The 62,834-nt window shown below is 47.4% G+C and overlaps 1 protein-coding gene across 1 annotated transcript; it reads left to right on the forward strand.

The window, feature by feature from the left end:
- The first annotated feature begins 34,500 nt into the window (after positions 1-34,500).
- Positions 34,501-60,526, forward strand: NEMP2 (nuclear envelope integral membrane protein 2). Its single transcript, XM_048483468.1, has 9 exons — positions 34,501-34,699; positions 37,667-37,782; positions 44,263-44,491; positions 44,585-44,657; positions 47,079-47,172; positions 50,627-50,741; positions 53,411-53,636; positions 54,676-54,852; positions 59,296-60,526. The coding sequence occupies exons 1-9, from the start codon at positions 34,591-34,593 to the stop codon at positions 59,516-59,518; spliced, it is 1,362 nt and encodes a 453-aa protein (XP_048339425.1). The 5' UTR covers positions 34,501-34,590; the 3' UTR covers positions 59,519-60,526.
- Positions 60,527-62,834: the final 2,308 nt, after the last annotated feature.

Consider the following 62,834-nt stretch of genomic DNA (forward strand, 5'->3'; position numbering starts at 1 on the left):
CAAGATAACTGTTCTTATAAAGTGGTGCACAAAGGTACATTCTGCTTGTTACTCTGCAGACAGGATTATATAGAAATATACTTGTTAACCTTCATTTATTTCTTTATTTAAAATGCTGATATGTCACCCTCCCCACCAGCCAAATAAGGTGACCAATTCAGGGAACATCTAAGCCACAGGTGTCAAACTCGCGGCCCTCCAGGTATTATGGACTACAGTTCCCATCATCCCCTGCCAGCATCATGATGACAGAGGATGATGGGAACTGTAGTCCATAACATCTGGAGGGCCGTGAGTTTGACACCTATGATCTAAGCCAGGGGTAGGGAACCTGCGGCTCTCCAGATGTTCAGGAACTACAATTCCCATCAGCCTCTGTCAGCATGGCCAATTGGCCATGCTGGTAGGGGCTGATGGGAATTGTAGTTCCTGAACTTCTGGAGAGCCGCAGGTTCCCTGCCCCTGATCTAAGCATTAGAGCAGCATTTAAAATCTGTGGGTGGGTATACACAAAATTTATTTATAAATTCTCTCCCCCCTGGGTCCTTTCCTGATGAGTTTGGTTTAGGGTGACTTAACAACAAGTTTGGTTCAGGGGATCCAAAGTTATGAATCCCCCAAGGGGGTGCCCCATCCCCCATTGTTTCCAATGGGAGCTAATAGTAGATGGGGCTACCTTTTGAGTGTCCATAACTTTGGACCCCCTGAACCAAACCTGAGTGGTCTCAGAAGGAGAGTCTCCTGAAGATCATCTGAAATTTTGGTGCTGCTAACTTAAACCTTGCTCCCCTAACAGGCACCCTCAAAATTTCCCCAGATTCTCCCTTTAAATCCACCCCTTTCAGAGTGGATTTAAAGGGAGAATCTGGGCTCCCTAGATTAAAAAAAAAACAATTGAAAGTATTGTTGAAGACTTTCACGGCCAGATTCAACTGATTGTTGTGGGTTTTCCGGGCTGTGTGGCCGTGGTCTGGTAGATATTGTTCCTAACATTTCGCCTGCATCTGTGGCTGGCATCTTCAGAAGTGTATCACAGAAAGAAGTCTGTTATAAGAGAAGTCAAGACACAGTGTATAACAGACTTCTCTCTGTGATACACTTCTGAAGATGTCAGCCACAGATGCAGGTGAAACGTTAGGAACAAGATCTACCAGACCACGGCCATGCACCATGCAGCCCGGAAAACTCACAACATCCAACATTGTTGTTATGCTGTTTTTTTTGGGGGGGGGGAATCTACCCTGAAACAGCATCATTTTCAATGTTGTTTAAACTTGGGAGCCCAGATTCACCCTTTAAGGTGGATTTAAAAGGAGAATCTGGGTTCTCTAGGAAAATCTGGGCTAAACAATGCCTAAACAAGATTGAAAGTGATGCTGTTTCGGGGTGGATTTTCCCTTTAAGGGGGATTTGAAAGGAGAATCTGGGCTCTGTAGTTTAAACAACATTGAAAATGATGCTGTTTTGGGGTGGATTCCCCCCCCCCAACAGCATCACTTTCAATGTTGTTTAAACTAGGGAGCCCAGAATCTCCCTTTAAGGTGGATTTAAAAGGAGAATCTGGGTTTTCTAGTTTAAACAACATTAAAAGTGATGCTGTTTCAAGGTGGATTCCTCACCCCCAACAGCATCACTTTTCAATTTGTTTAAACTAGGGAGTCCTGGGTGTGTTCAGATTTGTGAGTTGGGGCATGTTCTATAATGTGATGGTGACTTTGAGATGGCTCGGTGCAAAAAATCATTCTTTTGTTGTGGGCGAGGCGGCCGCCCATACCGGGGGGGGGGCAGGAAACTCAGATTTTGCCCCAGGCTCCATTTCCCCTAGATACGCCTTTGGTGGGAGAAGGTGGGGAGGAGGTAGACAACTCAATGAAAGCTTAATGTACAGCGATCTCCTTCACTTTCCCTGAGAAGGGAAGAAGAAAAGTTGGATTTATATCCCCCCTTTCTCTCCTATAAGGAGACTCAAAGGGGCTTGCAAACTCCTTTCCCTTCCCCCCCTCACAACAAACACCCTGTGAGGTAGGGGCTGAGAGGGCTCCAAAGAACTGTGACTACAAGATCACCCAGTCGGCATGTGTTGAAGTGCACAAGCTAATCTAGGTCACCAGATAAGCCTCCACCGTTCAAGTGGCAGAGCGAGAAATCAAACCCAGCTCTCCAGATTAGAGTGCACTTGCTCTTCACCACTACACCACGCTGGTTTCAGCTCTCACGCTGGGAGAGAAAAAAGCAGCACTTCAACATATTTTGGAAACAGTGGGGATTCTCTGGTCTGAGCTGTGGTGAGTTCCAAATGGGGGAAAATGTGTGTGTAACTGAGAATCAAACCCAAAGAGAACGCACGCTTACAGTGAAAGAGGCCACAAGTGCACAAATGGTTGCGATCAGGATCAGCCCATTTCTGGTTTGATCCTCCCATGCCTTCTGGCTAGGATGTGGCCTCTTTCCTCTCTCCTCTTCCACCCGCCCCTTAATTACTGTGGTTGTACTTTCTTGCTCTTTGTACTCTTTGTACTTTCGCTTCCCGAGCAAGGCCTTATCCGCTTATCAGACACCTGCTGCTGTAGTTCTTTTGGTATTGTGGAATGTAGGTTCTTTTGACCCTGGGAGAGGCCGCGTTGTCTCAGGACCGTGTGATTGGAGGAGGAGGAGGAGGAGGAGGAGGAGGAGGAGGAGGAGGAGGAGGAGGAGAAGGAGAAGAAGAAGAAGAAGAAGAAGAAGAAGAGGAGGAGGAGGAGGAGGAGGAGGGGGAGGAGGAGTTTGGATTTCTATCCCCCCTTTCTCTCCTGCAGGAGACTCAAAGGGGCTTACAATCTCCTTGCCCTTCCCCCCTCACAACAAACACCCTGTGAGGTGGATGGGGCTGAGAGAGCTCAGAGAGTCACGTAGAGCTGTGACTAGCCCAAGGTCACCCAGCTGGCATGTGTGGGAGTGTACAGGCTAATCTGAATTCCCCAGATAAGCCTCCACAACTCAACCGGCAGAGCGGGGAATCAAACCCGGTTCTTCCAGATCAGAATGCACCTGCTCTTAGCCACTGCTCTTAGCCACTACGCCACTGCCGCTCCTTTAGTTCTGGCAATAAAAGTCTAAATGCTTACGCCTGATGCTATTGAAAGGTACGCATGTGTGAATGTGAAAGAAAAGAAAACAGGTTCTTTTATAGCGACTGCAACCTGTTAAACATATGCTGTGCGGAATCCATCATAGAAATATAAAGTATATTAATATTAGAAGAAGAGGAGGAGGAGAAGGAGGAGGAGGAGGAGGAGGAGTAATTTGGATTTATATCCCCCCTTTCTCTCCTGTAGGAGACTCAAAGGGGCTTACAATCTCTTTGCCCTTCCCCCCTCACAACAAACACCCTGTGCGGTGGGTGGGGCTGAGAGAGCTCCGAGAAGCTGTGACTAGCCCCAGGTCACCCAGCTGGCGTGTGTGGGAGTGCACAGGCTAATCTGAATTCCCCAGATAAACTTCCACAGCTCAAGTGGCAGAGCGAGGAATCAAACCCGGTTCCTCCAGATTAGAATGCACCTGCTCTTAAAAAGTACGCCACTGCTGCTCCTAGAGCATTATTAATTAATTAGAGCATCTGTTCAGATTTCATTTAGATTTCAAGATGCGGTTTGCGTCAAGGACAAGATTGTCTTGTTTAAGAAGACTAGCGTGTACCTTGTCCGGATTAAAATTGAGACTGTGAAGCACTGCTTGTGTCTAGAATAAGTTTTATTGATTTAGTTCGGAAATTATTCAGCGCTTTTGTACTGCTAGCCGTAGGGTGCAAAGTGGGTGGTTTCCAGATTTCTTCTTGCATGTTCCCATTGTTTGTTTGTACATTGTTATCCCACCTGGTTGTTATCCCAATGGTTGTTCATATTTGGCCATGGGGGAAATGGTCCTTTGCTCTCAGTTGTAGTGATAGATATTTCCTTATTGTCAGTGGTTGTTCATCCTTCCTGCCACGGTTCCCTCTGTTTTGTGATGCCGTTACCATAGTTTCCTCATGGTGTTCCCCACTAAAATGCATCTTGATGAAGCAACATCCCTAGCAATAATTACAAAGTGTTATTTCCAAATAATGGAAAGTCATTATCGCAGCTTGAGCACGAAACAGCACCTTTTCATTCAAGGACCCTTGACAATTGCCTTCGATCACGCAAGGCTTAATCGTTACGGGACCTGAACACTTCGGGGCTAAAGTATAATTCTAAAAAAAAGAGGACATTTTGTAATGCGATTATTTCCCCGTTTTTAACAATTTCCTCCCCCCAAAAAAAAAATTATCCACAGATGCTGCAGATGTGACAACTATGGACATCTAGTATTGAGACAAGTGCGAGCCAGAGAGAAAGAAAAGAGAAATCTGGCTCAGGGACTCAGGTAAATTCCACCCTGCGGGCAATCTAGATTTGGATTTGCTGATCAGAGAGAGCCTTTAAAAACAGTGAAAAGGGCTATGCTGATGATAAAAAGCAAGTATGAAATCATAGATCCCCTGAAGCCAAAGAAAGATGTTGCCGCCGATTATTTCGAAGGATTCTAGGTTTTGCTTCATCAGAGTTCTTCTGAAGGTATTTTTGGCAATTAAAGGTACCTGGCTTCCACTATTATCTAATAGCCTTCTTCCCTAGGCCCTAGTGTTCAATCAGCAGAGCTGTTTGATGTCAGTGAATATTCATTCAAGCAATTCTCAGGGCCAGAGTGAGGGGGAACTGCATCTGGGGCACGTGCGTGCCCTGCGCCTCAGTCTGCCCCCACCATGCCCCCGCACTGGCATATGCCCGGTGCGTCACACACCCCTTGGCGCTATGCTCCTGGCAATTGCTTATCCCAGATGCTGTCAACCTGCTCCCGGGAATTCACCTCCTCTATCTGTCTGGAGGCAAGCCACTTTATGTGAAAACTGTCTTTCCACCATTTCCACCCACTCTTTGAACCTTGGGTAAGCCTCAGCTTTGGATTTCAGGAAAAGACTATAGGTGAACCTGCTATAATCATCCACCCAAACCATGTGGTACTTTGCATGCCCCTGGCTGGGTCGAAATGGTCCAGTAAAGTCTGCATGAATTAAAGCAAATGGCCTATCTGACTGTCTGGTGCTTTTCCTTGTAGAAGGAAATGCCTTTACTTAGGCCTTACTGCACACAGTACAATCAAGATAATTAGGACAGGACTTGGCTTTCAAACCACACAACCTGGTACCACTTCTGCCCACTTTTATTTTCCTGTCTGCTAGACCTGGAAGCAGAAAGTGTTAGATTCCTCCCAGGATTTCCAGGCACCCCCTGGCAACTAGAAGGGAGTTAGGGAGTGGAGGAGGGGACTGGCCAGCAGCAAAATTGAGGCCTAGACCTTTGTGGTTGACAACATGGTGCACACTGAAAGAGATTTAATTGTGTTGCTGGCACCATGGGGAAGCTCAGGTATTTGGGTGAAAACTCTATGGTAGAAGCTATGTTTAGTATAGAGTTTTGCCCAAACACCAGAGCATCACTGCGGTGCCAGTGATGTGACGATGCAACTTCTGGTGCATGCTGGAAGTGATGTCATTGCATCCCTGGTGAGAGAGGCCTAGGCTTCAGTTTGCTGTTGGTGTGCCCCAACCTCTGCTGGCTGAATGGCACCAGGGAGCAAAAATTTGGGAACCCTTATCACCTCCTATGGCAATGGCGTAGGAGGTTAAGAGCTCGTGTATCTAATCTGGAGGAACCGGGTTTGATTCCCCGCTCTGCCACCTGAGCTGTGGGGGCTTATCTGGGAAATTCAGATTAGTCTGTACACTCCCACACACGCCAGCTGGGTGACCTTGGGCTAGTCACAGCTTCTCGGAGCTCTCTCAGTCCCGCTTACCTCACAGGGTGTTTGTTGTGAGGGGGGAAGGGCAAGGAGATTGTAAGCCCCTTTGAGTCTCCTACAGGAGAGAAAGGGGGGATATAAATCCAAACTACTCCTCCTCCTCCTCCTCCTCCTCCTCCTCTTCTTCTTCTTCTTCTTCTTCTTTCTTCTTCTTCTTCTTCTTCTTCTTCTTCATTGTACACATGTGACCATCCTGAAACAATTTTCACATTGGTTGGCCTTTGTTGGCAACATAGAAGCAGCATTGCCAAACACCACTTCTGGGCAGCTACCTGATAGTGACACCACGCAACATTCTAGGAATGTTCCTGATTTCTATGGTTTGTACACGCGGCTGGCCTCCACTCGGGCCAGGGCCTTTACGGCTCTGGCACCGGCTCGGTGGAACACTCTACCACCAGCAGTCCGGGCCCTGCGGGATCTTGGAGAATTCTGCAGGGCCTGTAAGACCGAGTTGTTCCACCGGGCCTTTGGAGAGACCAGCCGCTGAGGGTGCCCTAGCCCCCTCCCCCCTTTGCTCCATATGGGTCCCTAATACCATCAGGACCTATTATTCCTTTTTTGGGAGGGTTATGTAAGGGTTTCGTGGGACGCTGTTTTAGGATCTAATTGCTGTTTTAAATTGTATGTATCCCCTTCGGGGATAGGGCGGTATATTAAATTTTTTTTAAAGTGTGTAACCAGAAGGGATATCAATGTGTTGCAAAACACGGTAAGAATTTCTACATTTCACCACAGAGAAAACGAACATTCCTAGAGCGTCACCTGACATTATGAATTCACTTCCTGGTACTTGCCCAGAAATGACATCATAGAATTTTGCAACATCACGCCCCCCTCCCTTTTGGCTCTCAATTCTCATTTGAACAACGGCAGGTGCCAGAGTTCAGGGATGGAAGGTTGACCACCAAACCAGGCAACCTGGCACCCCTAACCAAAACTCTGCCTACAGTTCAGAAAGATCTAATGAACCAGAAGACTCATTCAATGCTCTTCTGTGACCACTGAAAGCAACACAAAGACATGTCAAAACACTTCTTGAAAAAGGCAGCTGAGGATTAATAATACTGAGAAGAGAAGAGAGTTTGGATTTATATCCCCCCTTTCTCTCCTGCAGGAGACTCAAAGGGGCTTACAATCTCCTTGCCCTTCCCCCCTCACAACAAACACCCTGTGAGGGCTGGGGCTGAGAGAGCTGAGGGGTGGGGCTGAGAGAGCTCTGAAAAGCTGTGACTAGCCCAAGGTCACCCAGCTGGCATGTGTGGGAGTGCACAGGCTAATCTGAATTCCCCAGATAAGCCTCCACAGCTCAGGCGGCAGAGCTGGGAATCAAACCCGGTTCCTCCAGATTAGAGCAGCGAATGTTTGCAGATAAGTTCTGGCCTGGATAGTCTAGGCTAGCCAGTCTCATGAGATGCTCTTCTGTGACCACTGAAAGCAACACAAAGACATGTCGAAACACTTCTTGAAAAAGGCAGCTGAGGGTTAATAATACTGAGAAGAGAAGAGAGTTTGGATTTATATCCCCCCTATCTCTCCTGCAGGAGACTCAAAAGGGCTTACAATCTTCTTGCCCTTCCCCCCTCACAACAAACACCCTGTGAGGTGGGTGGGGCTGAGAGAGCTCTGAAAAGCTGTGACTAGCCCAAGGTCACCCAGCTGGTGTGTGTGGGAGTGCACAGGCTAATCTGAATTCCCCAGATTAGCCTCCACAGCTCAACCGGCAGAGCTGGGAATCAAACCTGGTTCCTCCAGATTAGAGCAGCGAATGTTTGCAGATAAGTTCTGGCAGGGGCGTAACGAGGCAGCCCTGGGCAAACTGTAGCCCTGGGCAAAACCTGAGTTGGATGCCCCCCCCCCCCACAATGGGCGGCCACTCCACCACGACCTATTTTTTTGGTGCCAGAACATTGGTGCCTGCAGGGGGTGGATTTTTAGACATATCAGCACCAAAATTTCAGCATATCATCAGGTGACTGTCCTTATGCTACTCCCCAAGTTTGGTGTGGTTTGGTTCAAAGAGTCCAAAGTTATGGACTCCCAAAGGGGGTGCCTCATCCCCCATTGTTTCCAATGGGAGCTAATAGGAGATGGGGGCTACAGTTTTGAGGGTCCATAACTTTGGCCCCCCTGAACCAAACTGCACCAAACCTGGGAGGTATCATTAGGGCAGTCTCCTTATGAGACCCTGAAAGTTATGAGACTGTGCCTTTAGAAATGTGCCCCCCCCCCAGCCAGCAATGCAGAAAACACAATGCAGAACAAAGATTCTTGGGCAAATTTCAGGATGTTCTTGCAGGAAGGGCATTCTTGGACGTATCAGCACCAACATTTCAGGGTATCATCTGGAGACTGTCATGATGGCACCCCCAAGGTTTGGTACAGTTTGGTTCAGGGGGTCCAAAGTTATGGACCCTCAAAAGGGTAGCCCCCATGTCCTTAGCAAAGAATGGGGGATGGGGCACCCCCTTTGAGGGTCCATAACTTTGGACCCCGGCTAAACTCATGCACTAGCACTTTTGAGGGGCACCATAAGGACAGTGATTCCAGATGACTTACTCCTGAAAGTTTGGTGCAACGATACATCAAAAATATGCGCCCCTTCAAGAGAGAAACCCCCCAGAAATTTACCCAAGAATCTTTGTTCTGCATTGAGTTTTCTGCATTGCTGCCAATGGGGGTTGCAGGCTGGGGGGGGGGCACATTTTTGAAGGCACAGTCTCAAATCTTTCAGGGTCTCATCAGGAGACTGCCCTAATGATTCCCCCCATGTTTGGTGCAGTTTGGTTCAGGGGGGCCAAAGTTATGGACCCTCAAAACTGTAACCCCCATCTCCTATTAGCTCCCATTGGAAACAATGGGGGATTGGGGCACCCCCTTTGGGAGTCCATAACTTTGGACTCCCTGAACCAAACTGCACCAAACTTGGGGGGTGGCATAAGGACAGTCACTTGATGATACGCCACTAGCCTAAAAACTGCGCCCCCTGCAGGCCAAAAATGGAAAACCACTAAAATACCCAAAAACGAACCCAGCATTTTGATGCCCCCCACAAGGTGATGCCCTGGGCAGCTGCCCACCTTGCCCAATGGGCATTACGCCAGTGAGTTCTGGCCTGGATAGTCTAGGCTAGCCAGTCTCATGAGATGCTCTTCTGTGACCACTGAAAGCAACACAAAGACATGTCGAAACACTTCTTGAAAAAGGCAGCTGAGGGTTAATAATACTGAGAAGAGAAGAGAGTTTGGATTTATATCCCCCCTATCTCTCCTGTAGGAGTCTCAAAGGGGATTACAGGAGGGGCTGAGAGAGCTCAGAAAAACTGTGACTAGCCCAAGGTCACCCAGCTGGCGTGTGTGGGAGTGCACGGGCTAATCTGAATTCCCCAGATAAGCCTCCACAGCTCAGGCAGCAGAGCGGGGAATCAAACCCGGTTCCTCCAGATTAGAATGCACCTGCTCTTAACCACTACGCCACTGCTGCTCTATGGGCCGAGATCTATGAGAAATGTCTAAAATGAACCTCTACCTGCAGCAGGAATCGGCTGCATAAATTAAGGTCCGTGACAGGATTCGTTCCAATCCTGTGTAAAGTTAATTAAATATCCATCGTTGTCGCTAATGTAGTCCAAGCCGCTCATTAACAGACCTTTTCCCTTTTCGCTCCTTTCTCGCGCACGAATAGTAGCTGTGAAACTGCTCAGCATCCCCATTATTTTTGAGATTCAATGAAACACATTTGCTAGGAATTCTTTCTGGCAGATTGTGAGCTGCTTTCGCATAAGAGCGTTGGCAGTCCGCCAGAACGCCTGGCATCCGAAGGCTGTGATTTCTCAGCTGAGTTGAGGACCTCATATGTCTATATCTGATGAGATCCAACTCCACATTTTCTAATTGGCGAATGCTGCCTTTTAAGTCTCATATGTACCAAAAGCGGGGTAATATTGTGGGGTTCCAGGAATCTTGAACCAAAGTCTTTGGCAGGAGGATACGGATGATTTGTTGGCGCCCCCGTGGGAAATGGCCAGGTGAAGGTATTGCAGTTACCAGTTCAAGAGAGATTAGGGGACAGTAGAATTCGACCTGGCTGTTGGCTTAGTTTTATTTAGTGAGCTAGTTACTGAATTTGGGATGCAGAATGGTAGAGTATTGAATTTATATACTTTTTTCCACAATGACCATATATATGCATGCACTACTTACTCAGTGGCTTTTGGCTTTGCAGTGGAGTTTTCTTGCCATTTTTTGTTTGTACAGGGATTCTCCTCCTGCGAAGCATCCCGTGCCGACCCGCCATCCTAAATCCCTTATATTTGTCCCGTGTGGAATCCATTTATGTCAGCTTCTTGTCAATTTCACTTGGTCTATCACTCTGAGAGCTTCAGTAGGAAAATGTTTTAAAAAGAAAGCTTTTCTGATCCTTCTGAAATAGTGGTTCAGAGGTTGATTCTGCACTTGCGTTATCGACCTAAGTTCAAGCTGCGTTCGACCTAAGTGCTCCGCACAACCACTGGGATCGACGTGGTTTTATACCAGTTTCACCCCGTGTAATGGCCAAATTTCCGACTCCAGTTGGGAACGACTAATTTTTCAGGGAACCACGCTCGAACTCAGCTCGATTCCAGCAAAGTGCGGAATCTCTGGGGCCAGGAGTCCCCCATTCAGCCAATCACAGCTGAGTGTTTCGGGCATGCGTACAGCTGGCCAATCAAAAAACGCCACCTTCGTCCCTCCATTCCTGTGGCAGTCTTTTTTATAACATGTGTGGGGATAGACGGAACATGGCCTTGGAACAGTAGCCAATCGGAACGGAGCGGCAAAGAGGCACAGGATGATTCCGCCCTCCGAGCTGGGATCAAGCTGGTTGCAGTGGGGAACAACAATGGCTTCGACCTAGGTCAGTGCCCTTCTCAGGGAACTGGGTCGAACCTATTTTGCTCGTGTGCAGAATCGCCCAAAGAGTGGGCTGGGGTGGGCTGGGAAAGGCAGAAAGAGCACAAATACCCAAAGAAAGCTAAACACATGTTAATTTCCTGCACTTCCCTGCAAAGGGAGAAGAAAAGTCACACTTCCGGAGCTTTTGGAAGCCCCGGGGATTCTCTGATCTGAAGGTGGGGTGACTACCAAAAAGGGGCAAACATGCTAAACCAAGAATCCAACTCAAAGGGAATGTATGCTCCATGCGAAGGAGACCACAAGCGTGTAAAAGGCCAATGTTATTTCTAAAATCAATTGTTCAGGCATGGACTGAGATGCTGAGAAAAACTGCACCAGTTTTTCCTGGCTCTAGAAAGCCTTCTAGCCCACACAGACATAGTGAAAAATTCAGATCTTACGTTGTGGCATTGACAGTCCCATAACTGAGTGGATGGGAGGGGGAATATGCATTAAACAGCACCTGTATCATATTTGTAGGTTGTCACATTGTTTATTTAGAAAAGGAGCTTCTGTTAAACAATACAGATGTCATGTTCTTGGAGAAAGTAGCAAAATTTCTTTTGCAGGTGACAGAACTTTTTACGGCTCTGGCCCCAGCCTGGTGGAATGCTCTACCTCCAACCGTCCGGGCCCTGCGGGACCTTGGTGAGTTCCGCAGGGCTTGCAAGACAGAGCTATTCCACCGGGCTTTCGGAGGGGCTGGCCACGGCTCTACTGCCCCCCACTGAAACTGAAACTGAAATCGAGGCTGCCTGTTTCCATCTTTCTCCATCTTGGTTGGGCCTGTTGTTGATTCCATCATGGGCCCTGCCTATTCCCTCACTTTCTTTTTGGCCTTTAGATCGGGCGCCTGTTTTAACCAACTTTTGTCAAACAACTTTGTTGTTCAATTCGTATTTGTTGTGAGCAGCTGCTGCTTAAGTTTTTAAAGGGTTTAGTAGGTTTAAGTTTTATGTTGTTTTGATTTGCTGTCTTGGAGAACAGCCATTTTGTGAGCCGCCTCGAGCCCTTCGGGGAAGAGGCGGCCCATAAGTTTAATAAATAAAATAAATAAGTAAGTAATGTATACTGCTATATTCAGTCTTTCTATCTGTGTTTTGAATGTATTCTTGATTTGTACTTCATAAATGTCTGGTAACGCTCTAGAGCAGTGGTAGCGAACCTTTGGCACTCCAGATGTTATGGACTACAGTTCCCATCAGCCCCTGCCAGCATGGCCAATTGACCACGCTGGCAGAGGCTGATGGGAAATGTAGTCCAGAACATCTGGAGTGCCAAAGGTTTGCCACCATGGCTCTAGAGCCTATTTTAAACGCCTAATAAAGGTGGTGGTGGTTGTTATTTAGAATAGTTGTAGGGTGCCAGATTTCCAGAGTCTTGCTCAAGGCAGGTCACAAAAGTAAAAACAACAATTTAAAATAATAAAAAATATATAAATAAAAATGAGGAACCACATTTAGAAGCCAGGACAAAAATGTAAAAATAAAAAGCCTGGCCTGGCAACTAAAGAACAGTGCCAGAGTCCTGTCGGTGGCAGTGGGGATTCACTGTTCCCCACCCATATCACCTCTGCAGGTCAAGGCACAAAATATAGGGCTCAGGGAAAGGGTTTTAACTGTCAGTCTGGACCAGGGGTCTGCAACCTGCGGCTCTCCAGATGTTCATGCAACCTGCGGCTCTCCAGATGTTCATGGACTACAAATCCCATCAGCCCCATGCAGACCCCTGTTTCCCCCAATTGATATCCATAAAGGAAGTATGTGGAAGTCAGAACTAGATCCTGAAATAATTAACACGTTTGGCCTTCATGGACAAATGTATGTATCCTAATAATTAACACACATAAACCCAAGAGCCTTAACTAGTTCTTTGGCATTTTTTTAAAAAAAATTGGAAGTGTTATTTGAGTCAGAAGTTCTTTCACAGCCCTGGCACCCTATATTTAAATGTGGATGGCATTTTGCTGGAGATGTCTCAGGTTTAGAAATGCCTGCTGTTTCAGGAAAGAAGATATGGAGGGCTGATTTATATAACTAATCGACTGAAAGCACAGTTGCCATACAGCTTTCAGAAGAGGGACACGAAAGCCACCAATACATGGAAAATGGCCTTTGACTCATTTACCTCCAGCAGAATCTGCCATTTGTTCATGCGGTCAGGGATCATGAATTTTTAGCCAGTGAGTGACATGAGCCAACTCCAATGAGCAGGGAACTCTCAGGGGCCCAAGGAGTTCTAGAATTTGTGGGAACTACCATAAACCACACATAGGAGCTTTCCCCACTACAGAAGGGAGCTAAGGTTGACTCGGTTCCTTTCAGTGGAGGGCGATTCCAGGCTGTCCCCACAGCAACTGAGTTGGTTCCCTGGAATCGAGCGAAGTGGGCGGGATCATCTTGGTGCCTGTTTCGCTCCTCGATCGTGATTGGCGCTTGTGTTACGGTGGCAAACAGGAGCGTTCTTTTTTTTTTTTACAGTTTACAGTTACATGCGATTTCCGCCCGCCTCAACTATCCCGTTCTGCGCATGCCACAAAAGCGGCTCGTGATTGGTTGAACAGATGAGGTGTCGTTTCGATGCTTCCCCACTTCGAAGCGTCGAAGTGGTATTGACCTTGTTCCGACAGAAAAGTGTAGTTCATAACTGCGACAAGGATGTTGCAGTTCTGGGGGGGGGGGGGAAACTGAGACAAAACAATGTTGAGCTCGGTGGCAGTGGGGATTCACTGAGGCAAACCTAGGTAGAAACCAGTTCAACGCTGTCAGTGGGGCAAGCCCCATAGATTTCTCAGATCCCATCCCCCAGCAACCAGAGGGGGAGACTTACCACTGGTCGGGGGTGAGGGCAAGCTAGTGAAATTATTTCCAACATGCGCCAGGAATGAAATCACTGCACCTCTTGCAAGGCTGGGGGATGCTCTGGTATTGGAGCAAAACTCTATGGCTTCAACACAGAGTTTTGCTCAGATAGCAGAGCATCCCCAACCTTGCTTCCAATGTGCTCTGAGCACACAGGGAGTGACGTCAACATGTCTGGATGCTGCTAGCATCCCCCCCCCCCCCGGTTTGCTGCAATGGTGACAGGGGTGTGGCAGCCGGTAGCTCTAATTCATACAGCCCGCAGATAACAATGTTCTACGTGTAAGGCTGGCAAAAATCTCAGATGGTTAGGGCTCGACTGGCCTTTAAACTTGCAAGGGAAAATCCCAATGGGTCAGTACTCCAGACAGCCACAGAAGCAAGCTGAGACAGGCAATCCCTGTAGTGGTGCTGGGCACATCTGGACTACAAGGGTCAACTTGCCCCGGGCCTCTATAAACATCTCCAGACAGCAGGTAGGTAAAAGGGAAAGGTAGTCCTCTGGGCAAGCGACAGGTCATTACTGACCCATGGGTGACGTTGCATCGTTCACAACATTGAGTAGGCAAACAACATTTACAGGGTGGTTTGCCATTGCCTTCCCCAGTTGTCTACTCTTAACCCTCAGCAAGCTGAATACTCATTGTACCAACCTTGGAAGGATGGGAGGCTGAATCCACCTGGAGCTGGCTACCTGAAACCAACTTCCGTCAGGCTCGAACTCAGCTCACGAGCAGAGCTTGGGCACCCTACCACTCTGTGCTCCAGGGCTCCTCATAACATAAGTGGGTCCTGCATAGTTCCTTCTATTGGCAGAGTTTAAAGCGGAGCTATTCTGGTAAGATGAGAAGGTCTATAGTCTTCTTGCGCTCACTGCAGCCTCCTACCACTCTTGGAAAATACGTATTTACAGTACTAACTATGCACTTAAGACGACATCTTGCTCTTTCTTCCTGCTTCTCTCTGACCGTGTGGCCTTCTCCGCTGAAACAAAGAAAACAAGTTAACTTCATACCTTCTGATCAGAGGTGGGATCCAGCAGGTTCTCACCAGTTCTCGAGAGTGGGTGACTAATTATTTGTGTGTGCCGAGAGGGGGTTACTAATTGGGTCCGCTTTTCCATCTCCACGCCCTCGCCTCCCTGAGAGGCATCCTGCCCTTGAACGTGAAGGTTCCATATAGCAATTGCGACTAATAATGTAACTCCCCGAACTGGGTTAATCCCTTTCAGGTACTGCAATTCATGGATTCTCAGCCTTTCGTACCTTTTATCTCACCAGTCTCTATCAAAGAACCTGTGTGTTTCACCATTGCTGTGTTCAGATTTGTGAGTTGGGGCATTTTCTATAATGTGATGATGATTTAGAAATGACCTGGTGCAAAAAAAATTGGGGGGGGGGGTCGTGGTGGGGTGGCTGCTCATGGGGGGGGCATCCAACTCAGGTTTTGCCCAGGGCTCAGGTTTGCCTAGGTATGCCTCTGCCCCCTTTGCTGAGGGGGGGCTGGCGAGGGAACCTGTTACTAAAATTTTTGGATCCCACCGCTGCTTCTGTTGTACCTGCTCACTAACATGTAAGCGAGGGCTTTCTGACTGGCCAATAGGTAATCAATGGGTCAGCTCATCGCAACATCACCGCGATATCACCTGTTTACATGCAAACAGTTAACCTTTTTATGACCGAGCGTGCCAGACACTTGCAAATACCAAGAGCTACGCATTTAAACATTTTGTCTCGTAGCTTTCCAATTTCAGTTTTCACAAAGAAAGTGCATTGGAACCGTCTCTTAGCTATTACAGTATTTTAGAGTAAGGGTTCTTAAGACGACACTCCGCTATCTATTTCATGTCAAGCAAAGCGCAACGTTTAGAATTAAAGTACGATTACAATAAGCGCCGCCGCCTATTTCCTTGCAAACCACGCTTTTTTCCCAGAAAAAAAACAAAACCTCCCCAGTCCTTTTGTCAGCAAAACAGTCCCCACTAATGTATTTCTAAGCAAGAGATGAACAGAGTATCCTGAAACAAGCTAACTCTCTTTAACCTGCAGGGTCCTTCCTATTATACGGCATAACAAGAATAGCAAACTACAGCACGATCTAGTGGTTTACAGCAGTGGACGCTAATCTGGAGAACCGGGTTTTATTCCCCACTCCTCCACATGAGCAGCAGACTCTTATCCAGTTCACCGGATGCTCCAAACCCATGCCCCACAACCTTGAAAGTTCATAAAAGGGATATACCTAGACAGCAAATGGGGTGTAATGGTTAGGATCGATAGACTCTAGCTCTAGGAGCACCTGCCTTATGAGGAGAGGCTGCAGCGTTTGGGACTCTTTAGTTTGGAGAGGAGACGTCTGAGTGGGGATATGATTGAAGTCTATAACATTATGCATGGGGTAGAACATGTGGACAGAGAGACATTTTTCTCTCTTTCTCACAATACTAGAACCAGGGGGCATCCATTGAAAATGCTGGGGGGAAGAATTAGGACTAAGAAAAGGAAACACTTCTTCATGCAACGTGTGATTGATGTTTGGAATATGCTGCCACAGGAGGTGGTGATGGCCACTAACCTGGATAGCTTTAAAAAGGGCTTGGACAGATTTATGGAGGAGAAGTTGATCTATGGCTACCAATCTTGATCCTCCTTGATCTCAGATTGCAAATGCCTTAGCAGACCAGGTGCTCAGGAGCAGCAGCAGCAGAAGGCCATTGCTTTCACATCCTGCATGTAAGCTCCCAAAGGCACCTGGTGGGCCACTGCGAGTAGCAGAATGCTGGACTAGATGGACTCTGGTCTGATCCAGCAGGCTAGTTCTTATGTTCTTATGTCTGGAGAATCAGGTTTGATTCCTCACTCCTCCACATAAGTGGCATCAAGTGAACTGGATTTGTTTTCATGTTCCTACTCATGAAGCCTGCTGGGTGATCTTGGACTAGTCACAGTTCTTTCAGACCACTCTCAGCCCCACCTACCTCACAAGGTGCCTGTTGAGGGGAAAGGAAAGGAAGCAGCTTGTAAGCTGCTTTGAGACTCCTTACAGGAGAGAAATGCGGGGTATAAATTCAAACTCTTCTCTCTCTCTCTCTCTCTCTCTCTCTCTCTCTCTCTCAATAAATCAACAGGAGCAGCAGTGGCGTAGTGGTTAAGAGCAGGTGTATTCTAATCTGGAGGACCAGGTTTGATTCCCTGCTCTGCCGCTTTAGCTGTGGAGGCTTATGTGGAGAATTCAGACTAGCCTGTGCACTCCCACACACGCCAGGTGGGTGATCTTGGGCTAGTCACAGTTCTTCGGAGCTCTCTCAGCCCCACCTACCTCACAGGGTGTTTGTTGTGAGGGGGGAAGGAAAAGGGGAAAAGTGGTTAAGAGCAGGTGTACTCTAATCTGCAGGAACTGGGTTTGATTCCCCGCTCTGCCGCCTGAGCTGTGGAGGCTTATCTGGGGAATTCAGATTAATTAACCCAGGAAATTGCGCAGCACGCCGACTGGCTGGTAGTGAAAACATAAACAATTATGGTCAAATAAATAATCTACTATCGTTTCAAAAACTCAAATGTATCTTATTGACATAAGTTCTTAAACTATTGGTACAATTGCATCACAATTCTTAAATATAAAGAGGTATAGTTCATAAGAAGCTAGATTCCTTATTCAGTGCTATGTATCAAAAACAGCAGAATGCAAACCACAAAAGTCCATAACAAAATGTGGTTTCACGCGGCACACCTGTTTGTGTTCATTTTGTAGAGAATTCAGATTAGCCTGTGCACTCAACGCTCGCCAGCTGGGTGACCTTGGGCTAGTCACAGTTCTTCTGAGCTCTCTCAGTCCCACCTACCTCACAGGGTGTTTGTTGTGGGGGGGGGGAAGGAGTTTATAAGCCCCTCCGAGTCTCCTTACAGGAGAGAAAGGGGGGATATAAATCCAACTCTTCTTCTTCTATCTGTCTGTTTATTCACGCACCCATATCGGCAGAGTTCATATCTGCAGGCGAAAGACAGCAGAAGAGCTAGCCGGAAGAGCCATAAATGCTTGACTTTTTGTGCGCAGGTGTGGTGCCATTTTCAAGGCACGGGGGCCGGCTAAAAACAGAACAGCCACCTGCGCCGGTCTTTCCCTTTCAAGAAACCAAACATTAAGTACCTGGATGACAAAAGAAAAACCCCAACAACAACCCGCCTCTCCCAGTCAAACCCCCTTCCTTTTTGACATTTGGCCTCCCACGAATGACACACAGTCCGACGCCCACCTGGCAACCCTCGGAGACCGGCTTGCGATCGCTCCAACCGGCATCCACTTTAACTCCAGCCAAAGATAAAACAGCCTCTTGCTCACCAAACAAATAGAATGAGTGCTGACGTAAAAAGGAAAGGGAAAAACCAGGGGGGAGGTCTTTAGTCATCGGTAGGCTACGCAGCCAGCAAAACGGCTTTATTATCTTTTATTGCCAGCTTTCAACAAATGAACAATGGGCGATATGGGGGGAAATGAGAAGAGGTTAATTTGAATGGGGGGGGGGGGAGAGAGAGAATTAAAACTTTTATGGAATTCATCCTGTACAGGGCAGCTAGCCTCCGATTAGGGCCTGGAATTATGACGGATCTTCAGACATCTTGGAGTTAGGATGGATCTTCGGAAGTCAAAAATAGTTCCCTTAGAGAAAATGGCTACTTTGGAAGATGAGGTCCATGGCTTTATACTCTGCCAAGTTCCCTCCCTAGCTGCCACCCCCAAATCTCCAGGTTTGGGAGCAGCAGTGGCGTAGTGGTTAAGAGGAGGAGGAGAAGGAAGAAGAAGAAGAAGAAGAAGAAGAAGGAGGAGGAGGAGGAGGTGGTCTTATCTGGGAATTCAGATTAGCCTGTGCACTCCCACACACGCCAGCTGGGTGACCTTGGGCTAGTCACAGCTTCTCAGAGCTCTCTCAGCCCCACCTACCTCACAGGGTGTTTGTTGTGAAGGGGGAAGGGCAAGGAGATTGTCAGCCCCTTTGAGTCTCCTGCAGGAGAGAAAGGGGGGATATAAATCCAAACTCCTCCTCCTCCTCCTCCTCCTCCTCCTCCTCCTCCTCCTCTTCTTCTTCTTCTTCTTCTTCTTCTTCTTCTTCTTCTTCTTCTTCTTCTTCAGCGACTAGTCCACGGGCATGCAGCCCAGCCAATCCCTGGTCGGTTTACACTACACCAGCTTTTGTTCTGTTTTTCATGTTTTACATTTACAGACGGGTAGCCAGAGGTGGGATGCAGCCTACTCGCACCTATTCGGTAGAACCGGTTATTAAAATTTTCTCAGTTCGGCGAACCGGTTGTTAATGATTAACTCCACTAGGAACAAGGGGGTAATCTCTGTCCCTGGGTACAACAAATCTCGTCCAGGTGAATGCAGTGCCTGTGGCCCTCCCTTCCCCCCATGGCACCCACCCCTCTACCCCTCACCCCAAAGCCCACCCCACACATACCTTCATTTCCAGGCGAGAGATGGGGTGGCAGACAATCCCTTGTCTCTTTTCTGCAACCAATAACTTGCCCTTAACAAAAAATGGCGTGGCTAGCCAAGTAAAGGGAACAACCCGTCCAGGAATACCCCTCCCCAGAATGCCCACAGCAGCCCGTCATGCCCCACGCAGCCCCATTGGTGCTAAACCACTGTTTGAATCCCACCACCATCAGAACCTGTTATTACATTTTTTGGATCCCCACCACTGGGATGCAGCCTACTACGCGCCTATTCCGGTGCAGGAACCGGTTGTCTACCAGTTATTTGAGCGGGTTGTTAATGATTAACTCCACTAGGAACAAGGGGGTAATCTCTGTCCCTGGGTACAACAAATCTCGTCAAGTGGGAAATGCAAAATTGCCCCCTGTGGCCCTCCCTTCCCCCATGGCACCCCACCCCACTCCTACCCCTCACTGGCCCACCTTACCTTCATTTCCAGAGCGAGATGGGAATTGGCAGACAATCCCTAACTTGTCTGCACTGCAACCAGCCCGGCATAACAAAAATGGCTACCGTAATAGCCAAGTAAAAGGGAACAGCCCCGTCCAGGAATGCCCCTCCCCCAGAATGCCTGGCAACGCCCCCGTCATGCCCCACGCAGCCCCATTGGTGCTAAACCACTGTTTGAATCCCACCACCATCAGAACCTGTTATTACATTTTTTGGATCCCACCACTGTGCAACTCACTATACCCCGTAGCCATTTGAACCATTGTGCAGGAACAAACCTAGATAAAACAGTAAGCCCGTTTGTTCTGATTGCTCCCTGCCTCGACCCTCCCTGCCTGCAAGAGAATCGCGACCCATTCTTGGGTCTTGCGCCCCCTGCTGCAAGGGCTGCAGCGTGGCGAATGCATTGCAGACAAGGACTTCACTTTGCAAGGTACGTTTGTGCTTTTTTCTTTTCTTTCTTTTGTAGCTTACCACCAACCCTGGTGATTACCATTCTGAGGGAAATTTGGGGGGGGAGGGGGGTGGCCACAGGGATGCCAGCTTCCAGGTGGGGCCTGGGAATCTCTAAAAATGACAGCTCACCTCCAAGACTGCAGAGATCCGTTCCCCTGGAGAAAATAGATTGTCTGGGCAATGGATTCCACTGAGTTCCCTGACCTCCCCAAGTTCCACTCTAAATCTCCAAGAGTTTTCCAAACTGGATTTGCAACCCTCCCCCCTGTCCAGTGGTGGAATCCAAAATTTTTAGTAACAGGTTCCCATGGTGGTGGGATTCAAACAGTGGCGTAGCGCCAATGGGGCTGGGCGGGGCACGACGGGGGCGTGGCTGGGCGTTCCGGGGGCGGGGCATTGATAATTTCTCTGTTACTGTAAAAAACTCTCACTGTGAAAAAAAAAAGTTCCTAATTTCCAGCTGGTATCTTTCCGTCCATAATTTAAGAAACTCGGTACCAGCAAGTCCTATGCGGTCTACTGCAGTGATGAGCAGAACCTTTTTTGAGACTGAGGTACCCAAATTGCAACCCAAACCCCACTTATTTATCGCAAAGTGCCAACCTGGCAATTTAACCTGAATGCTGAGGGTTTAGTTTAGAAAAACAAGCGGTTGGCTCCCTCTTCCTCCACACCCCACTTACTCCGAGGCAGGGCCCAACCTGCTCCTAGCCTCCCATCAAGAGATCCTGCATGCACCACTCTGCTGTGCCTCTCCTAGCATCCTCTGCCTCTTCTGCCGCCCCCCCCCGTCCCCGGACGGCAGCCACCAGGGAGCACAGGCACCAGGCCCACCAGCCGAGTCCTCCCTGCTCACCGCAGTGTGCGCATGTTGTGCTCAGTGGCCCAGGCCAGCCTAGATGTGTGTGTGGGGGGGCCCCCACATGATGAACTCTGCCCCCCACATGACGAACTCTGTGTGTGCGTGCCCACAGAGAGAGGGCTCCGAGTGCCACCTCTGGCACCCGTGCCATAGGTTCGCCATCACTGGTCTACTGCCAACAGAAACAACTACTTCTCCTCTAATTGACTGCCTGTCAATTACTTTCAAATACTTAATTTTGTTTCTAGAAATCCAAAGAAGGATCCTTTCCTTAAACAAGGAACTTGACCATATTTCTAAGACATGTTTTTAAAACAGCCCAACAGGGAGAATTTTCCCATTTTCTACCTTCGCTCACCAGCCACATAGGAAACAACAGGACTTGATGATTTTGGGACCTAATGGAATTTCTAACGGAAAAGCAGACCCAATTAGTAACCCCTTCTCGGCACCCACAAATAATTAGTAACCCACTCTCGGGAACTGGTGAGAACCTGCTGGATCCCACCTCTGCCCCTGTCCCCTGCTGGAGTCTGGGGGTGGGGGTGGGGGGAGAGACCTGTAGACCCTATTTTGCCATGATGTTGCAGTTGACCTATGGAGACCTTGGGCTTTTCTGCAGTCTCATTTTCTCCTTCCTAAATTCTTCCTTCTTTGTGGCAGCCGTCAGTTCAGCATGTGTTTTGCTCCCCCTAGTGGTTGATTTGGTATGACACATGTTTTAATCCTGGGTCTCTCCCTGCCGATTTAAACTGCAGGTTTTTATGCTGGGCATAAACTTGGGCAACATCCAATCGACGACTAGAGGGAACAAAATGCATGTGGAACTGAAGCCCCTCCCCCCCAAAAGGAACAGGAATTTATAAGCAAGGAAAATGAAAGGGAGGAAAGTCCCCCCCCCCCCCCAGGCAAGAGGCAATCAGATGAAGTTTGCCATTGCATGTTTCTGGGTTCAGTCCTGAACTTCCTTGGTGGTTCCACATCCACATACTAAACCAGGTCCAGTCCTGCTTAGCTTCTAAGATCTCATGAGACTGGCCTAGCCTAGACTATCCAGGCCAGAACTTATCTGCAAACATTCGCTGCTCTGATCTGGAGGAACCGGGTTTGATTCCCCGCTCTGCCGCTTGAGCTGTGGGGGCTTATCTGGGGAATTCAGATTAGCCTGTGCGCTCCCACACACGCCAGCTGGGTGACCTTGGGCTAGACACAGCTTCTTCAGAGCTCTCTCAGCCCCACCCACCTCACAGGGTGTTTGTTGTGAGGGGGGAAGGAAAAGGAGTTTGTAAGCCCCTTAGAGTCTCCTTACAGGAGAGAAAGGGGGGATATAAATCCAACTCTTCTTCTTTTAAGTTTTGTTTTGCTTTTATGTAGGTGGGCATATATAAGCAATCTCTGCAGGTGAAATTTAGAACATACAGGCTGCTGCAGTTCACAGTTGAGAGGGTGTGGTGTAGAAGAAGAAGAAGAAGAAGAAGAAGAAGAAGAAGAAGAAGAAGAAGAAGAAGAAGAAGAAGAAGAAGAAGAAGAAGAAGAAGAAGAAGAAGAAGAAGAAGAAGAAGAAGAAGAAGAAGAGAAGAAGAGAAGGAAGAAGAAGAGAGAAGAAGAAGAAGAAGAAGAAGAAGAAGAAGAAGAAGAAGAGAAGAAGAAGAAGAAGAAGAAGAAGAAGAGGGAGGGAGGGAGGGAGGGAGGGAGGGAGGAGGGAAGGAGGAGGAGTTTGGAGTTTATATCCCCCTTTCTCTCCTGTGGGAGACTCAAAAGAGACTGATGACAATCTCCAACTTGCCCTTCCCCTCACAACAAACACACCCTGGCAAGGAGGTAGGTGGGAGGGCTGAGAGAGCTCCGAGAAGCACAAACTAGCCCAAGGTCACCCAGCTGGCGTGTGTGGGAGTGCACAGGCTAATCTGAATTCCCCAGATAATTCCTCCACAGCTCAGGCGTCAGAGCGGAGAATCAAACCCGGTTTCTCCAGATTAGATACATGAACTCTTAACCTCCTATGCCACTGCTTTAAGAGACTGGTATTTAAGGATACGTATGGGGTGGGAGTGCATGCAGCTGTTAGAATATGTTTTACATTTTTGGCTGAACTTGAATAAAGAAGTTGGACATAAGAGTTGGAGAGCTTATTACTAAGACATAACACAGGGTACCAGTATATTCATCACTGGTACTGTATGCTGATACATTAGGATTTCATACCTTTTTTCTTTTCTTTTTTTGCAAATAATGCAACACAGCTCTCTCCTAGTGTGGACTACAATTCCCTACAGCTCTCTCCTAGTGTGGACTACAATGGGGTCCTTTTAAATATGAGAAGTCTTACAATCTGACAGTGCTAAAACAGTACCTCATAGATCAGTGATGGCGAACCTTTTTGAGACCAAGTGCCCAAATTGCAACCCAAACCCCAGTTATTTGTCACAAAGTGCCAACCCGGCAATTTAACCTGAATGCTGAGGTTTCAGTTTAGAAAAAACCGGTTGGCTCCCTCTTCCTCCGCCCCACCCGCTCGAGCAGGGGCCAGCCTGCTCTAGCCTCCAGCAAGCCCTGCGCGCATCGCTCTGTGCCTCTCTAGCATCTCTGCCTCCTCTGCACCCCCCCCCCCCAGCAGAAGCCACCCGGAGCACAGGCACCAGGCCCGCCAGCTGAGTCTTCCTTGCTCACCACGGTGCGCACATGTCGTGCTCAGTGGCCCAGGCCAGCCTAGATGTGGGGGGGGAGTGATTTTCCACCCCCCCCATGAAGAATTCTGTGTGTGCGTGCCCACAGAGAAGGCTCCAAGTGCCACCTCTGGCACCCGTGCCATAGGTTCGCCGTCGCTGTCACAGACATTCCATAGTGAAGGAGTATGCTTTCCCTGCCAATGGAGCCAAAGTTTGCCATTCATTCTTGGCACGCTGCCTTCCTTCCTTTTAGCGACAGTTTTCCTTGCAATGCAGAGAATCCACTTCGACCCTCTGACAGATTGCAGGTTAATTGGTAGGGAAATGCACACATTTCGGGAAACAGGAGGCTCCGCTCTTCCCAAAAGAACTGCGTCATTGCTGCAAACGAACTACAAAGAATCCCATGTTCAAACATTAATCCTTGTCCCTTTCTGTAAAGGCAGCCACCTTTAAACAAGCCTCTTATGATAATGTTGTGAATTAGCCCATCTTTTGAACCCCTGCCCCCCCTCATCTCTCTCCCTTGTCTGAAGCTTGAAATATAAAAACTTCTTGCCTACCGGATTAATCATCTACGCATCAAAGAGAATTCAGACTCACAGCTGCTGGAATAAATTTCATTAGTCACTGAAGCACCACCGAAGATGGTTAATTTTAATAAATTTGGGATATTTTGTAGATTTAAAAACGAATGGCTGAACTTTCCCGCCCAAGCAAATATGCACTGTGGTTGTAGTCAACATATTTGGCTGTTATTCATTCATTTATTTTATGTTTGGATTTAAATCTCGCCCAATCCCCAAAGGGCTCAATTAGTAGAGCAGTGGTAATTAAGTAGGGAAAATTAACTAATGTTTTAACTACAGCATTTTATATTTATTGTGTAATTGTACTTGTTTTGGAACGTTTGTTCCTGTTTTCAGCATCTTTATCTTTTCTGGGGTTTTTTTGTATTCTTGATATTTTATATAAATGAAAAAATAATGAAACATAACTTTTAAGTAGGGGAAATTAAAAAGGTTTTAACTACAGCATTTTATATTTATTGTGTAATTGTACTTGTTTTGGAACGTTTGTTCCTGTTTTCAGTATCTTTATCTTTTCTGGGTTTTTTATGTATTTTTGATATTTCATATAAATGAAAAAATAATGAAACATAACTTTTAATTAGGGGAAATTAAAAATGTTTTAACTACAGCATTTTATATTTATTGTGTAATTGTACTTGTTTTGGAACGTTTGTTCCTGTTTTCAGTATCTTTATCTTTTCCGGGGTTTTTTGTATTCTTGATAGTTTATATGAATGAAAAAATAATGAAACATAACTTTTTAAAAAAGTGCTACCTAAGGCTGCCAACTCCAGATGGGATATTCCTGGGGATTTGGGGTGTGGCACCTGGGAAGGATAGATTGGGGGAAGGGAGGGATCTCAGCAAGGTACCAGCCCCTAGAACAGGCCCTAGAACAGTGATGGCGAACCTTTTCGAGACCGAGTGCCCAAACTGCAGCCCAAAACCCACTTATCTATCGCAAAGTGCCAACACGGCAATTTAACCTGAATACTGAGGTTTTAGTATAGAAAAAACGGTTGGCTCCAAGGCGCACATTACTCAGGAGTAAGCTTGGTGGTAGTTGATGGCTTTGCTTTGAAGCAACTGATACAGCGCTTGACGGGTGAATCAAGGACTTCTGAGTTCGCGAAAAGCAGCCTTTGCAGCAACTGGGCATACAGGTAAAGGATTTGTAGCTCAAGTTCTTCCCATGAAAATCAGTAGGGTTTAACCTGGCAGCTTAACAGGTTTACCTACATATTTCCCCAAAGACTGGAGTCTTAGGTTTAATGCTAATAATCTCCCTGAAATAATTGCACTATTATCGCATGATGAACTCTGTGCATGAGTGCCCACAGAGAGGGCTCTGAGTGCCACCTCTGGCACCCGTGCCATAGGTTCGCCACCACTGCCCTAGAACAATTGGCCATGCTGGCAGGGCTGATGGGAATTGTAGTCCATGAACATCTGGAGAGCCACAGGTTGCAGACACCTGCCCTAGAATCTACCCTCTAAAGCACAGGTGTCAAACTCACGGCCCTCCAGATGTTATGGACTACTGTTCCCATCACCCCCTGCCAGCATGATGCTGGCAGGGGATGATGGGAACTGTAGTCCATAACATCTGGAGGGCCACGAGTTTGACACCTGTCCTCTAAAGCATCCATTTTCTCCAGGTGAACGGATCTCTGTTCTCTGGAGATCTGTTGTAATAGCCAGGTCCCACCCTGGAAGTTGGCAACCATAAACTTGGCTCCTCTTTAAAACACTGTTAGACTCGGTCTCACAAAAAGATGTTAGTAGACTGTATATTCCTTCGCCCCAGAACTCAGCATGCCAGAACTTCTTTGTTGAACAATGGGTCCCGGGTCCTACCGCCTACCAAGACCTGCTCCCCCATCATCTGATTGTGGCCTACCCAACCTAGGTTGGAGAGTTGGGGGGGGGAGCTAGGGAGAGGGGAAGTGGGCCCATTATCTGGTTGTGGCCCACCCACCCTGGGGGGAAGGGGAGGGATGCTGCTGATAGCGGAGTCAGAAGTAATTTATTCCATTTCTGATCTTGCTTTTAAATAAAGATGGAACTATGCTTTATTTCTGTGTAAGTTAGGTAGGAACACACTGTATTAGGTAGAAAGTAGGAATTATAGTTATCTTTTGTATTGGCGTCTGCATGGAACCTCCTTGGCTCAAGGCAGGAGTCCACCCCTGCTCCACCTGGGCATGTCCCTTTCATTTGTAAAAACCCTGAATGGACGGTGACAAAGGGGACCCCGGAAGAAGCGCCTCCATCTGCCTAATCCCATCGACAGGCAGATAAGGGGTTATATCATCGTCATTAGGTTTACGTTTCCCTGACCCTAAGCACCCAAAAGGGACTCTTTTGTGCTCTTCCCGCCAGATGCCCTACGTCATGCACCTCGCATACCACCTTCCAATAGCCTTGAGAAATTCAGAGAAGGGACTGCCCAATGGACTCCTAATTGGTTCCCCGGTACTTGTAGGTGTATGATTGGTTGTCCATGTATTCTGTGAATGAATGGTTTGTAGGCATCCCTGTATTCCCCGGACTCCCGGTGAGGAGAAGGGTATTTAAGATGTTGTAAAAGCTGCTGAAGCAGCTGCTACGGACACCACCCGATGGTGTGGAAGTGCCAACCGCAGTAGGTCAGCATCTCAATAAACTCATCTTTATTTCTTAATATTCTCTCTGTGTCGGGTCCTGTTTCTGTTCCTCTGCGCTGCCGAGAGCTGGCAGTTCTGGGGAAATAAAGTTACCCAGGCAGTGCGGTAACACTGCCATCTGGTCGTGGCCCGCCCACCCTGGGAGGGGGGGGGAGGCAGAGCCTAGGGAAGGGCCAGGTTTGGGGAACCAACCAGAGCTCAGAAAGGTTCAACGCCATAAAGTTTGTCCTAAAAAAGCGGCCATTTGCTCCTCAGCAATTGATCACTGTTGTCGTTTGGAGATGAATTGTAATAGTGGGAGATCTCCGGGCCCCACCTAGAGACTGACAACCCTGCTGTCCCGCACCAAACATGCCTGCACCTTTCTATGAATGAAAAGCCACGGGCAAAGAAGCGGCCGAGGTGCTGAAGCCGAGCCTTGTTCTCACCTGCTATTTTTCCTGCTCTAAACTTCTCCCCCATGTTCCAGATGCTCATGCTGCCAGTGGCGTAGCTGCCACGGGACGGGTGGGTGCTGCGCCCCGGGCGCACGCCATTGGGGTCACATGGGGGGGTGGAAAATCGCCCCCACACCCCTCCCCCTCCCCAACCCCAGCAGGCATGGCAGAAGCCCACAGAAGCCTGAACTAAGGTAAGGGGGGCCACACAGGAGGCAGCCCAGAGCAGTCTGGAGTTCAGTTGGCTGCAAAGAGCAGCCAGCTAAACTAAAGTAAGTGGGGTGGGGGCGCGGGGTTGGGCATCTCAAGTGGCGATGCCCGGGCGCCATTTTGCCCCTGGCATCACTTTCCCCCCTACACCACTTCATGCTGCAGAAGCACATGTCTGGAATTGAACAGGGATCGATCAATGAACCGGGATAGCCTCATCCCGAACAAGAAACTTGCCGTAACTCAAGGAAGCGTAATCAATGATGACACTATATTAACTATAACAATTATATTAGTCAATTCAATAGACATAAATCAGTGCAATGATAACAGAAAAAGGTATAGTATAAAGTTCATTCATATTCATTTAAAGTTCATTGAGTGAAAAAAACTGCGGTGTGATCTTGGTCCACACAATAGTGATTGTCTATATTATCAATTAGGATATTGTATTATATCCATAGATATTTCAGTTATGGTACACTATTTTTGCCTCACGGCTTAAAAACCATAATGAAATTGCTTATTTTACACAATATTTATAGTGAAATGTATTTATTATTATTAAAACGTATCCATTGTTACTGTGGTTGATTGTTGTAATACTGAAATATTTATGGTTATAATACAATACTCTAATTGATAATATAGACAATCGCTATTCAGGAAATATGTATTTGTATTGTAGATGACTAGCATGAATTACATATAACTGCTTGGAAAGCATAAGACATCATGCTATTATGTTGCGCTGATGAAGATCCATGAAAACGCGCTTTAGCGCTTGGCATTCCGCTGTTGCCGATTGCTGCTTGCGGGGCTGTACTTGAAGATCTCCCGTGATTAGATGCGTGGATTAGATCACCCTACCACTTTGCTGATAAGTATCAGCTTTATTGACTTTCCATATTGGTTTTGCGGTGTGTGGACCGAGATCACACCGCAGTTTTTGTCACTCAATGAACTTTAGATGACTATGAATGAACTTTATACTATACCTTTTTTCTGTTATTATTGCACTGATTTATGTCTGTTTAATTAATATAATTGTTATAGTTAATATGGTGTCATCATTGATTACGCTTCCTTGAGTTACGGCAAGTTTCTTGTTCGGGATGAGGCTATCCCGGTTCATTGATCGTGTCCTCTGGTTCACTGGCCGCGTTTTTTTACATTGAACAGGGAGCACCACAAATATTTAGGCTGTGGAGCACCCCTTTGCTCTCATTGCGTCTCAAAATTAGCATTTGAAAGCTGGTTTTTAAAACCAAAGCAAACCAAAGGTTGCGGGAACGAGCTGGACTATGTCATTTGTTCTCTAAAGGGCTATTTCCTATCCCAAATATGCTTGTTCTTGTTGGGGTTTGCAAGTGTCTGTCACAACCAATCATGAAAGTGTTAACTATCTATTGTCGAAGGCTTTCATGGACGGAATCACTGGGGTGCTGTGTGGTTTCCGGGCTGTATGGCCGTGTTCCAGTAGCATTTTCTCCTGACGTTTCGCCTGCATCCAGCTCGGAAACCCCACAACACCCCACTGTTAACTATCTGTTTGTATGTAAACAAGATGTTGAGGTCACATTCTGTTGACTTCACCTTTTGATTAAGCGCTGGCCAGAGTAGTAGCCATTTTTTACCTGTCTATGAGCACATATCCCTGAAAAGTTAACCTGCTTTCTTTCTTCTGTGCCCAGTTGGACCAAAAGCCAGCGCCATGCAATATGTAACAATAAAGTCAGGGGTCTTCAAACTATGGCCCTCCAGATGTTCATGGACTACAATTCCCATCAGCCCCTACCAGCATGGCCAAGTGGTAGGGCTCATGGGAATTGTAGTCTATGAACATCTGGAGGGCCATAGTTTGAAGATCCCTGGTCTATTGGCTGCTTCTGCAAAGGCAATACAAACGGTGTAAATGAACCCGTGTTGTTTGTGTCGCCATTAGCACGGCGGGTGCAGGGGCCATCCGGGATCGCTGGGATCCCCGTGTCAGGATGCCGCATGGTTTGCACAGGAAATGCTGTGTTTCCCTGCGAATCACGCATCCGAGAATCCCCCCACCAAAGAATACCACCCACCCAAGAACCCCCCCCCCACACACACACACACTTACCAACAGAAAATGGCGGCCACCGAGAGAATCCATTCTAGTGGCGGCCACCTGCAGAATCCACCGTAATGGTAAATGGAACGGAGGGGGGGGGGGGATAGAACGCTTCCTGATAGTCGTCGTTTGCTCAGGCAAGCAGGAAGTATCTGAAACCCCGGTTGAAGGGGAAAGTGACTTTCATTTTAGTGACTTTCATTTAAGCCGGGTTCAGCCAAATATAACAGGTTAGAAGCATTGGCGGGGGGTGGGGGGGTGGGGGGGTTGGTTCCTGTGGGAAATTCTCCCCCATACTGCTTTTTTCACACCCCTGAACCTGTTATATCTGGTCTGGGTGGAATCACCCATAGTTTTTCTCCAGGTTGCCCTTTCCCAGTGATAATGAACCTTTTCGAAACCGAGTGCCCAAATTGCAACCCCAAACCCACTTATTTATTGCCAAGTGCCAACCCGGCAATTTAACCTGAATACTGAGGTTTTAGTTTAGAAAAACCGGTTGGCTCCGAGGCGTGCGTTACTCAGGAGTAAGCTTGGTGGTAGTCGGTGGCTTTGCTTTGAAGCAACCGTGCAACTCTTCCAACGGGTGAATCACGACCCTAGGAGGGTTTACTCAGAAGCAAGCCCCATTGCCAGCAACCGAGCATACTCCCAGCTAAGGGATTGCGCTTTAGTTCTTCGCATGAAAATCAGTGGGGTTTAACAGCACTTAACAGGGTTACCTACACTGCTTCCCCAAAACTAGGTCTTAGGTTTAATGCTAATGATCGAGCCCAGGCCAGCCTAGATGTGTGGGGGAGGGGAGGGCGACTTTGTTTGCTCGTGCCCACAGAGAGGGCTCTGAGTGCCACCTCTGGCACCCGTGCCACAGGTTCGCCACCACTGCCCTATCCTTTAAGCTAGTAAAATTTTACACTGAGCTATTCACTAGTAGGGGGGCCTTTATTGATATCTGCTAAACTCTGCTACTAACACAAATCAACCCACACAAAGCATCTCTTTGTTCACTGTATCTTCAAATAAACGCAGGGATTTTTGTTTTTTCTCTGCAGGCTGCTGGGAAGCCGAATTTCCCCGTTGCCGCTGGTTCGGAAGCTTTTTCCATGGAGAACCCCTGTGAAGACTAAGCGTCAACTCACCCAAGAAATGAACCTCACCGAAGAAAGCTCTTTATCGCCCCCAGGTGTTTGTTAACAGTACAAGAGGCTAGAGCTCCCATTTTTGCATATTAACAAGAAAGGTCAAATGCATTGGTGGGATTCTAAAATTCCAACCACCGGTTGGCCCCCCTGCCTCCCACTCGCACCTCTGCCCGTACGCCACCCACTTACCTGAGTGCTGTGCTGTGTCAGGAGCCCCCCTTTCCAATGTTGGGTGGGGAGGGAGGCAAGGAAAGGGAAAGGCCGAGGAATATGGGGGTAGCTCCAGCAGCGGCTGAAGGCAGCTGGCTGCCATCAAGACCCACATATGCCGCAATGGGCCGACAGCCTTGATGCCTTCACTTTGGGGGAGGCCTCAGTGGTGGAATCCAAAAATTTTAGTAACAGGTTCCCATGGTGGTGGGATTCAAATTGTGGCGTAGCGCCAATGGGGCTGGGCGGGGACGCCCGCGGTGATGGGGGGGCGTGGCCGAGACATTCCCTGGGCAGGGGACTGTGGCAAAGGTCGCAGCGCTCGCGGAGGTCTCCTTAGCGGGAAAGGAATGCACGCAGGTGCAGGCTGCCACGCACGCCGGTGCACCTCCTGCTAGACTGCTTCAAGTTCTGCGCGCTACTGCTGAGAGGAGGGGTGCAACTAAGGCCAAAATCACGTGGCAAAATCACCAATTAGTAACCCCCTCTTGCCACACACAAATAATTAGTAACCGACTCTCGGGAACCTGTGAGAACCTGCTGGGACCCACCTCTGGGAGGCCTCCTCCACCTGCCTCCCCTAAAGTGAAGGCCGTGCCGGGGACCAGCTGACCACCAATCGGGCCATGCCTGTGACTCAGCCTTTGCTTTGGGGAAGGCCTGCTGGAGCAGGCCTCCCCCAAAGCAAAGGCCGCGCCATGCGCACAGCCCAATTGGTGGCTGGCCAGTCCCTGGCGCAGCTGCCCTAATGGGACTCCAGCCGGTTAGGTACCGATTTGGGAGAACCGGCGCGAACCGACTGAATCCCATCACTGGTAAAATGTAAACATGGATGATAGATTCTCTGCTGACCAGCCCCCATAATAATAATCAAGGCAGGTGTACAACAGTTACTGTCACAAATCTTACACCCATGCGTACTCCAACTCACTAGGTGAGTATCATTTTAACCTTATCTTACTCTCACAAATATACAAAAAATGTTTAGTAAGTACACCGTCAGGTATGGCTATAAAACCTCTAGATTAGGTTTTTATTTCGGCAGTCCTTTGTCAAGCCAATCGGAAATGTACAAATACAAATGTCAATTAATCCTTTCATTTTCATATAAACAAAAACCCAAAGAACCCTCCCAATGCACTTACAATTGTTGTACAAAGTATTCTTTTTCTTACTCCTCTAGGAGCACAACTGCTTTTTCTTACACTATATAAAAAATAAAACATTCATATTATTCAACATTAAACCTAAATTTTCATATAAATAATAATACAACATTTTTCATTGTAAAAATTCACCTAGATAGTTACCAAACTGAATTGCAAGTTTCATTGGAATGGCTCTTCTTCTATAAGAGCAAAGTTTTTGTTTATATGAAAATGAAAGGATTAATTGACATTTGTATTTGTACATTTCCGATTGGCTTGACAAAGGACTGCCGAAATAAAAACCTAATCTAGAGGTTTTATAGCCATACCTGACGGTGTACTTACTAAACATTTTTTGTATATTTGTGAGAGTAAGATAATGTTAAAATGATACTGACCTAGTGAGTTGGAGTACGCATGGGTGTAAGATTTGTGACAGGGCCAGCCCCCATAGCCCAAAGCTTTATGGTGAGGGAGAATTGACATTGACTTCAAGTCATCGTTTCTACTGTTGCCGACTTTGGATCTGGACATTCCTGAAGAACTCACCAAGCCTGATCTTGTCAGATCTCAGAAGCTCAGCAGAGGTTGATCTTGGTCAGTACTTGGATGGGAGACCATGACGGAATACCTGTACCCTTTTGCAGAGGAAGGCAATGGCAAACCTGCCTACCTGAAGGAGTGTCTGCACCTGTTTGACCCTGCTTGGGCACTGAAGTCACAGGGAGAGGCAGGGTGGTGCATTGGTTGAGAACGGTGGACTCTAACCTGGAGAACCAGGTTGGAGTCCCCAGTCCTCCACATGAGCAGTAGGCTCTTATCTGGTGAACTGGATTTGTTTCCCTGTTCCTCCACATGAAGCCTGCTGGGTGACCTTGGGCTAGTCACGGTTTTCTCCGAACTCACAGGGTGTTGGTTGTGTGGAGAGGAAAGGGAAAGGAGTTTGCAAGCCATTCTGACTTCTTTGAGGCTTTGCCCTCAAATGTTAAGGCATTCTCCATCCAGGGAGGTAGCACCTATCATATTCCCTCGGCCTCAGCCCTGTGGCCTTTTGCAGTGAAATTGTACTTTCTGGGTAGTGAGAGGGTCCAACATTTAAACTGAGCTGAGCATTACACCTTCTTTACCTCCCATCCTCGTAAAATCTCCCCAGCGGATTGATAAAACCTGGTCAAATCTCTATCACAATGGTAAACTCTGGTGAAATCTCCACATTATCTGGTAAAACCTGGTACAATCTCCACAGAATACTGGTAAAACGTCCATAAAATCTGGTAAAATCTCCATATTGTACTGGTAAAACCTGGTAAAATCTCTATTTCATATTGGTTAGACCTGGTAAAATCTCCATAGCCTACTGGTAACATTTTAAGAACATCTGGTAAAATCTCCATAACATATTGGTAAAACCTGGCAAACTCTCCATAACATCTGGTAACATGTCCATGAACCTGTTCTGCAAGTCAGATGTTCCGCAACATCTGGTAACCTGTGTCCATGAACCTTCCACAAGTCTTCATCCAGTAATTCCGCTCTCCGCGGTGACTCACACTCCAGATGTCATGGACTACAATTCCCATCAGCCCCTGCCAGCATGGCATGCTGGCAGGGGCTGATGGGAATTGTAGTCCATAACATCTGGAGTGCCAAAGGCTTGCCACCACGGCACTCTAAACTATAGATGTCAAACTTGCGGCTCTCCAGATGTTATGGACTACAGTTCCCATCATCCCCTGCCAGCACCATGCTGGCAGAGGATGATGGGTACTGTAGTCCATAACATCTGGAGGGCCGCGAGTTTAACACCTATGTACCAGACCAGTGGTGGCGAACCTATGGCACGGGTGCCAGAAGTGGCACTCAGAGCCCTCTCTGTGGGCACTCATGCACAGAGTTCATCATGTGGGAGGGGGGTGGAAAATCACCCCCCTACACACACACCTCTAGGCTGGCCTGGGCACGATCCTTTACCTGGGAGTAAGCTCGGTTGCTGGCAATGGGGCTTGCTTCTGAGTAAACCCTCCGAGGATTGTGATTCACCCATTTGAAGCGTTGCACGGTTGCTTCGCCAAGCTTACTCCTGAGTAACGCGTGCCTCGGAGCCAACCGGTTTTTTTAAGCTAAAACCTCAGTGTTCAGGTTAAATTGCTGTGTTGGCACTTTGCAATAAATAAGTGGATTTTGGGTTGCAATCTGGGCACTCGGTCTCGAAAAGGTTCGCCATCACTGTCCTAGACCAGGGCAGAAGTTCCCTGGGCGACCATCTGGCTCTCCCTGCTCCGCGCTCCCGAGCCCCAACGGGTCTACTCGGGAGTCAACGGGGCAGCTGGCCAGGCCTTCCCTCCCCTCGCCTACCGCGGGCGCTTTCGCTTTCCCCTCGCCCGCCTCCCTGCCGGGAAGGAGGAGCCACCCACCGGGCCCGCCATGGCCGCCTTTTGCTCCTCCTCCTCCTCCTCCTCCGAGGCGAGCCTGTGCGGCGAGGGGTCGTGCGCTCCCGTGCGCTCTGCCTGCTGCGCCATGCGCCCCGGGGCGCGCCGGAGGGGCTGGCCGGGGCTGTTGGCGCTGCTGCTGCTGCTGGATCCGCTGGGGGCGAGCGGCGGCGGGGGCGAGCTGGCCTTGGCGGAGGGTAAGCCGGGGGTCCTGGGTGGGGGGTGGGGGGTGGGAAGGGGCTACCAGGCCTGGCCAAGAGCGCGCCATGGAGAGCCGTGATCTCTTGCATGCGTTCCTTGCATCGCCTTCGGTCCGTGCCCCCTCTCGAAGTGGCAACCCAAAGAGGCTTGCATCACCTTCTTCTCTCCTCCGTTGAATCCTCACAACAACCTTGGGAGGTAGGCTAGGCTGGGAATGCGGGACTCGGCTGGCACATGATGCCCCCTCCCAGAGGTGGGATCCAGCAGGTTCTGACCAGTTCCCGAGAGTGGGTTACTAATGATTTGTGTGTGTCGAGAGGGGGTTCCTGATTGGGTCTGCTTTTCCTTTAGAAATTCCATTTGGTCCTGTTGTTTCCTATGTGGCTGGTTAGTAAAGGTAGAAAACGGGATCATTCTCCCTGTTGGGCTGTTTTAAAAACATGTTTTAGTAATATGGTCAAGTTCCTTGTTGAAGGAAAGTCTCCTTCTTTTGATTTCTAGAAACAAAATTAAGTATTTGAAAGTATTAAGTATTTGGCAGGCAGTCAATTCGAGGAGAAGTCGTTGTTTCTGTCGGCAGTAGACGACAGGACTTGCTATAATGAGTTTCAATTATGGACAGAAAGATACCAGCTGGAAATTAGGAACTTTTTTTTAACAGTAAGAGTTTTTTACAGTACCATACCACTGGTTTGTGATCCGAAAATATGGTTGGTTCAATAATTATCTTTTCCTTTTGTGTACATAAGTCCTTTGTAGCCCAGATCATATCGATCCTAGTAAACGTTCCATATTGTTTAGAGTGATATGTGTAATCTTTACCACGCCCCCGTCGTGCCCCGCCCAGCCCCATTGGCGCTACGCCACTGTTTGAATCCCACCACCATGGGAACCTGTTACTAAAATTTTTGGATTCCACCACTGCCCCCTCCCTTCTGACAGTCTCCTCTCCTCCATTGAATCCTCCCAACCAACCCTACATTTCTTCTGCGCGTCAAAGATAGTGTTGGGATTCGAACTGCATCGGTCCTCCTCGCAACAATCCTGGGAGGTAGGCCAGGTTGAGAATGCGTGACTGGCCCTAGAGCTTCCACTGGATTCAAACTTGGGTCTTCCTGATACCAGCTCAACTGGCACAGGGGGTGTGATGTTTACGCCCTCCCTTCTGACAGCTGACATTTCTTGGATTTGTGTGGATCAAAGATAACATTGGGATTCGAACTACAGTGATCCTCCTCACAACAACCCTGGGAGGTAGGCTAAGCTGAGAATGTGTGACTGGTCCTAGAGCTTCCACAGGATTCGAACCTAGGTCCCCCAGATGCTAACTCAGGTGGCATGTGTGGCGTGATGTTTATGCCCTCCCTTCTGACTGTCGACATTTCTTTGACTTGTGTGAACAAAGATAACATTGGGATTCGAACCACGTTGGTCCAAGACCAGTGCTTTAACCACTGTGCAACACTGCCTCCCTTGGGGGGTTTATCCAATGGCTACTGCAGTTTATGAACAGGAGTGTGAGAATCGCTGAAACTAGCATGAGCAGAACGTGATAGCAGTGGCGTAGGAGGTTAAGAGCTCGTGTATCTAATCTGGAGGAACCGGGTTTGATTCCCAGCTCTGCCGCCTGAGCTGTGGAGGCTTATCTGGGGAATTCAGATTAGCCACCCAATGCTGCTTTGCTCCCACCGCCAGCTGGGTGACCTTGGGCTAGTCACAGCTTCTCGGAGCTCTCTCAGCCCCACCCACCTCACAGGGTGTTTGTTGTGAGGGGGGAAGGGCAAGGAGATTGTAAGCCCCTTTGAGTCTCCTGCAGGAGAGAAAGGGGGGATATAAATCCAAACTTTTCTTCTTCTTCTTGATATTCTAGTGGAGAGGAATGTTGAAAACATGAGCCAGATGTAACATTCAGAAAGTTGTTTTCCCTTTAGGGAACATTTGGGAAGGCAACCCTATGACCGCCCATGGCTTTCGGCACCATTTTATCCTTCACTTGGTGTGTACCTACTAATAGATTGTAACCACTGAGGAGGCCTACTTGGCCAAAATGTGTATTGTTTCAGTGAATTAATCGGTTGCAGATTCCGCATAGACCAAAAACAGCAGTGTGAAAATGGTTAACAATTAATTAACAACAACCTTTATTTGGCATTTAAAAATAGGTTCTAGAGCATTGCCAGACATTTTTGAAATACAAATCAAGAGTACATTCAAAGCGCAGACAGGAAGACTATATAGCAGTATACATTACTTAGAAAGTTCTGTCACTTGTATAAGAAATTTTGCTACTTTTTTCAAGAGCATGACATTTATTTATTTATTTATTTATTTTATTAAACTTATAGGCCGCCTATCCCCAGAGGGCACATCTGTGTTGTTTAACAGTAGCTCCACAACAGAACAGTCAGAGTCACTTTCAGATTTGTCTAGGGCCAGCCTGGGAGAGAAATTCCTGATGCCCACATATCTCGGACAGTCAAGAATAATGTGAGCAAGAGTCTCCACTTGGTTTTTACAGTGTGGACAAACCCGATCCTGGAGAGGGATGGATAAGTAGCGACCCTTTGTAATGGCCGATGGGAAGGTATTGGATCTGGCCCTTGTGATAATCCATCTCTGATGTGAAAATGGTGTAAAAGGGTTTACACAGTTTTCACACCGTTTTCACATTGCTGTTTTTGGCCCCTGCGAAATCTGCCTGTGATAGTTTAAAGAACCGCAATAGGTGCCTAGTGCATTTGCACAGTTTCTGACTTGTGCGGCCCATTCTTTTTAGTGTGTTTTTAAGTGCACTGCTTGATTATATTTTAATTCCTTTTAAAAAACATGTTACTCTTAGCCTCATCGGTTTCCTATGCAATTTTAGGACAAACTGGCCCCTTTTGCACTGTTGGTTTGTGTTATTTTTTTAATAGGCATACATTTTCAGATTTTGTAACATGCTTCCTTTTTCCTGTCTGCAGATGATAACTGTAGAAATGTGAAGGTGATGGATGTTATGCATACGTCGGAGCCGAACTGTTATTGCTACGTTCCAAATGGAGCTATACATTTGAAAAACACTTGGTCAAGTATCCAGGTACATACATCTGCACCTTTGGGTTGCACGTTTTTTTTTAATATGATGGGCATTTTTTCCCCCCAGCAAAGCATAACATAATCAAGATGGAGAATGTGAATAAAATAGACAAGATTCTTTCGTTCTCTCTCTCTCTTTTTTTTTAAAGAATAAAGTAGTCCAGATAAAATAATCATTCTAAGCAAATATATAATCTTGGAAGCCTGTTGATTTCCCTGGACTTAGGACAGTTACGGCGAACCTTTTCGAGACCAAGTGCCCAAATTGCAACCCCAAACCCACTTATTTATCACAAAGTGCCAACACGGCAATTTAACCTGAATACAAGTTTTAGTTTAGAAAAAACGGTGGGCTCCGAGGCGTGCGTTACTCAGGAGTAGGCTTGGTGGTAGTCGGTGGCTTTGCTTTGAAGCAACCGTGCAACTCTTCCAATGGGTAAATCATGATGCTAGGAGGGTTTTCTCAGAAACAAGCTCCATTGCCAGCAACCGAGCTTACTCCCAGGTAAAGGATTGTGCTTTAGTTCATGAAAATCAGTGGGGTTTAACAGCGCTTAACAGGGCTGCTTCCCCAAAACCAGGTCTTAGGTTTAATGCTAATAATCGAGCCCAGCAGCCCAGCCCAGCCTAGATGTGGGGGGGGGGGGGCACTCTGTGCGTGCCCACTGAGAGGGCTCTGAGTGCCACCTCTGGCACCCATGCCATAGGTTCGCCACCACTGACTTAGGAGGGTAATATCTTTGCAGTGGCGTAGCGCCAATGGGGTAGGGTGGGGTGTGACACCCTGAGTTCAGGGTGCGGGGCGCACGCGTGCCCCAAGCGCAGTTTTCCCTTGCTCTGCCCCTGTATCTCTGCCTAGGGCAGCTGTGGATAAGTGCACACAGATTTGGCAGTCAGTCTGCTTGCGATAAGAGGATTCTAAGCAAACTGGGATAGTGTCAAACTGGGGCAGCTTTAAGTGTAAGTTAGGTACAATTGGAAAATCATCTGCCGCACATTTTTATTGCTCTTGGCCCGCAGGGGTCTTCAAACTATGGCCCTCCAGATGTTCATGGACTACAATTCCCATCAGCCCCTGCCAGCATGGCCAAGTGGTAGGGCTCATGGGAACGGTAGTCTATGAACATCTGGAGGGCCATAGTTTGAAGACCCTTGCTCTTGGAACTTTGGAGGCAGTATCATGCTTCTTGCCAGAGTAGCCCCAACTGCGCTGCACAGAAGGAAACGTATATGTATTTATTTTCTACACGCATATGCAAACAGATTAAGCAAATACCACGATTCCGGCCCAACCCAGGAAATGTTTCAAATGCAGATCAAGTACACAGTCCTATCTTATTCTCACAATCTGTGGCAGGTAACAATTTAGAAGAAATAATGCCTGCCGCTAACAAATATAAGATTATCCGCAGGCGGGTCTCACCTTCTCAGATCTCAGAAGCTAGCCAAGGTCGGACCTGGCTAGTGTTTGGATCGGAGACTGCCAAAGAACGCCAGGGCCGTAATGAGGAAGCAGGCAATGGCTGACCAACTCTGAAAGTCTCTTGCCTTGAAAACCCTCCAGAATCAGCTTGAAAACACCTTTTTGGGTCCAGATCCTTTTAGAAGGTGAGTGGGGCCAGGTGAAGCCGTTGCCCATCAGGCCTTCTGATTGTACAGTAAAGATCTGACCGGCTAGGGCAGTGGTGGCGAACCTATGGCACGGGTGCCAGAGGTGGCACTCAGAGCCCTCTCTGTGGGCACACGCAAACAGAATGCCTGCCCCAACACATCTAGGCTGGCCTGGGCTGCTGGGCTCAATTATTAGCATTAAACCTAAGACCTAGTTTTGGGGAAGCAGTGTAGGTAACCCTGTTAAGCTCTGTTAAACCCCACTGATTTTCATGCAAAGAACTAAAGCACGATCCCTTAGCTGGGAGTAAGCTTGATTGCTGGCAATGGGGCTTGCTTCTGAGTAAACCCTCCTAGGGTCGTGATTCACCCATTGGAAGAGTTGCACGGTTGCTTCAAAGCAAACCCACCGACTACCACCAAGCTTACTCCTGAGTAACGCACGCCTCGGAGCCCACCGTTTTTTCTAAACTAAAACCTCAGTATTCAGGTTAAATTGCCGTGTTGGCACTTTGCGATAAACAAGTGGGTTTCGGGTTGCAATTTGAGCACTTGGTCTCGAAAAGGTTCGCCATCACTGGGCTAGGCAGATTAAAATAATGTCATTTTCCTAGCAGGTGACACCAGAGAGACTGTTTTATTCTCTTTCACTCCGTGTCCCCAGGGTATTTATTGAATCCCCCCTGCACTGGGGTGTCCTCTGTGTTTGGCTCCACTTCCTTCAGCGTCCATTTTGTGGTCGGTTCTGCCTCCTGCAGCAGCTATTTGTGGCTACGCCCGCCAGAATTCGAAAGGGGCCAGCCAGCTCAAAAAAGGCAGGGGGCCCCCTGAATTAGTATTTGTATGAAGATTAAGCAAAGTTTCTGGTCTCCCGGAGAAATAATTTCTTTCTTTGCTTCACTTGTACCATATTTTTCTTTCCAGCGAGTCCCCAAAGCAGCTTATATCGTTCTCCTCTCATCCATTTGATCTTCACAACAATCCTGCGAAATAGCTTAGGCTGAGAGAACGCAGCTGGCCAAAGGTCACTCAGCAGGCTTCCGTGGCATTAGTGGAGATTCGAACGTGGGTCTCCAGATTCTAGTTTAACTGGCATCTGTCTGTCATTCCCCTGATGGTCCTGCCCTATGCTGCTGTCCTCATCCTCTTAGTCTTTCTCCTGTCAGGAAACTGCAAGGATTGTCATGCCCTTATATAAAGCTGTGGTGCGACCGCACTTGGAGCGCTGTGTCCAGTTCTGGTCGCCACATCTCAAAAAGGATATTGAAGAGATAGAAAAAGTGCAGAGAAGGGCAACGAGGATGATTGAGGGACTGGAGCACCTTCCTTATGAGGAGAGGCTGCAGCGTTTGGGACTCTTGAGTTTGGATAGGAGACGTCTGAGGGGGGATATGATCGAAGTCTATAAAATTATGCAGGGGGTAGAAAATGTTGACAGAGAGACATTCTTTTCCCTCTTTCTCACAATACTAGAACCAGGGGGCATCCATTGAAAATGCTGGGGGGAAGAATTAGGACTAATAAAAGGAAACACTTCTTCACATATAGCGTGTGACTGGTGTTTGGAATATGCTGCCACAGGAGGTGGTGATGGCCACTCACCTGGATAGCTTTAAAAGGGGCTCGGACAGATTGATGGAGGAGAAGTCGATTTATGGCTACCAATCTTGATCCTCTTTGATCTGAGATTGCAAATGCCTTAACAGTCCAGGTGCTCGGGAGCAACAGCCGCAGAAGAAGGCCAATTGCTTTCACATCCTGCATGTGAGCTCCCAAAGGCACCTGGTGGGCCACTGCGAGTAGCAGAGTGCTGGACTAGATGGACTCTGGTCTGATCCAGCTGGCTTGTTCTTATGTTCTTATGGGGACTGATCTATGAATCTTCCCACCTTTCCCCCCACCCCAGGCCTCTCAGAGAGAGCGCTGCATTCCAATCCATAGCTTAGAGACAATGCTAACTTCTTTGCTCTGGGAACTAGTTCTGCCGTTATGTAAACGACCAGTGATGTTATTCCGTCTCCTTCAACTGATTCCACCCGGCTTGGGGGAAGGGGGGGGGGGGCGTTTCCTGAAAGCATATCAATGCCTACGCCTGCTGTGTCTTTTCAGACATGTCTACAGATTCCTATGTTCTAAATCCTGCTTCAATAAAGCTTCAATAAAGAATATCCTGATTGGGGTGCTGTGTGGTTTCCGGGCTGTATGGCCGTGTTCTAGTAGCATTTTCTCCTGATGTTTCGCCTGCATCTGTGGCTCTGAAGGGTCCTCTGAAGATGCCAGCCGCAGATGCAGGCGAAACGTCAGGAGAAAATGCTACTAGAACCCGGCCATGCAGCCCAGAAACCACGCAACACCTCAGTGATTCCGGCCGTGAAAGCCTTCGACAGTATCCTGATTAATCCTGAGTTCTTCTGCGGACACGGGGCACGATACTGTCAGGAGATGGCTGCTTCCTTGTTTCCGACAGTCTAAGTTTCTTCTGCTTGCATGCCTCAGGGTAGCATTTCTGATTCGTTAGGCTTCGCTTTAGATTTCTTCATAAACATGGACGAAGCGCAAATAGTCAAACTTCTGTCGCTAAGGCTACTTGACACTGAAAACCAACTGCTTTCTACTCAGCACATGAAGGGCATTTTACCGGAGGGCTCCTACCTCCCCCCGTTCAGTAAAGGGCTACCAAGGTATTTCTACAATATATATCTTCGCCGCACCTCCGACGTACCTTAATGCTAGCCCGACTGAATGCCCTACCCTCAGCAGTCCTGAGCGGCAGATCTCTCCAGATCCCATACCAACAAAGAACGTGTCCCTGCTCACAAAAAGCCATTGAAACAATCGAGCACATCCTCCTAGATTGCGCACTATATGCTTCATCTAGAAGACAATATATAGACCAGTGATGGTGAACCTTTTCGAGACTGAGTGCCCAAACTGCAACCCAAAACCCACTTATTTATCGCAAAGTGCCAACCCGGCAATTTAACCTGAATACTGAGGTTTTAGTTTAGAAAAAATGGTTGACTCCAAGGCAAGCATTACTCAGGAGTAAGCTTAGTGAAGCAGCCGTGCAGTGCTTCAAATTTATTTATTTTATTTATTTATTTATTTATTTATTTAATTTGTATACCGCCCGATCCCCGAAGGGCTCCGGGCGGTGAACAACATTCACTACAACATCAACAGGGCTGATTAGGTACATTTTTAATGATATAGAAGCACATAGGACTCCATCCGCTTAAAAAAATAGCTTTAAAACTCATAAAACAGCAAAAAACCATAATACATAATGGCGTCCGACCCACAATTTAGAAAGCCTACCCCATGTGGGTGGGGATGGCAGGACCCCTCAATATGAGGGGAGCCTGAGTGTAACTGCCCTAGGGGCAGAATAGACGCTGATAGGAGCACCATGTCAGCAACTGGACACTCCAAAGGAGCCGGTTGGAACAACACAGTCTTACAGGCCCTCGCGGAACTCACCCAGGGTCCCGCGGGGCCGGACAGCTTTGGAGGAAGGGTGTTCCCACCCAGGCCGGAGAGCCAGTGCCGGTAAAGGTCCCTGGCCAGCGTGGAGGCCAGCTTACGCATCATAGAGGGGCAGGGGGCCACCAGTAAAGTTGGCACTCTGCAGAAGCGCGCAGAGGCCGAGGTTGGGTATATGGGGGGGTTGATCGCGGTCCCGAAGATGCGAGTCTCTGGTCCCAGAGCCGCTACAGAAGCCTTAAAGGTCAAAACCCACACCTTGAAGATGATTCGAATTCCAACCGGGAGCCAATGCAGCTGTCGCCAACACAGGCTGGATGTGTGTTCTCTGAAATACCTCCTGTGAGCAGGCGTGCTGCCGCATGTTGGACCAGTTTTAACTTCGAACCAAATGCAAGGGGAAGGCGGCGATTACCAGGCGAGTTACAATAGTCCAGCTCTGGAGGTTTGACCGTTGCATGTGGATCCACAGTGGCCAGATCCGCCTGGGAGAGGAAGGGAGCCAACCGCCCGAAGACCTGGCGAAAAGATGGAAAAATATGCGAGTCCGGGTTGTATGGCCAGCCAGGCCTGGGTCTCCATTGAGAGAGACGAAGTCCAGGTGGACCCCGGACCTGCTTAGAACAGAGGGGGGTCGTGCCAATGAGACCCCCCTCCCACACTGGCGGCTGGAAATCCCCTAACCTCACCCGCCCCTGCGAAGTTCTAGCCAGAGGATCTCCGTCTTCGATGGATTTCAGTTGCAACCTGCTCTGCCGCTAACCAACCAGCTACATACTCAGAAGAGCAATGCTGGAGAGCCGCAGGGGCGGCAACCGCTCCCCCCTCCATCAACAGAATCAGGATCCTAGGAGGATTTACTCAGAAGCAAGCCCCATTACCAGCAACGAGCTTACTCCCAGGTAAAGGATCATGCCCAGGCCAGCCTAGATATGTGTGTGTGTGATTTTCCACCCCCCTCCCACATGATGAACTCTGTGCGTGAGTGCCCACAGAGAGGGCTCTGAGTGCCACCTCTGGCACCGTGCCATGAGAGTTAAGCCACCACTGTGATATAGACCCAGCATATGCACTGAAACTGATGCCTACTCATCAGACAAGGTCAAATCTTTCTATCTGCTTTGTGATCAGTCTCCTCAGAGATCCCTAGACGTTGCCAAATTCCTGGCGCTGGCACAACTGATTCGCCACAGATTTTAGTTTATTTATTGTTTTAACTGCTGGAAATGTCTGAACCTACTTATTTTAACTTGATTCTCCTCAACCTCTCTGTTGTATTTTAAACTCATGCCAATAAAAGGTTGATGATGATGATGATGATGATGATGATGATGATGATGGTAGCATTTCTGATTCCAAAGTTACTTGAGAGCGTCTTCTTTCGCAGGTGAAAATCAACAGCACGGGCCCGTTCAAAGTGGCGTTCATCCCCGAAGAAAGCCGTTGCCAAAGCGCGGAGACGCTGTTTGCCTTTTTAAAGTGTCTCGTCCAAAACATTTGGCAGTCGGGGACATCCAATGGAACTGCCTTCACTGTGGCCCAGTACGGAGAGCGGACCTGCTTCCGGGTCCAACCTGAGAGCAGAGATCTTTACACCATGGACATTCAACAAACCAGTGAGTAGAATCTAAGAGTGGTTGTGTGAATGGGAACGTGTCTGAAGAAGAGCAAGCTGGGATTTTAATGGCCATTATCTTTTTCTTCCCCAGTGTTGGATAAGAAACTTTTCCTCTTGTTTGTCACTGGGGGCCTCCTCTTCCATTTTGCCCACCACCTAAGTAGGTAAGTGTTTGTTTTATTTTCTTGGCGTTCCCTTTCCATTGCTGCTCTTGGCCCTTGTCTCCGTGTACCACCCCCCTTCTCCGTTCGATGGGTTCTTAATATCATCAAGACCCATTGCCTTCCCCCTCCTTTTTTAGGAGGTTTAAGTTAAATGAGGTCTTCGTGAGATGCCTATCTTGGGAAACAATCGTTGTTTTAATTGTATTTAAAACATATATATGATGATTTTATATATGGTTGTATATGGATATATATTTTATATATGGTTGTATGTTGTGCACCTCAGAGCCCCTCGAGGGATGAGGTAGGCATATATATTAAATAAATAAATAAATGAGGAGGAGGAGGAGGAGGAGGAGGAGGAGGAGGAGATGCCTATCTTGGGAAACAATCGTTGTTTTAATTGTATTTAAAACATATATATGATGATTTTATATATGGTTGTATATGGATATATATTTTATATATGGTTGTATGTTGTGCACCGCCCAGAGCCCTCCGGGGATGGGGCGGCATATATATTAAATAAATAAATAAATAAATGATGATGATGATGAGGAGGAGGAGGAGGAGGAGGAGGAGGAGGAGGAGATGCCTATCTTGGGAAACAATAGTTGTTTTAATTGTATTTAAAACATATATATGATGATTTTATATATGGTTGTATATGGATATATATTTTATATATGGTTGTATATGATGATTTTATATATGGTTTTATGTTGTGCACCGCCCAGAGCCCTCCGGGGATGGGGCGGCATATATATTAAATAAATAAATAAATGATGATGATGATGATGATGATGATGAGGAGGAGGAGGAGGAGGAGGAGGAGGAGGAGATGCCTATCTTGGGAAACAATAGTTGTTTTAATTGTATTTAAAACATATATATGATGATTTTATATATGGTTGTATATGGATATATATTTTATATATGGTTGTATATGATGATTTTATATATGGTTTTATGTTGTGCACCGCCCAGAGCCCTCCAGGGATGGGGCGGTATATTTATTAAATAAATAAATAAATAAATAATAATAGTAATAGTAATAATAATAATATCATCTGATGGAGTGCAAAACGACCTTATTTTAGCAGAATGCACCCATGTCTGAGGGCAATATGCAAATCATCAAAACAATTTAAAACAGTCACAATACATGCCAAATATTTTTTTAAGAAACCCTACTCATAAGGAAGGAGGGATTGATGAAGAAGCAAAGCCTGTACGCTCCCACACACGCCAGCTGGGTGACCTTGGGCGAGTCACAGCTTCTCGGAGCTCTCTCGGCCCCACCTACCTCACAGGGTGTTTGTTGTGAGGGGGGAAGGGCAAGGAGATTGTCAGCCCCTTTGGGTCTCCTGCAGGAGAGAAAGGGGGGATATAAATCCAAACTTCTCCTCCACCTCCTCCTCCTCCTCAACGAAAAACCTGCTGATGAAAGATGGCATTAGAGGAGGCCCAATGGTTCTCCCTTCTTTAAACTTTTGCAAGTGCGTTACAATTCCTTGGCATCCTTTTCACACTGTATTGTCCTTGTGGGGGCAAAGCTATGTCACGAACAGGGCAGGCATCAGAGGGAAAGGAACAAGACGGCAAGAAGCATATGGGCCAGAGAAGAGAGAGAAGGAGGGAGAGAAATGGAGGAAAGGACCGGGAAAAGTTAGGGAGAGCATTAGGATTGGGAGTGGGGGGGAGAGAAAACAAAAGATGAGCACAAGACAGAATGGGAAGAGGCTGTTTGTCTGCAGTGACATCTTTGACTTGGGTCTCTCCTGCTTCAGCCAAGCAGTCTTGTTGAATATGAGGAGAGGCTGCAGCGTTTGGGACTCTTTAGTTTGGAGAGGAGACGGCTTGAGGGGGGATACGATTGAAGTCTGTCAAATTATGCATGGGGTAGAAAATGTTGACAGAGAGAAATGTTTTCTCTCTTTCTCACAATACAAGAACCAGGGGGCATCCATTGAAAATGCTGGGGGGGAGAATTAGGACTAATAAAAGGAAACACTTCTTCACGCAACGTGTGATTGGTGTTTGGAATATGTTGCCACAGGAGGTGGTGATGGCCACTCACCTGGATAGCTTTAAAAAGGGCTTGGACAGATTTATGGGGGAGCAGTCGATTTACGGCTACCAATCTTGATCCTCTTTGATCTGAGATTGCAAATGCCTTAGCAGACCAGGTGCTCGGGAGCAGCAGCAGCCGCAGAAGGCCATTGCTTTCACCTCCTGCATGTGAGCTCCCAAAGGCACCTGGTGGGCCACTGCGAGTAGCAGAGAGCTGGACTAGATGGACTCTGGTCTGATCCAGCTGGCTTGTTCTTATGTTCTTATGTTCTTAATATCTGTGCAATTGTCGCGGGTCGCTTTTATACAAAAAGGGTTTCACAGCGTCTCTCTGTTCTTTCTAAACAGAAGCGTCACGTTCTATTATTCTGCCGGAGTTGCGTTTGGCGTTCTCGTGACGTTGGTCTTCCTCCTGCTGATGCTGAAAAGGTTTATTCCTAAGGTGAGCGTTCCAGGGCTAATATTAGATAAGGCCGGTTATCTAAGTCTGCAGGTGTTCGTTGCAGTCAAGCTTCCCGTATTGAAAGGTAAAGGGAGTTCCCCCATGCAAGCACCGGATCCTTGCTGGCCCATTGGATAATGTCATATCATGACATTTTCTGAGCAGGCTATGCTTATGGGGTGGTTTACAGTGGCGGATGGGCGGCAAAGGGTACTCAAGTCTGTGGTGCAATTTGTGTGTATCATGTGGGGGTGCGTTTGGCGCACTTGGTCCAGAATCGAGGGTCTGGGGCAGGTGACGGCGAACCTTTTCGAGACCGAGTGCCCTAACTGCAACCCAGAACCCACTTATTTATCGCAAAGTGCCAACACGGCAATTTAACCTGAATACGGAGGTCTTAGTTTAGAAAATAACGGTTGGCTCCGAGGCGTGCGTTACTTGGGAGTGAGCTTGGTGGTAGTCGGTGGCTTTGCTTTGAAGCAACTGTGCAACTCTTCCAACAGGTGAATCATGACCCTAAGAGGGTTTACTCAGAAGCAAGCCCCATTGCCAGCAACCAAGCTTACTCCCAGGTAAAGGATCACACTTTAGTTCTTCACATGAAAATCAGTGGGGTTTAACAGCGCTTCACAGGGTGACCTACACTGCTTCCCCAAAACTAGGTTTTAGGTTTAATGCTAATAATCGAGCCCAGTGGCCCAGGCCAGCCTAGATGTGGGGGGGGGGGGACTCTGTTTGCTCGTGCCCACAGAGAGGGCTCTGAGTGCCACCTCTGGCACCCGTGCCATAGGTTTGCCATCCCTGGGCTGGGGCATTGTGCTGCCTGCCGCTGCCTCCTGCGCGTGCCCCCCTTCCAATAGCCTCTGCCTCCTACCACCTTGGGCTTCTGCCGTGCACCTCTCCCTGGGCTCGGAGGCAACTACCAGGGGCCAGGCGCACAACCGAGGTCAGCAGCGGGCTCCGCAGGAAGCCGAGCTGCTGCCGTGGGGCTCAGCAGCCAGGTGAGGGACAGGGGGCCACGTCCCCCCCCCCCCGGTGCTGGGGTCCTCATGGTGTCGCCTGCCTGTATCGAGGCTTCAGGGTAGGGGGGCAAGCAGAACTGTGAGTCCTGTTTGTTCCCCCCCCCCCCCCCCCACCTTGCCCAAGTGAGGTCACTGGGGCACGCCAAGGCAGACTCGCAGAGCCATGTTCCCTGCCGGCTCCCTCCTCCCTTCGCAAAGCCAAGATCCCAGCTTTGTAAAAGGTGGCAGCAGGGCACCTGTGGAGATGGGGAGAGATCCCACCCCACACCTCCCTAGGCACCCTCCCCCCGTTTGCAAAGCTGAATCCTGGCTTTGCGAAGAGGGGGAACCAGCAAGGCCAATGGGGGAGGAAAGGCAGGAGGAGCTGCCCCCCCCTCCGGGGGGGGGCAGCATTCCCACCAACAGCTTTCTGGAGCCCGCTGTATTTGTTTGTGCAACGGGCTTCACTGCTAGTTTTTAAAATAAATAAATAAGATGTTAGCAGCATTTTGAGTGGCACCCGTGTCAATAAGTGGGGAAATTCTGTTCAGTTCTGCATTCAGTGTTCAGTTCTGGTCGCAACATCTCAAAAAGGATATCGAAGAGATAGAAAAAGTGCAGAGAAGGGCAACGAGGATGATTGAGGGACTGGAGCACCTTCCTTATGAGGAGAGGCTGCAGCGTTTGGGACTCTTTAGTTTGGAGAGGAGACGTCTGAGGGGGGATAGGATTGAAGTCTATAAAATTATGCATGGGGTAGAAAATGTTGACAGAGAGAAATTTTTCTCTCTTTCTCACAATACTAGAACCAGGGGGCATCCATTGAAAATGCTGGGGGGAAGAATTAGGACTAATAAAAGGAAACACTTCTTCACGCAACGTGTGATTGGTGTTTGGAATATGCTGCCACAGGAGGTGGTGACGGCCACTAACCTGGATAGCTTTAAAAAGGGCTTGGACAGATTTATGGAGGAGAAGTCAATCTATGGCTACCAATCTTGATCCTCCTTGATCTCAGATTTCAAATGCCTTAGCAGACCAGGTGCTCAGGAGCAGCAGCAGCAGAAGGCCATTGCTTTCACATCCTGCACGTGAGCTCCCAAAGGCACCTGGTGGGCCACTGCGAGTAGCAGAGAGCTGGACTAGATGGACTCTGGTCTGATCCAGCTGGCTCTTTCTTATGTTCTTATGTTTGTGCAACAGTCTTCACTGCTAGTTTTTAAAATAAATAAATAAAATGTCAGCAGAATTTTGAGTGGCACCTGGTGTCAATGAGTGGGGAAATGCATGTGGACACCTTTAGCCTACAGAGAATTGCCCCCAGAGTTACTTCGCAAGACCTGCGTCTGGTTTTTGTTGTTTTGATTTTTTTGGCGTTCTGAGTTCCCTTGGCCCCCAAACTTTGTAGTGTTTTTGTGGGCCAAAGTTGAGGCAGCCATCCCAATGATAAGCATATTGTATTTGTACAGCCTGAGAGATACTTCTAAGAAGTAGACATTCTTAAGTACATAAGAACATAAGAACAATCCAGCTGGATCAGACCAGAGTCCATCTAGTCCAGCTCTCTGCTACTCGCAGTGGCCCACCAGGTGCCATTGGGAGCTCACATGCAGGAGGTGAAAGCAATGGCCTTCTGCTGCTGCTGCTCCTGAGCACCTGGTCTGCTAAGGCATTTGCAATCTCAGATCAAGGAGGATCAAGATTGGTAGCCATAAATCGACTTCTCCTCCATACATCTGTCCAAGCCCCTTTTAAAGCTATCCAGGTTTGTGGCCATCACCACTTCCTGTGGCAGCATATTCCAAACACCAAACACACGTCGCGTGAAGAAGTGTTTCCTTTTATTAATTCTTCCCCCCAGCATTTTCAATGGATGCCCCCTGGTTCTAGTATTGTGAGAAAGGAAAAATGTCTCTCTGTCCACGATTTCCTACCCCATGCATAGCATTTTGTAACTTCAATCATATCCCCCCTCAGACGTCTCCTCTCCAAACTAAAGAGTCCCAAACGCTGCAGCCTCTCCTCATAAGGAAGGTGCTCCAGTCCATCAATCATCCTTGTTGCCCTTCTCTGCACTTTTTCTATCTCCTCAATATCCTTTTTGAGATGCGGCGACCAGAACTGGACACAGGACTCCAAGTCGCGGAAATTGCAGCACCACGGACTTTTATATAAGGGCGCATGACAATCTTTTTTGCAGTTTTATTTCTCCGAGATTTCAACTGTTTCCTAATTATCAGTTGAAATATCATGTCTTTCAATTTCCATGTGCAAGTTAGTTATTAAACCTGCTGTCAGACTGTGAATACTTTATGTAGGATTCTGGGTCAGCTTTCATTTGGGGAGATGCTATGTAACTAGTGAAGGGTGGCCGCAGCTTATGCCTGTGTTTGTGTAATGTGTAAGTAAACTTACTACAGCATTGCTCATCTTCCTCTCCTTTTCTCCTACAGCTCAGCACCTTCTGGATTTTAATGAGCGGTGGCTGGTTCTGTTCCCTCTATTTATTTTATACTTTGAAAGAGGATTTGAAACTACTCTGGCGTGATCATACACCCTACATACTGGGTAAGGGAATGAGCAGAGACATCCGTTCTGTCAAAATAGTGTATAAAACCGAATATTACCTTTTTTGTTTGCTTGACAGCTGTCTTCATTCATAAAATATGAAGTCTGAAATACATGACATTTTCTCATGTTCAGATATACCAGGTACAGTTTATAATATCGTAGAAAAGCAGATTTTTGACTGATGAGCTAACAGTTTCAGAGAAACCTACTGGCTTTTCTCATTAACTGAGTAAGCACTGCAGGCTGGGGCGTAACGAGGCAAACTGGAGCCCTGGGCAAAACCTGAGTTGGATGCCCCCCCCATGGGCGGCCACCCCACTACGACCCAAAATTTTTTTTGCACCAGGTCATTGGTGCCTGCAGGGGGTGCATTTTTAGACATATCGCCACCAAAATTGCAGTGTATCATCAGGAGACTGTCCTTATGCTACCCCCCAAGTTCGGTGCAGTTTGGTTCAGGGGGGACAAAGTTATGGACCCTCAAAGGTGTAGCCCCCATCTCCTATTAGCTCCCCATTAGAAAGGCAATGGGGATAGGGAGCACACCCCTTTGGGGAGATCCATAACTTTGCAGACTCCTAAACTTCAAACTGCGCAAACTGGAGGGTACCACTAAGGAACTGCAGTCTTCTGATGTTTTTATTTTAATTGCTGCTAGCCTAAAAACTGCACCCCCTGCAGGCCAGAAACGGAAAACCACTACCAAAAACGAACCCTGCATTTTTGGTGCCCCCACAAGGTGATGCCCTGGGCAACTGCTCACCTTGCCCAATGGGCATTACGCCCCTGACTGCAGGGATCTCACAGGTGAGAGTAACTGCAACTCAGTGGCCCTTTCTGCTGAAATCCCCTAAAACGTTTTCAGTCCCTGCCCTTTACAATGATGTATGTCTGCACTCACCCCCTTGAAACAATTTATGGCCGCCATTTTGTGATTTCCCCCTTTTTAATCCGTGGAGTCATGCTTCAGTGGTTCAAAGCCTCAGGCTGCAATTCGCTACTCCTCGTATACTCGATTCTTTGAAGACTGCCACCCCCAAATTAAAAAATAACCAGAAATACCTCAGTTAAGCAGGCGAGGGGAACAGAGTGAGCTCAGAAAATGGCGCAAGGGAGGAAGCTCAGGGAAGCAGAGAAGCGTGGCAAACGTAGTCAGTTGATCGCACAGCAACTGAAGAAGTTTTCAAAACGTTTCAGTGGGAAAATCATTTTAAAAGGGGATTCATTTAAAATGTTTTGAGGTGGTAAAAAAAACATTGGGGGGGTAAAAACAGTGCTGAACGCCATGGAGAAAAATGTTTTATTTCCTGTCTCAAAGTGTTTTAAAAGGTTTCTGAGGAAAGAGCAGATAGGCATGGGTGACACTATCCCAGGGCTCCTCAACGTGATGCCCACTGACATCTTTTCTGGCACACACACCCCCCCCCCACAAGTGTTTAGAAAATGGGTGTGGCCGGGGAAGATTTTGACTAGCCATCAGAAATTACATCGGCTGTGCAGATTTTTAAAAAATGTTGCTTCACTGCTAGCACAGCATCAAGATCTTCTCTGTGTAATTGAAGGTAAGCTGTGGCAGCCATTTTGTGGCTGCTTCTACTATTTTGAGGAGCCCAGCTCTATCCTCTGCCCTCGTACTCTGCAATTAGTTAGTAGGTCCCCATCTGCTGTATTATTTATTGTACTTTGGTACCAATACGCTGCTTTTAATGGGGTTTTAATGATTCAAAGTGTATAGAGCCATTTCATTATGATCTATTTAATTATTTGAGATTTATTACACACTGGGCCTTATTCCCAAGTAAAACAGGCATAGGATTCCTGAGTTTAGCTGTAAAGGTTTTCCTATCGGGTTTTGCCCACAGGGTAGTGACATCTGGATTTGTGCTTGTTATCTCCTTTTGATAAGGATACCTCCTTGTTTATTTATTCTGTAGGGGGAAAATGAACATGTGAATATCTTTAGGATCTCCTGTTCTGTAATCAGCGTTTAAAACAAGCCAGCCTGCCCATGAAGCTGACTGACCACATTTTCATAAGCCATCTGTCCTAGGCCCCTTCTGCACAGGCAAAATAATGTGTTTTCAAACCATTTTCACAACTGTTTGCAAGTGGATTTTGCTATTCCGCACTGCTTCAAAGAGCACTGAAAGCAGTTTGAAAGTGCATTATTCTGCATGTGCGGAATGAGCCCTACATAAAGATGTTCTCTGGTCTATTGGAAGTTCCTCACCTGGTCCCCTGGGAGGGGTTGGTGGGAGAAGAAGAGTTTGGATTTATGCCCCACTTTTCTCTCCTGTAAGGAGACTCAAGGTGGCTTACAAGTTCCTTTCCCTTCCTCTCCCCACAACAGACACCTTGTGATGTAGGTGGGGCTGAGAGAGTTCCGAAGAACTGTGACTAGCCCAAGGTCACCCAGCAGGAATTTAGGAGTGGGGAAAACACATCTGGTTCACCAGATAAGCCTCTGCCACTCAGGTGGAAGAGTGGGAAATCAAACCCGGTTCTCCAGATTAGAATCCAGCTTCTCTTAACCATTATACCACGCTGGAATATGCTGGTAGAACAGGCCATTTCTGATTATAGGTGGAGGATCACATGTTTCCAAGATGGTTTTGGGCCTCAAGCTGGGCTCATTCTTTTTACGGTGTTTATTTTTGTTTTTGCAGGATACGTCCTGATAGCCGGATCCATCAGCTTTGCCGTTTGCTACCAGCACGGACCACTTGGCAGTGAAAAAAGTATGAACCTCTTGATGCGGACGCTGCAGTTTGCAGGCTTAGTTTTAATTTATTTGGGCATTGCTGCCCCTCAGGTTGCGTACGCAGCCATTGCTGCCATGCTGTGCTCAAAAATCTTGCATTATCCGCTTGGAATAATCTGCAGCATGGGCAGGTCAGTATCTTTTGGATTGGGAATCCCCTGTTATTTGTGAAGTTGGTTTTTTTTTCTCCTTCCAGAATTAGTCATAAAACACTGCTTATTGCTATGCATCTCAAGAGACACAGGGTTGGTGCTGAACAGTGGCGTAGCACTAAGGGGACAAGGGGGGCACAAGGGACACGCATGCCCCGGGCGCAGTTCCCCCTCGCTCAGGCCCTGCTGCTGAAAATGGCATCCCTGCGTTTTCTAATCCTTCTGAAACATGCAGCATTGGAGGAGCTGGCAGGGGGTGGAGCTGGCAGAGGAGTTTGGATTTATACCCTTCTTTTTTCAACTGTAAGGAGTCTCAAAGCAGCTTACAAAACCCTTCTCTTCCTCTCTCCACAATAGATACCTTGTCCGACCCTGGGGTACCACTGCAAGCAGTGATTTCATAGGCAGGCCGTTTTTGTGGGTTAGTTTGCCATTGCTTTCCCCAGCTATTCTTTACCCCCTAGCTATGTGCTAGGTACTCATTTACCGACCAAGGAATGGCTGGCTGGCTGGCTGAGTTGACCATGAGCCAGCTGCCAGGATATCTGACCCACAGGGGGCTCGAACGCCTGACCGTGTGAGTGGCAGTGCAAGCACTTAGCCACTACGCCACGCGGCTCTTCACAATAGATACCTTGTGAGGTGGGTGGGGCTGAAAGAGTTCACACAGAACTGTGACTGGCCCAAGGTTGCTCATCAAGCTTAATGCGGAGGAGCGGGGAAACAAACCTGGTTCGCCAGATTAGAGTGCACCTGCTCTTAACCGCTACAGCGATGACTAGCAAAATTTCAGGTGACGGCTGAAAGAAACAAGTCTGCTAAATAAGGACATGGGTGCATTAGCTTAAACGACAGAATTTTGGCATGTCACGTACTTCAGCAAGTCTCTTGGCACGGTTTATTATAGCTCCCTGTAATTTTCTGTTTGCTCGTTTCAGAAAGTACATTAACGTGCCCTTTGCTTTTCTGATCCACAATGCAATTTCTAAAGATCACTTTTGTTTGGCTTCTCCTGTAGGAAAGCTCGCCGGCACTTCAGAGGAGAAAAGCCAGAGCTTCGTTATCTGACCGAAGATGAATACCGAGAACAGGGTGAATCGGAAACCCTCAAAGCTTTGGAGGAGCTGCGGGCCTTCTGCCAGAGCCCCAGTTTCCCCTCGTGGGTAGCCATGGTCAAGCTGCAGTCTCCTCAGAAGTAAGAACCATTTCTTGGTATTCTTGACGGCTCAAAGATTCAAATCAAGTAGTATCTTAGAGAGCAACACTATCTTCACCAGAAGATTAGCAAGATGAGGGCTTTCCCATTAGAGAGCAACACTAACTTCACCAGAAGATTAGCAAGATGAGGGCTTCCCCATTAGAAAGCAACACTATCTTCACCAGAAGGTTAGCAAGATGAGGGCTTCCCCATTAGAAAGCAACACTATCTTCACCAGAAGGTTAGCAAGATGAGGGCTTTCCCATTAGAGAGCAACACTATCTTCACCAGAAGGTTAGCAAGATGAGGGCTTTCCCATTAGAAAGCAACACTATCTTCACCAGAAGATTAGCAAGATGAGGGCTTTCCCATTAGAGAGCAACACTAACTTCACCAGAAGATTAGCAAGATGAGGGCTTTCCCATGAGAGAGCAACACTATCTTCACCAGAAGATTAGCAAGATGAGGGCTTTCCCTTCAGAGAGCAACACTATCTTCACCAGAAGATTAGCAAGATGAGGGCTTTCCCATTAGAGAGCAACACTATCTTCACCAGAAGATTAGCAAGATGAGGGCTTTCCCATGAGAGATCAACACTATCTTCACCAGAAGATTAGCAAGATGAGGGCTTTCCCATTAGAGAGCAACACTATCTTCACCAGAAGATTAGCAAGATGAGGGCTTTCCCATTAGAGAGCAACACTATCTTCACCAGAAGATTAGCAAGATGAGGGCTTTCCCATTAGAGAGCAACACTATCTTTACCAGAAGATTAGCAAGATGAGGGCTTTTCCATTAGAGAGCAACACTATCTTCACCAGAAGATTAGCAAGACGAGGGCTTTCCCATTAGAGAGCAACACTATCTTCACCAGAAGATTAGCAAGATGAGGGCTTTCCCAGCATCCTCCGGGAGGCGGTTGCAAAAGAGAGATAGAACAGCTGAATTTGCTTGAATCTGGCAACGGCCGATATGAAAGAGGGCATGGCAGGGAGACCCTCTGATGGGAAAAGTAAAACTGCACAAGGATGGAAGTGATTGGTCCTTTCCACACAAGATGAACACAAACAGGTGTGCGGCGTGAAACTAATTAACCCAGGAAATAGCGCAGCACGCCAGCTGGCTGGTAGTGAAAACGTCAATAGTTATAGTCAAATGACTAATCTACTATAGTCTCAAAACTCAAATGTATCTTATTGACATAAGTTTTTAAACTGTTGGTACAATTTTACATAGTAATGTACTGAGATGCATCACAAATCCTCAATATAAAGAGGTACAGTTCATAAGAAGCTAGATTCCTTATTCAGTGCTATATATCTAAAACAGCAGGTTTTACCAAGTCTGATCTTGGTTTTAACGAATCTGATCCTTTCCACACAAGGACAGAAGAAGTAATTGGTCCTTTCCACACAACCCTTTTGAAACGTTTTGAGGCAGGAAACAAAAGGTTTCTTCTACCCTGTTTTCCCGAAAATAAGACATCCCCTGAAAATAAGACATAGTAGAGGTTTTGCAGAAGTGCTAAATATAAAGCATCCCCCGAAAGTAAGACGTAGCAAAGTTTTTGTTTGGAAGCATGCCCGTCGACCAGAGCATGCAGCTGTGGAGCGGAAAAATAAGACATCCCCTGAAAATAAGACATAGCGCATCTTTGGGAGCAAAAATTAATATAAGACACTGTCTTATTTTTGGGGAAACCGGGTATGGAGTTCTGCATTGTCCTTTCCCTCTTTGGTTCTGAAAACGTTTTATGTCCAGCCTCAAAACGTTTTTAGGGAATCCCCTTTTCAAACAATTCTTGGGTTGGAACGTTTTCAAAACGACTTCACTTGCTGTGTGATCTGTTTACATTTCCCACGCCTCTGGGCTGCCCCCGGATTTCCTCCTCAACACCACTGTTCTTCAGAACAACATTTGATTTCAGCAGGACTTTAAAGACCAACAAGATTTCCAGGCTGTACACTTTCAAAAAGTCCAAGCTGTTGAAGGATCTTTGTTTCTTGAAAGCCAGTACCCTGAAAATAGTGTTGCTCTCGAAGATACTACTTGACTTGAATCTTTTTTTATTTTATTTTTAAAAAATAATTTTTATTGTATCATTTGAATATTCCATTTTATATTCATACTCTTCTTCTTTCATTTTCAAACAATACGTTTCCCCCTGTTTCCCCTCCCCCCTGTATTTTCTTCAGGAGCAGCAGTGGCGTAGGAGGTTAAGAGCTCGTGTATCTAATCTGGAGGAACCGGGTTTGATTCCCAGCTCTGCCGCCTGAGCTGTGGAGGCTTATCTGGGGAATTCAGATTAGCCTGTACACTCCCACACATGCCAGCTGGGTGACCTTGGGCTAGTCACAGCTTCTCAGAGCTCTCTCAGCCCCACCCACCTCACAGGGTGTTTGTTGTGAGGGGGGAAGGGCAAGGAGATTGTAAGCCCCTTTGAGTCTCCTGCAGGAGAGAAAGGGGGGATATAAATCCAAACTCCTCCTCCTCCTCCTCCTCCTCCTCCTCCTCCTCCTCTTCTTCTTCTTCTTCTTCTTCTTCTTCTTCATAGTTTTGTCATACAAACAGCAGTAAGTTCATTCTTTGTAATCTCGTCTCCCATTTCTCCTCAGTGACTCCAGCTTCTTTCATCCAGTCCGCGTATATGGTCCATCTCTTCAAAATTTCGCTCTGTTTATCTTGCCACAGTTTATTTTTTGTTATTTATTTCGAAAACGTCCAGTGTCACTTGTTCCCAGATATATTCCAACCATTTCTGGATTGTCCATTTTTTCTTTCCTTTCCAGCCTAAAGCTATTGTTGCATGTGCTGCTTTGATCATTATTTTATACATACAGCTATATTTTTTTATCTACCCTTCTATCCTCCATTACACCCATGAACATTAAATCATTATTTCTCCCAATATTAGTCTTCACCAGTTTCTCGATATATAACATTATGGTTGTCCAAAATTTTTTCACTTCTATACATTCTGTCCACGTATGGCTATAATATGCCTCCTCGTCTCCGCAGTGCCAGCATTTAGGACTAAACTTGACTTGAATCTTGCTCTTCTACTTCAGACCGTCTCAGCTCTCTGCCTGAAACTGTGGTCTTTCAGCTGTGTGGTCCCAGGTCATGAAGGGCTGGAACTCAGCCAGACCCAACCAAGCTACTAGAGCAGGGATGTCCAACTCTGGCGCTTCAGATGTTCATGGACTACAATTCCCATCAGCCCCGGCCGGCATGGCCCACGCTCCAAAGAAGGGGCCGATGGGAATTGTAATCCATGAACATCTGAAGCGCCAGAGTTGGACACCCCTGAATTAGAGGAAAGATTTGAAAGCAGACCTTCCAGGAGCAAAGTGATCATTAAATGAAGATGGACCAAGAGCTGCAATGGAGGGAATACATACATCTTTTTTATCTTTATCTTTATTAACCTTTAATAGGCATAGATCAGTGATGGCAAACCTTTTCAAGACCGAGTGCCCAAACTGCAACCCAAAACCCACTTATTTATCGCAAAGTGCCAACACGGCAATTGAACCTGAATACTGAGGTTTTAGTTTAGAAAAACCGGTTGGCTCCGAGGCGTGCGTTGCTCAGGAGTAAGCTTGGTGGTAGTTGGTAGCTTAATTTGAAGCAACCGTGCAACTCTTCCAACGAGTGAATCACGACCCTAGGAGGGTTTACTCAGAAGCAAGCCCCATTGCCACCAACCAAGCTTACTCCCAGGTAAAGAATCGCGCTTTAGTTCTTCGCATGAAAATCAGTGGGGTTTAACAGCGCTTAACAGGGTTACCTACACTGCTTCCCCAAAACTAGGTCTTAGGTTTAATGCTAATAATCAAGCCCAGCAGCCCAGGCCAGCCTAGATGTGTGTGGGAGGGGGGGTGACTCTGCGCGTGCCCACAGAGAGGGCTCTGAGTGCCACCTCTGGCACCCGTGCCATAGGTTCGCCACCACTGGCATAGATAGATCAGGATTTACACAGACACATTCTGCAGTCTCAAGTATAGTTCAGTAGCAAGGAAATAGTCCACATAACTTGACGGTTGACTTCGAGGGATTCAAATCACTTCAGATTTTTTTTTTTAAAAAAAAGAAATAGCCAGAGCAAATGACAGTAAATACCCCTACACATCAATGTAAAAATACAATCTAATATAAAATTGCAATAAAAATAGATCTGTTTAGCAAGTTAAAAAGCAAAATAATACAGCAATAGGTATCCTACCATGCCGAATATTAGAAAGATTGGAGAAGATACCTATCTTTTATAAGAAGTCCTACGTTTGTTTTATGTATTTATATTTGATATTTAAAATTTGATTCTGTGCCAAATAATAATGGACCAATGCGGTACAGCAAAGGCAGACTGTGTCCTAACAACGTCCTCACAGGCAACTTTTAGATTTCTTCCTGCCTCACAGTTCTCTCCTTTGCCTTCAGATTTGCAAACTTTGTGCTGGGATTTCCTCACGTGTCACCTGAAGAAACCAAGGCCCATGACGAACAGTACAGCATCGGAGGCCCTTTCTTAGAGGAGCAGCTTTTTACCTCAGAGACCGGGTCAGAACCAGACCCCCAAACTGATCCCTTCCAGGAGGAAGAGGAGCGGGAACAAATGCAACCACGAAACAGCTTGCCTGTCCGTAGCAGAGAATTTCTTTGAGCCATTCGATCTAGAGAAGACGGGCGAAACGCGCAGTACAGAGTTGGGGAATTCTTCTAGTCGGGCTGTGGATGGCACCCAAGATCTTGAAAGGACTCATTCCTACACTGCAGGGCTCAAAGGTTGCTGTGGGATTTGAGCAGGGCTGGAGCCTGGGGCACATGGTTGTCCTGCGCCCCTGCCATGCCCCCGCCCCGGAATACCCCCCACCACACCCTGACCACGCCCCCGCACCTGTGCGCGCCCCGTGCATCTCGCGCGCCCACGTCCCCTTGACGCTACGCCACTGGATTTGAGGGAAACATCTGTGATCCCCAAAGGTGCCCTTCAACCAGCTGTTCTACAAAATGAAGATTTTTTAAAAACGCTGAACAGGAGACTGGCAGAGAAAATTTGCCCCCAGTCTCCAAACTTTACCCAGGATATTGGGTACCCAGGATATTGGGTCTGATCAGGGTGTGCCAGCATTGCTCTTGAGCAGAGGAAACTGGCAGAGGTTAAGCACTACAAAGCTATTTGTGTGAACACTTTTAATTCTTCCGTGGTAGATGTGAGGGTAATTAACCCAGGAAATAGTGCAGCACACCGGCTGGCTGGTAGTGAAAACGTCAACAATTATAGTCAAACAAATAATCTACTATAGTCTCCAAACTCAGATGTATCTTATTGACATAAGTTCTTAAACTATTCGTACAATTTTACATAGCAATGTGCTGAGATGCATCACAAATCCTAAACATAAAGAGGTATGGTTCATAAGAAGCTGGATTCCTTATTCAGTGCTGTATATCTAAACCAGCAGAAAGCAAACCGCAAAAGTCCATAACAGAGTGCGGTGCCAGCAATATCTTGCCCAATGCATGCATCTCGGCACATTGCTATGTAAAATTGTACTAATAGTTTAAGAACTTATGTCAATAAGATACATCTGAGTTTTGAGACTATAGTACAGTGGTGGCGAACCTATGGCACGGGTGCCAGAGGTGGCACTCAGAGCCCTCTCTGTGGGCACTCATGCACAGAGTTCATCATGTGGGAGAGGGTGGAAAATCACACACACACCCCACACACACACATCTAGGCTGGCCTGGGCATGATCCTTTACCTGGGAGTAAGCTCGGTTGCTGGCAATGGGGCTTGCTTCTGAGTAAACCCCCCTAGGATTGTGATTCACCCGTTTGAAGTGTTGCACGGTTGCTTCACTAAGCTTACTCCTGAGTAACTCGTGCCTCGGAGCCAACCGGTTTTTTCTAAACTAAAACCTCAGTATTCAGGTTAAATTGCCGTGTTGGTACTTTGCGATAAATAAGTGGGTTCTGGGTTGCAATTTGGGCGCTCGGTCTCGAAAAGGTTCGCCATCACTGCTATAGTAGATTATTTATTTGACTATAATTGTTGACGTTTACACTACCAACCCGCCGGTGTGCTGCGCTATTTCCTGGGTTAATTAGTTTCACGCCGCACACCTGTTTGTGTTCATCAGCTGTGAGGGTAAACCAAGGCCTGGTCTCGCCATGCGGCGGAATGAGGTAGACGATTACTGAAGTGGTCGATCAGTCTGCCCTGCTTCAGTCTGAAGGGGAATGACCACATTCTTCAAAGATCCCCACCCTTATTAATTCGCTGTCAATGGAAGACGAAGGAGCCCCGTGGCGCAGAGTGGAGAGCCGCAGTACTGCAGTTGAAGCTCTGCTCACGACCAGAGTTCGATCCTGACAGAAGCCCGTTTTAGGTAGCTGACTGAAGGTTGACTCAGCCTTCCATCCTTCCGAGGTCGGTAAAATGAGTATCCAGCTTGCTGTGGGTAAAGCGTAGGCCACTGGGTAAGGCAAACCACCCCGTAAACATGTTCAGCCTAGTAAATGTTATGAGGTGGCATCAGCCTGGGGGGCAGTACTAATCCAGTGTTTACACAGGGGACTTACCTTTACCTTTTAAGTGAAAACTAGCACAGTACATCAAGTGGTCCTTTCCTCATTTGTAGGAAGTTTTTCAGAGCAGAGGAGTGTTAAAAATGTGGCACTCCTTGCCACTGGTGTGACTCATTTTCCACCTCCTGATTCTGCCGCCTTATTTGCCGTGCATGTACACCAGGTTTCATAATTGTTACCTCTGTTACCTGACTAAGGAGCAGCAGTGGCGTAGTGGCTAAGAGCAGGTGCATTCTAATCTGGAGGAACCGGGTTTGATTCCCCACTACTCCACTTGAGTGGCAGAGGCTTATCTGGTGAACCACATTTTACATTCCTGCTGGGTGACCTTGGGCTAGTCATAGTACTTCAGAACTCTCTCAGTCCCATCTAGCAGTGGCGTAGGAGGTTAAGAGCTCATGTATCTAATCTGGAGGAACCGGGTTTGACTCCCTGCTATGCCGCTTGAGCTGTGGAGGCTTATCTGGGGAATTCAGATTAGCTTGTGCACTCCCACACACGCCAGCTGGGTGACCTTGGGCTAGTCACAGTTCTTCAGAGCTCTCTCAGCCCCACCCACCTCACAGGGTGTTTGTTGTGAGGGGAGAAGGGCAAGGAGATTGTAAGCCCCTTTGAGTCTCCTGCAGGAGAGAAAGGGGGGATATAAATCCAAACGCTTCTTCTCTGCAATGTCAACTATCTTTTCTGCAGAGAAGATCGTTCAAGGTGAAGGTGTAGCTCAATATGTTTGCTGCGATCAGTTTATGAGCCCATATATATGTATTGTCTTAACGGATTTTGGTTCTTAATTCAGTTTATTTTGGGTTAAATCTTGATGTACCTTGACCTGGAATGACCCAGGCTAGCCCAATTTCATCATATTTCAGATGCTAAATAGTCTTAGGACTGTCAACCTCCTGCAATGACCAGATTCTTGAGTTCAAAAATCGGTTTATTGACCAGAACACTCCAAACAGAATTCAAGCAAGCCTCGCTTGAACCGAGTTCTACTATACAACCACTAGTTAATGAACCTTCCCCAAACACCCCTCCAGCCCCCTCTCTTGGCGTCCCATCGGGTGAAATCACTCGAAACGTTCTCAAGCTGTGCAAAGCCTCCAAGGCCAGACAGAGAACAGTCCAGGTGGTGGCTGCCGTGAAGGGTGAGAAAAGTTACAGCATGCCTAAAAACAAAAATACGCGTGCATAGAGTGAACAGCAGAACAAGCCGAGGACTCCCACAGTACCACCTTCTCCCGGCCCACCCCGTATTTCACTTGTCTCAACATACACACAGTTAAAAGGTTAGAGGCGTTCAAGATGCTGGTTTTGTCTTCTAAAACCCTATGTAGTTTGAGACTGTGATATCTGTCTTTTCCTATACATTTCTGCCCAGGGAATTAAAA

Source organism: Sphaerodactylus townsendi, linkage group LG02 (assembly GCF_021028975.2).
Source record: "Sphaerodactylus townsendi isolate TG3544 linkage group LG02, MPM_Stown_v2.3, whole genome shotgun sequence".
Taxonomy (NCBI): Eukaryota; Metazoa; Chordata; class Lepidosauria; order Squamata; family Sphaerodactylidae; genus Sphaerodactylus; species Sphaerodactylus townsendi.

Bases quoted from the DNA above. Each gene is read 5' to 3' on its own strand.
- NEMP2 (XM_048483468.1), top strand. From the start codon at position 34,591: ATGCGCCCCGGGGCGCGCCGGAGGGGCTGGCCGGGGCTGTTGGCGCTG. The intron at 34,700-37,666 runs GTAAGCCGGGGG...TCCTGTCTGCAG, and splicing joins CGAGCTGGCCTTGGCGGAGG to ATGATAACTGTAGAAATGTG. The intron at 53,637-54,675 runs GTCAGTATCTTT...CTTCTCCTGTAG, and splicing joins ATAATCTGCAGCATGGGCAG to GAAAGCTCGCCGGCACTTCA.